Source organism: Urocitellus parryii (genome assembly GCF_045843805.1).
Source record: "Urocitellus parryii isolate mUroPar1 chromosome 13 unlocalized genomic scaffold, mUroPar1.hap1 SUPER_13_unloc_9, whole genome shotgun sequence".
NCBI lineage: Eukaryota > Metazoa > Chordata > Mammalia > Rodentia > Sciuridae > Urocitellus > Urocitellus parryii.
In genome coordinates, this window is record NW_027551777.1 from 3,098,154 (window position 1) to 3,170,242 (window position 72,089).

Here is a 72,089-nt window from a genome sequence, read left to right on the forward strand (position 1 = left end):
TGATACTTAATATTGGAAAGAATGTCTTGAACACTGGAAAAGTTTGGGGTACATCAGACAAGGGTAAGGAACTAAATTGGAGGTAAGTTCCAGGTGGGAGTGACATGAAAAAAAAAGCAAGAAAGCAGGAAACAGGCAAGCCAGAAATGAAAGACAGAGACCAGGCAGAGATACACAGGAGAGAGGTAAAAGAGGCTTGAGGTTCAAGCCTTTTATGGGGGAGGCTCAGGGATTAGAGCCCAATGGATCCAAAAGTGGGCAATTAATGTGGGGTTGGTAAGCCCTTGGGCAGGAAAGAATGTCAGAGGTTAATAGTGGAGATGGAATGAAGAAGTGTGGAGCCTTTCTCAGAAAGGCCCTTGGGCAGGAAAACCTTAAAATGGCAGCTGTTTGGGGCTGAGATTGTGGCTCAGCAGTAGAATGTTCACCTAGCAGGGGCAGGCAACCCAGATTTGATCAACACCACATAAAAAAATAAAGGCATTTTGTCTTTAAAAAAGTAGTCTAAAAAATGGCAACTGTCACTTAAGATGGCCTTCCAGATGCTAAGCAAGGACTTTACACTGAAAGGCGGTGGGGAAATACAAGGTTTGAAAAGATCTATAAGTGCTGGAATATCTCGGCATGGAAAAACCCAGAATTAGAGGGGCAGCTTTCCCTGGGTAGATTGGAGGTTATTTGGCCCACTAAACCGATATGCAGAAGCCACAGCCTTCCAGGTGGTCATAGGAGAAACCAAAAGGAGTATAATGTATTAATTCAAAAATGGCAAGGATAAATGAAAGTGAGAAGCAAATGTTATGTAAATAAAGGAGGTTAAGATCTGAGAGGTGATGACAGAGTTGGTTCATTATCATTACAGAAACATCAACATAGATGACTACAATCTGCAGACTAGCTCACTCTAAAATGCACAACTGCACCCAAGGGAACAGAAATGATTCCAATAATTACCTTAAACAGAGTTAAATAATTTGAGTTTGAAAGAGCTGATACTTTATTTAGAACTACTTTAAATTTCACCAGTAAAATATTAAACCAAAGAGATTTTTTATCTATTACTTATTTTAATCTTATTTAATATTTATTAATTGTTTGATCTATTACTTATTTCTAGAGAGTAATACATTTATTACTCACATATTCTGAATGAGCTTGCATCAATAACTAGGAGTAATTCAATAAAATTCATAATTGAAAAATGAAATGGCAAATGTGTTTAAATTTGAGAAAGCCAATTTGGGGCAACTGATGATAATTAAGAGTGTTTACTGGGATGGGGTCTACTAGATTCATAAATATATAAAATGGAGCCTTGAAAACACTAAAAGTTAAAGATCAGAGATAGGATGTGAACAGCCAACTACAAAAAAATAAGATTAGGTGAGCAATGCATAAGTAAGTGACTGACACTGTGGGAGTGTGTATATTCACATGTGTGCAAATGTAAAACCACAATTAAGGTTACCAAAAATTGTAATTTTTCTTTCCTCTTTTCCTCTACTCCTTACAATCATCAGTATATATTCTCCATCTTTATTCCCCCCATAAAATAAAAATTTAGAATCTTATGAGTTGATATTTAAGTTATAGAAAATTTCGAAAAAGGTCTTGAATTACAAATAGTAAATACTGGAAATAGAGTACCAAGCAAATTTCACTCTCTGACAAGTTTTAGGGAGGAGCAGAAACTTCTCTGCCACCATCTTGAGCAGATTCTGCCTGAGCAAAGAGTTCCCATGGTTAACCATTTCTGAAAGCATCAGAAAAAAAAAAAAGCAAACTGTGCCTACTTATGAAGCAGGACTTTTTCACCATTCATATGTAGCTCACAAAAATGGGGTTTCTTTAAGCACAATTAGATTTGATGTCCTGAACTTGATATAGTTCCAGTAACACCTCCAACTGTCTTCTCCCCAAGGAGCACCAAAAATGTTGTTGGCAGGCACTTTTTCCAACTTAATTAATACTTTTGACTGCATAATCTTCAAAATATTTAGTTCTAAATTGAATAAAAGCACTTGCCTTGTTTCCAAAAATTAACACATTTGGTTGACTTCACTCTTCCTGTTGTTGAAACAACAGTAATTAAATCACTGCCAAGTATAAAGTGCTCTGTAGGAGCCTCAGTGATGGACAGCCACTACAGGAGTTGAGCATGGTAAAACACATGTCCACGCTCACACACAAACTCAATGAAATGCAAGGAGGCCCATTATTCCTGGAGTTCATGGAGCAGGCTGCTCTCCAGGGAGTGGGGCAGGCTCTGGGTACCCCAGGTGACCGACTTTTCCAAGTGCCATCAACAGCAGGTCCTTTCCGCTTCCTTGGACCAGCCTCAGGGTACTCACAGGTGAGGACATTAAGTCAGCTGGGCTCAGGGCTGGGTGGTACCCAGGTGCAGCCCCCCGACCCTAGCCAGCTGTGTCTGCTTCCCACCCCTCTTCTAGCAGCCCTCGCCATTGGGCGATAGCTCTGCCGCTGCCATGTGTCACACTCCGCACTACCCGCCTCATGCTGGTGCACACTTACTCCGCCATGGAGCGCCCCGACGCGCAGTGGTTGGCGGGGCCCATCTGTCCTCTGGGCCCCAGGCAGTCTACAGACCAGCAGCACCGCTCTACCACATGCCAGCGGCAGCACCGCCGCCCGACTTCCCGCCGCCCGACTTCCCGCCGCCCGACTTCCCGCCGCCCGACTTCCCGCCGCCCGACTTCCCGCCGCCCGACTTCCCGCCGCCCGACTTCCCGCCGCCCGACTTCCCGCCGCCCGACTTCCCGCCGCCCGACTTCCCGTCTATTAACTACATTATGTTTGTACACTAAAGAATCTGTTCCCATTACATGTACTATCTGTGAGAAAATTTGATTTGCTTTATTAAGGTTTGCTATATCCAGTGTTATTTGGTCATCCTGTCTTTGTAACTGGTCTACAATATGCTCAATCTGGTTTTGAAGTTCCCTCATATGTTCCAATTGTATGTCTGCTTTATCCTCATCTTCATCAAATAATATACTAGTTTGTAATGTGTGTTTCATATGTATCTGCTGATTTGAGAATGCTGTTATATTTTTACATGAATTAGTATGTAAATTCAACTTCCATGTGTTGGATACCATATGGCATCCTGCTTCATGGGTTGTTTTACATTCACCAAAACATATATTGGTGTCAGGATATCCAGAGTAATAATATTAATAATCCTCACTCTGGGAGATTCTGTCAGATGTGTCTTGTGTAGTTGTCATTGTTTGTATTGTGGGGCATATGTATTTACAAGGATAAATTATGCTAAAGGTATTAGGTGAACAGACTGCAAAAGATTATTTCCTAATGGTATTACTTCTTCTTGTGGGTCAATTATAGTGACATTAAATATATGTAACTAATGATGGTTAATATGTCCTAAGTATAGGTAAGTCGATGTGCCAATTGGTATCACTGACTCCTCTGGTAACATTGTTCCACTTAGGATAATGCCTGATCTTAGTGATTTTATGAAAGTGTTTCCTATTTTCCTGTATAGTGTGCATCCATGATATGCTGTGTATGCGTCTGTGAACAGAATTTTTAGTAAAGATAATTTACAAAGTGCAGCATGTGTCTCTAATGGGATCTAGTATAATTGTATATGAGTTTGATTGTTCACCTTGTCCTGTATTCAGCAAATGTTGTAAGTCTGCTCTGGTCTGTTCTTGTAACAGTTCCAATTGTGTACATTCATATTTGAATGCTATTATGTTCATTTTCTTATTCATTTTCTGTATAAAAGCGTCATAATATTGTTTGGGGCTGTTAGTGTCTGAACTACACTTTGCCTCTGTAGTTAAGCTTGATGTATAATTTCTGTGATTGTGTATAAAGATTTAGAAATCATTTTTATTCCATGAATTTCTTTGTCCCAATGTGTTCCAGGGCTGTAATTCTAACATCCAATTCCTCTATGTTTTGCATTAACAATTTCTCCTAAAGCTAGTCCAGCTATATCGACCCATTCTAAAATCTCTCTTGTTCTCCTAATGTGTGGTCTCTGTATTGTTGGAATGTGCCATGTTGTATCCTGAGGGTATCTCCTATATAGCTCCTTAGTATGTGCCATGTTGTATCCTGAGGGTAGCTCCTTAGCATATATTGCTGTGTCAATAGTTAATGTGATCCTCTGAATTATGGGATTTACAATTACTTGTAGAGAAATTTGTATATTTGGTATTATATAAGGTGCTCTGGTGATTGTGATTAATCTTGGACTTTCTCTATATAGTTTCACTCCTGAAGGGTAATGTGCTGTAAATAGTAGCATTAATACCTCCTCTGTCAATTATACATGGTTGGAGGTGTTCCTTGATATAACATCTTTCAAAGGACATAGGTAATACATGTTCCTTTCCTTGCCATGATCTTTTGGTAATTAAATATCTGTTAAATATAGGTGCATAAACAACAAAATTATATTGAATTAATTCCCATGGCTTATTTCATTGTGGTAGTAGCATATAGAAATGGTATAGCATATTAATATGATCTACTCTATATTGTGCTACCCTATCAAAATTCATGCCTGCTGTTTTCCACCATGATAAAAGCCTTTTATCTTCTTTTTTTTTATCTTATACCTGGCGCAGAAATAGGTGTATTCATTTTTATATTCCATAGTGATTCCATCAGTATGTCTGGTGTTACATAATCATCTATCCATACAGCTCCTACTTATTTTAAGTTTATGGTCTGATCCTTTGTCTGGGTATGGTATTATGCATGGTTGGTTGTCTGTTTTTTGTTCTGAGTTTTAAAGTCTAATGTGTTGTGCATGTTTATTGCAGGTATTTGGTCACACATAAAGAATACAGATAATCTGGATGTGCATTTATTGTCATCTATACTATAGGATGTATTCATGAGTCTTTTTACTTTCATTAGTTCTTGAAAAGACATGACCAACATTTTGTTATATGTCCGGGTTTCTGTTTGGGGATCATATTGTGGGCTACATGGTGTTATTAATGATGCATTAGGAAGTACGATATAGTCAAAGAATGCTTCTAGATTATTTTCTAGAAGCATGGAATGTGGCTTAGGTAAGTCACAATGTGTACCATTGTGTGTTCATGTGTGTGTCCAATTCCATGAAACATTATAAGTTAAGTGTTCTCCTGTTGTATAGTTTATTAAGTTGAATTTTATACATGCTGATGCTAATGTATAGCTTTCCTTCTTACCCTTGCAAAGACATTATTTATTATCATAATGTGAGAAATTATTGAAATGTGTGAATGTGGCATCTTATGCTATTTTTTAAAATAAATTATATTTGGTATCTATAGCTTGAAGTACGTCCCCAAATTTGTTTGCTTTTATATTCCTATACATAAATAAATTCTTGATTGTAATAAAAGCAAGAATATCCTAAGAAGTTTCTCTTGTATAAGGCTGTACTTCAGGGTGTCTGAGGATAGAAACTATGCAGTGTACTTGTCGATGTGCATTGTTTTGAAGCAAAGGTAATCCCAATGTAGGCATCTCTGTTTTAGAGATGACCAAATTTGTTTCACCATTTTATAAGGCTGAGGTATGGGATCTGTAATAATTATAGGAAATGTATATGTTCATGTACCTAATGCTAATATGTCTGACCATGTCTCAGCTGTTGGAAATGAGCCATTATCTATCTTAAAAACTGATGTCCCATGTAATAAGTCAAATTTACCATAGTATGGGAGATTAGGAAAAATCTATTACACACCATACTGTTGTATTTTCATTATAATTCCCTGGAATGAAGTTCCATACATCCTCAGGACATGTGAACATAAATGTTGAATGATTGTAATGATGGAATTTTTTCTCAGAATAATATGGTTTGATTATGTAAGTGGTTTGTGTAGGAGGTTCTTAGGGATTGTCCCCATTGGGGTATGTGTATATTAAAATGCATTGCTTGTTATTTATCTCTATACACGAGGTTTGTGGGAACATAGGTGAAAAGAAAAGTGATAGGAATTTTAATTCTGTAGCCCATTTGCATAAACTATAGGTTTTTGTGTAATGTGTTCATATATGTATGTTGCCTGTGTTCCATTAAGTCTGAATTCTGTAATTTTGGATTTAAGTGAAGTGAAGTAGAAGGGGTAAATGGCCTCCAGGGAAGTTAAGTTTCTATAATATTCAATGTATGTACATCTTAAAGGGTCTGTATCAGTTAAATCTCTGTGTGTCAGTGGTGGAAATGCTTTGGTGGTTTTATAGTATTCATCACAACTAAGATGTTGATACATGTCTGTTCTACAATGAGCATATTTTGAGAAAAAGGCTTTAGTTATGAGTGTCTGAACAAATTATATCTCTCCCTATCTACCAACAGTCCCTTTAGATGCTTTTTTAGTCATGATTCTCCAAATTCTTCCAGTCTTCAACTTTTATCCAATTCTAAAGTCTCATTAATAATTTCTTGCCCTTCAGTATCCGTGTATTTGTTTTATGGCTGATAACATTGGGTGACATTGGTTCTTCTGTCTGTCCCAAATTTTCCTCTTCCTATCTCTTAGAGTAACAAGTCATTTGCTATGGCACTCAGATAATTCTGGGTCATCTCTTTATCTCAAGACCCTTTTCTTTGTTACAAATGCAAAGATAATATTTTCCTTAACAGTGTAATCTGTATGGGTTTCAGAATTTGCACATGGAGACTTCACATTGAAAGCCACCATTTCATGAACTCCATGTGAAACATGCCTGTGTGAGAGGACACGGAAGCTGCTATAGGTTGTTAGTAAAGTAAACTGACCACAATGAAAACCTGTACCTAATGGTAAGTTTATGAAAGGCTTATATGGAAGTGTTGTAAACAATAGGAAATATTTCCCAAAGCAATCTTTCTGCCATATTCATTGTATCTTTGTAGAATCATTTAGCTCCTATCTGCATCTCATCTCTTCCAGCCTGCAGCAACAGCTGTCTAACTCCTCCTCCTATTTCTCTATAATACAGACCTCACACTATACTCACTGTTATGCTTTGAGCACATTCCAAATTTCTGTCTTTGTATAACAAAGACATAATGAGATAAACAATGGATATGCTGGAGTTGTAAAAGAATAAATTATATTTATTTATTTAATAACACTTAAATAGTGCTTGCTATATACTGAATTAGGCTAAGAACTTCCAAATATTAATAATACTAACTTGACCCTCAAAAATTATCTTCATTTCACATATGAGTTGTTCTGTGCATTGAGATAGGATGGGTTTAGTGTCCTGTGCAAAGTTGCAAACTCAGTAATGGTATGAAAGTAATGGAGAGGCAAGTTCAAAGATCAAAAACATGGAGGTCAAATATCAACTATTAGTTGTAAAATATCAGAGGATAGATATAGATGTATTTGTAGTTTCCTAACATTCACATTAGAGTAACATTAAGCAGTGAGATTATGGGCTTCTTAATAGTCCAGAAGGGACCCTCTGTTCAGGAAAGCTGCTTAGAAAATAAGCCATAGACTAAGTCATTTTTGTCTCAGGTCTCCTCAAATCCCTCATCAGTGAGCCTCTCTTAGTCTTCTGGACCCAACTGAATAAAGGTGGACAGGAGGCTGAAATATAACCTTATCTCTCCATATGGGAGCATGTGAAGTAAAGAGCACATTTTCCCACCTCACTCTTTCCCTGAGCTAACACTCGTCCTTTGCTTTTGTTGCAACTTTTCATCACTGCCCTGAAATGCATTCCCATATACTCAGATTAGATTCCTGAAAGTTTTAGTGGCATGGTATTATTTTTATTTTTAAAGGAAAAGCTTATTGATAAAAGGTGGTTGTTTTCAATTTTAAAATTTATATAGCATGAAAAGACCTGCTTTCTCATATTTTCTTATACTGTTATCTTACTGATTGTTTTTATTGATCATAATAGTTAAGGGATAAATGAATCTTTATGATTCCTTATTCACAGCTCTGAACTTCATAAGGAAACTTCATGAATTCATTATTTTTGTTTTACATTATTTATCTTACAATGTTATTGTGAATAAACATGTTTTTAGATGGAACAAACACCAAATTCATTTGTAATGTATTTTATAAAATATATTTAACAATTTTACATATAATTATAAAATATATTAAGATGGGGCCTAAAAAAAGACAAAAAACAAAGTAAAATTCTCACTATGAGGCAAAGAGGAAAGAATTGTAAAGATGAGAGAACTTTGTTGCTCATAGTTTCAGAACAACTCAAACAATGAACTGTTGAACCCAGATTTTGAAGAGTTCTTTACGACATATCTATGCTAAAAATGCCTGTTATTCAATGCATACTTGTTGAATGAATGGCTAACAAATAATAATAAATTACTTTTGAAACAGTCATGACTTTCTACTGGAATGGCTTTTCCTGACCTTCCATACTTATCCCTCAGGTCTCACCTTGAATGTCACCTTATCTGGAAAACATTCTTGGCATTATACTCCTGTATAAAAATGGGACAGAGACAAAGGAAGTACTGTGTTCCTAGATGTACCATAAAGGGATGGCATCTATTCCTAGCTCTCTATTATATATAAGCAACCCTCTGTAATTAGCTCTACACAAAATTTATCATAATTTCACCTAAGTAAGGTCTAATGCAGTTTTAAATCTTCAGTAGATACTTTTAAATGCACATTAACATTTGATTTATATTGTTAAAATCAACATACTAATGTTGCTATTTTTAATTTCCCACAGTTTAGAAAATACTTTTATTTAAGATTGTGGGTTTAAAAGTTCTGTGGTTAAATGAATTATTTATTTTCAGCTTTATGGGATGCTTTTTATGAAAGTAAGTTGCCCATGTGTTCTTGGCCACAATTCTCTTTCTCACTGTTAATATATCAATTGCCATCAGCTGCTTCCCCAAAGCTAGAAGATGTCATAAAAGGTTTTTGAAATTTAAAATGTATGGAAATTGAAAGTTAATGTTATGTAGGGAAAAGTAAATTTGTTATGTGGGCAAAATATTTCTTTAGATGTGGGGCTTCTATAAAAACCTGTGTTAATAATTGTGCAGATACACAAATAATGTCATTTTTTTCATTTATATAAAAGAAGCTGGGCTGGAATGAGATGAACATCACTACCCTAAGTGCATGTATAAAAAAAGCCATAAATAGTGTGAATATACTTTATATGCAAGCAGAGAGATGAAAAATTTTGCTGTACATATGTAATATCAATTATAATGCATTCTGTTGTGATATATAACAGATAAGATTTAAAAAATTTTAAAAAAATGAAGGGATTTGGATATACTATCACCATTAAGATCATTTGAATTTTTGATAATGACAATTTTATGTCATTATTTGCAATGGCTTTTGAAGGTATTTTTGTGTTATCACCTGGTTCACATGCACATTTTATGAATATTCAAATTTTATGGTCTATGTATTCTCTAACATTAACTCTATTAAATATTGACTACTAATCCTAATATTATGTTAAAACTAAGTCTAATATAATGGGAATACAGTTAGATCATATGAGGTTTTATGTATCATTTGTCTTTCCATTATCAATGATATAGTTATATAACTAGTCACATATTCATTATAATATGTATCCATGTATCTTCAAATTTAAGAAATGCATAATATCATGACTCTCATTACAATCTACCCAGGGTCAGAACATGATATCTATATCTATATCTATATCTATCTATATCTATATCTATATATATATATATATATTCATATATTCATATATATTATCACATGAACATTCTTATGAGTACTCTAATGTTGGAAAATACAAATTCCCTTATCAGAACACAAACCATAAAAGTTGGCTGAACTGAAAATTAACCTAATGTGATAACCATATTTAAACAATTTTTTACATAAGAGCATGTAATATAAAATCAATATTTATGTGGACTTTGAATGATGTATACTCAATTATCAAAGGCATATTTCATATCTATTATTATATACTCATGTATATGATATATGTACAGTCTACAAATATGAGTAACATTATACACTAGACTGAGTTATTACATGTACATTTAAATGGATTTTCATGCAAATTTTCAATAGTTCAATTTCAGGAATATTCATATTTCCTGATATTCTTATTTATTCCTTCATGCTTGCAGTAACCTTTATAATATTTAATACTAACCTTAATATTACCACTGTAAGTATACTTAATTTAGCACAAATCCATATATATTCATATGAGATGTGATGTGTATTTTGACTTATAATTTTAATTATAAATGGTTAAATTAGTATATATTCATCATATGATATATCCATTCATTCCAAGTTCAAAACTTTGTATTCGTATGATTCACTTTAAATCATTTCTTGTTTTAATACACATCTATTCATCCATATTTTCCTACTCTGTTTGACATGAATATTCTTATAATTATATATGGTTTTCAAAATATATATTTATTTTCTTTTTAAAAAATATTTTATTTGTTTATTTTTAGGTGGTCCTGAGGATCAAACCAGGGCCTCACACATGCTAGGCGAACACTCTACCACCAAACCACAACCACAACCCTACATATTCATTTTCTACAAAAAATTCAAACAAACTCAATATGTAATAGTAACCTTGATATTACCACTATACCTATAAATAGTTTGAATTAATTAATTTTCATGAATATCAGATTCCATATATATTTTAAAATGTAATTTCATTCATCCATGTTGAATTTCCATCAAATATTTTATATATTCATTATATGATATATTTATGCATCATCTAGTTAAAAATTGGTATTCATAGAACTCACAGTACAACTTTTTCTGTCTAAAAACACTAATTTATAGGATTTCAAAACATTTTCACATGTATAGTAGAATAAATACTCATGTTACCTAATGCACACATTTATTTAATAATAGTAAATTACTGACACAATATTCAAAACTAACCCTGAACTGATGTTTATACCAAAACCTAATCTTAAATAAAAGCATGTATGGCTATAAACATACATGGTTATGTTCATAAATATATTGAAATTTCAATGATATTTTTGCAAATATATTTTGTGTCTTTGTAATATTATATATATTCCGCTATTCCCAATTTAAAAACATTCATGATCATATAACTCACATGATACTTTTCCCTATCTCAGAACTTAAAGATGTATATCTGTTCTCAAACATATTTTCTCCTGTACATCCTTTTGAGTTCTGTATGCTGACATTCACATTCAGAATCTAACACAAACCCTACTGAAAACGAAAATCAATACTAATCTTAAACTCATTCTTCTTCCTAAATCTACATTTCAAACCTACAAACTGAATGTTTCAGTGGATTTTGACATGCACATTCAGTACACTTTCATATATTATCATATATTGACTTCTATGGTACATCCATGCAGCCCCTAACTTAAAAAATAAGTGTCTAAATTACATACCTAATGCCCTTCTATGTTTCAGGTCTTACATATTTTTATGTTTTCATACATATTTTCACCTATACATTCTTATGAGTATTCATGTTTCCCCATACCAATATTCTTCCACTAGAGTGACTCCTAACCCAAACAAAAACGGCATGTTAATCGTAACCTTACTCCCTTACCTAAATCTAATTTCATGAATAGAGTTGTTTTTCCACTACTGGTATGTAGGGGTCTATACACCTGCTGAGAACCTCAAAGGTAGATGCCTTTGAATGATCTCTGGGGAATATTAAGGTTGCCCTGTAGGTTCTAAGATGCCTAATGCCATCTTCCAGGACAAAAAAAAATGGTCAGAATGAGGGGATGTGTCTGAAGCAATCCAGGAAAGATGGACAAAACCAGGCCTGTCAGGATACTTGCTGCCATGTGCATTGGTGTAACTGTCAACTTGTGAAAATGCCATAGGAAGATGGGTGGAGCCTCCATCCCATGAGGCCCTTGGAAACACCTGGTAGGAAAAAGTGGTTGCCAAGGAAGTGACCTCACTTCACTTCTTTGAAGGTAATGACCCCACCTAACTTCATTGTTGATGGAATTCTCTGAACTTGGAATCCAGGTAGCTAGGCACCCAGAGCCACACACAGTCCCAGTCTGCTTACTTGTTTGGACTCAACAAGTGCAGAGTTATACTTTCTTGATATCTACTGATCTGTGGATTGGCAAATTCCAGAAAAGCACCAGGAAGGGCCCTTTCCTGAGAATGAAAGTACTTGATCATCACTGGGTCATGGCAACTTCAGTGAGTTTGCCCAAGGAGACCAGAGGTGAGACAGGACAGGCCATTGCAGGTGATCATAGTTTAACCCACAATCAGATGACATTTTGGATAGATGCAGAAGTTCAGGGGTATGTCTTGGTATGTTTTTGTAAATATGTTTGAATTTGTGGTTTTTGTCTCATATTCCCTGAGAATATGGAGGGAAAAATCATTTATTTGGTATTTAATTGACTGTATAGTGGTGAGTCATTTTGCTGAAGGCTATTGTTTCTATGTTGATATGCCCTATTATTCTGTCATCCTAGGGAGAAGGAAAAAGTGCATCAGTATATATGTTTTGTGTAGTGAAAACATTTCCCGCACTCCTCCTGGCAAGTGTATGAATGAACTGCTGCTTGCCTTGCAGATGGGAAACACCTAATATAGTCTTTAGATCCTGTATTCCTCCTGAAATCTGGCTGCTACCCAGAAAGTGTTCATAAAAGATGTGTACCACCTCCAAACCCTCTGAAATGACTTGGTGAAAGGAGTGCTAAGCATCACTGTGAAATTTAGAAATCACTGACAGGTAAGGTTTTCAGGGGAGAAGTCTGCCTGGATAAATGGCAATCCAAGTTGGGCAAGCAGTAGAAGTAATTACCAGAGTCTTGGTCCTGTCTAAAACTCTTTTCAGGGTTTGTTCTTCCATATTGTTCTGTTCCCATAAATGTAAGGAAATTCTTTCCCTCAGGACTCTCATTTGTAAAGCCTCAGGAAAAGCAATTTCAAAATCTGGATGGAGGGCTTGCATCTGTCTCTCAGTCTGAAAGCATTCTATCTAGATATGTCCAGTGACACCCAGTGGATAACTGAAACTTCTGATAGTTCTGAACCCTGTATAAATAATAGTCCATCAGTATCTATGAGGTATTGATATTTATATATATTTATAATATATATTTATATAAAGTATCCCTTATATAAATGTAAATCCCTTATATAAAATATATTTATATTTATATATATTTATATAAGGTATCCCTTATATAAATATTACCTAGTATTTATATATAATGCACATACTCCTGTACATTTCAAATCATCTCTAATTATGTATAATACCTCATACAATATACACATTATGTAAATTGTTATGCTGTATTGTTTATGGGATAATGACAAGAAAAACTGTACTGTATATGAGAAAGAAATTTTTAAATATTATTGATTCATAGTTGATTGAATCCATGGATGTGGAATGCACAGATAATAAGAGGTTGAACCATATAGAAGTTGTACCATATAGTAGTTGTAATATATTTCTTCTTTTTAAAAAAATCAGCTGTAGATGGACACAATAATTTTATTTGTTTGTTTGTTTGTTTATTTATTTATTTATATGGTTCTTAGGATTGAACCGAGTGCCTCACACATGCTAGGCCAGTGTTTTACCACTGTGCTACAACTTCAGCCCTGTAGTATATTTTTTCATGTCTACACACACCCATGAAAAAGTTTAATTTATAAATTAGGTGTGGCAGGAGACTAATATTAACTCATAATAAAATAGAACAATTATGCTAAATGAAATAAGGCAGTCCCAAATTATCAAAGTGAAATATTTTCTCTGATTTGCAGAGGCTATTCTAAAATGCATCAGGAAGTAAAAGGGAGAAAGAAAGAAAAAATGAGAAAGGGAATTTCATTAAAATAGCGTAAATATCAGTAGAGAAGTTGAAGGAGATTGAGGTGGAGAAAGAAAGAAAAGGAAAACAGTGTATAAATCTGACTGTACTTTTTTGGTACATACAGGAATATATGACAGTGAATCCCAACATCAAGTATATCTGCAAGACACTAATTTAAAACAACAATAACAATAAAACTATAAATAAAATGCAGGAATACCAGTGGAGTAGTTGGAGGGGTGCAGGGGGAGGGAGGAGGGGGGAATGGAGAAATGCTGGGGACTGAATTAGAACAAATTATATTCCATGCTTTTGTGATTATGTAAAAATGTATCTTAATGTTATATATGGCTAAAAATCAATAAAAATAAAAACAATCTCTTAAAAATAAAACAGAATAATTATAACAGTATACTGTGACAAAATTGATAACATGACTATGCTTGTGCTTTAGGGAGATTATTAAGTGAAATAAGAATTACCTGAATACAAGCACTATAATTCCTCAATAGCTTATCTGATAACTAAGATGATTATTGGGCAGGTAACATATATAGTGTGGAAACTCTAGACAAAGTGATGATTCACATTCCAAGTGGAATGGGATAGGATGGTGCAAGATTTCATCATGATTCAGAATAGCTTGATTAAAAATTTATAAACATTTATTTCTAGAATTTTCTGTTTTAAATTTTGGATCTCCATTGACTATGGTAACTGAAGCTGCTAAAAATGGAACTGTGGACAAAGAATGGTTACTGTAAATGTGAACAGGAATATGGTTTCACAAAGTAATTCAGGCCCTTAATTAATATGCATGCTTTTTAAAGGTATATGACCATGCAATAAAAGTTTTCCTCTGTCTTCTTGTCCATGTTGTCTGATATTTCAACAATTTTATTTTCCATAGCACTTCATTTTCCTTCTACTATTCCCTTCAGATTGAAATGAATGGAAAAAGTGATCCCCTTCTCTTTTTCCTATAAGCTCTACACCTGAATTGGACTTTAGTTTCTGTGCCTGTCATTGGCGATTAGTTATGACAATTTAAATGCGAGACTTAAGTCCATCCTGAAAGGTTTGCCAACTTTAGACAGTGGCTAATCTCAGATAAAATTTAATAACACCATTAGAATTTAACTACTTTAAAAATATAAGCATATTTCATTCAGTCATTGTTTTCTTCCTAATTTTTAATAATGTAAAATTTGACTCAGGTATTTTTGTATGATGCTGTTCTCTTAAGAATAGTATAATCTTACAGGGCTGGGGTTGTAGCTCAGTGGTAGAGTGCTCACCTAGCATATGTTAGGCCCTGGGTTGGATCCTCAGCATCACATAAAAATAAATATAAATACAGGTATTGTGTCCAACTGCAAGTAAAAAATAAGTGTTTTAAAAAAAGAATAGTATAATCTTAACATTTCCCCTTCTAGCAAAAACTTAAACAGTAAATTTAAAAAGTAATAAAATTGTAAGTACATGGCTATTACTTTTATTTTTTATTAATGCATTATAATTATACATGATATAAGGGTTGATTTTTACATAATTATACAAGCATAGATTATAATTTGTTTCAATTCAGCCTCTAGTACTTCCCCCTTCTCCTCTTCCCTTCCCATTTCCTTTCCTCTACTCTACAGTAGGTCTTTCTTCCTATTTATTTATAGATTTTTTTTTAAATTTAGAAAATACATATAAGAAACACAATACAAATTATACAAAATCTAAACAGTGAAGAATATCTTAATATTACAATTAACATTTTTATCTATATTTATATAAAATGCTTCTGTATAAAGTTGTTTTTACAAAAAAAAACCCACAAAAACTTATATTATACATATTATTTTGTATTTGCATTTTTTGTGTAATATCTTTCTGGGTCCTCATTTCACTTAGGTGCCATTCTATGTGATAATATAGGAAGTGTGTTTATAAAATATTACAAACACTGTCTGGAACATAATAAGCAATCAAATGTCATTTGTTTTTGTAATCGCCTTATCATAAATATAAAATTTGTGTTGCTGTTTTCCTATTTGTAAAACTTTACTTTGAAACAATCTCAAATATACAAAAAATGTAAGATTAGTACACAGAATATTTCTTTTGCTTAAGTCATTTTGAATAAGTTGATAGTACAGTGCCTGTCAGCCTAAAATTCTCTAGAGCGTATAAATGAGAACATTCTCCCTAGATAACCTGAATTCACCAATCAAATTCAGGAAATTAACATTAATACATCACTAAACTCGGATCAAAGCTAATTTCATATTTTTCCCAATTATCCCCAAAGTGTTCTTGACAACAAAAAGTTCCAGTTTAGAATCCTGTATTACATTTAATTGCAATGTCTCTTTATTATCTTCCATTTGGGACACTTCCCAATATTTCCTTAACCTTCATGACCTTGACACTTTTGAAAGCTGCAGGCCATTATTTTGTAGAATGTCTCTTCACTTTCTGTTAGTCTTTTGTTGTTGTTGTTGTCTTATTGGGGATTGAACCCAGGGCCTTTTGCATGTGAGGCAAGCACTCTATCAACTGAGCTATATGCCCAGCGCTTCTGTTAGTCTTAATTGTCCATCATGATCATATTTGGATTTTGTTTCTTCAGGAATTGCACAGGTTATCTGATCTTTTCAATGCATCCTATCAGTTGGCACCTGATTTTAATTTGTCTCATACTGACAAAAACTTGATTATGGTGGTATTGGTCAGATTTCTCTAATGCTATTTTTTCTTCTCTTTCTAGTTAGCATTATTTATGGGTCAATAAGGAGTATTTTGGAATATTCCTCATCAAACTTTTAATATTTCATGTAATTATTTCTATGAGTATGGAGTCAGCCTCATTCAAAGAGTTACAATGTTATTTATTTTGATGCCAAATGCTCTCAGATTTGGCCAGTCCAAGGCCCTTTCAACTTGTTTCTGTGTAGTTTAAACATGTATCATTGTTCTTTACTTCTAAGTTCATTTTGTACTTTTTCTGTACAAAATGAACTTTTTTTTTCTGTACTTTTTTGTACTTTTTCCCTTAGCAGAGAATGGTTTCTGGAACCCAAATCTGTGTACTACAAGTACTCATTGATATTTGGGGTATTGCTGCTCCTAAGCCCAATTGGTAGAAGAGTTAGGGAACATACCCATATACATATTAATATCTGTATTTCTATATGTTTATACATGGAAGACCATGAGTTCTTTCTAATACCTCAAGTTCTAATTCAAGACCATTCTAATTTTTCTTTTTTCATATTTTCACTTCTCAATAACTAACATTAAAAAATGTGCTTCCCAATATTTGACTGGTTCTGATGTAGGCCAACAATACTCTGTTAATGCACTCTTGCCCTCCCCCTCTCTGAATACCCTCCTTACTCTTGGCCTCCAATAGTCTATGCCTGGCTGCAGCTGCCAGCTCCTAGAATGAATATCCTCCTCATTTTTTTCAGGCTTCAACTTACTGTGCCAGGTCTCCCCTAGTCCCCCTATCAGGGCATGTCTGCTTTGCTGGGCCCCAATAACAGGATTTTGACTGATCTGTTCAGGAAAGGAAATGAAAAGAACAGTTTCTATCCTTTAATTTTTAAGTTGGTGTTACCTATTTTCTCACTACTAGGATTTTTAAAGATTAATACTCTTCTATTGGATGTTCAGGTATCTCACATGTTCTTGTTGTGGTTGTTCTTATAAATAGTGATTTACTGCAGGCAACATCCACATTTTTTATTATAATTTATGGGAATTTTGCTTGCCAAATTGAGTGCTGTTCAAACGAATACTAACTAGCTTGCTGGGCATGGTGGTGCATAGCTGTAGTTCCAGCTACTCAAACTGTTAAGGAGGCTGAATTTCTTGAGTCCAGAATTTTGAGGTCAGCCTGGTAGCATAATGATATCTCATCTCAAAAATATACAAACAATGACAGCAACAACAAAAACCCAACACTAGTTTACTCATTTATTATTATTGCTGGTTTAGTTTCTACCTAATTATATTATAGAAATAATGTCTTAGTAAATGAGGCAGCTGGGACTAAAATGAGTTTTCAGATAATTTTGGCATTATTTGAAAACTCCTACTGCTTTCTCATAACAACCATTTTTGAATGAAGGTAATTTAAAAATCTATTGCTTGTAATCTATTCCTAGTTATTTAAAATTAAGAATGAGTTTTTAAAAAGTCTCATGTCCTTTGCATGTCATAGAAAGCACTTCACTGTACTCCCAAACTACCTTTTTTGCCACTTTTCATTTTGATTAGTTTATCACATCATTTAACCTTCCTCAAGTTGCCACCTTGTTTTTATTTCTGCAATAATGCTGTGTTCCTCAAGGCATAAGTACCAAACAATGAAGTAAAAAAAAGTATATTTGATATTTCATGAGCATTATATTTCTCATCACCAAAGAAATTAAATCTTCATTTGACTTCTTTACAACTAAGTCACAGTTTAGAACTATTTATATTTTCATATACACATGAGGGAGACACCATAACCTTTTTCTGTAATTAGGCCTCTGAAGTTTTAATCAGACCCTCCTCTGTGTCTTTGCTCTTACTGAACTGTGTGCACTTACTGTGCAGCTTGCCTCCAATCAAAATCACATGATTTTCTGTCCCATAGTATTTGACTACACGTCTATTAAAACACTTAGAATTTACTTGTGTAATATTTTTTAATACTGTCTCCTGACTAGACCATGAAGACCATGAGGAAAATTAAGTGTTCTTATCTAGCCATTCATTTCCTGTAGGTAGCCTAGTGATTTATCTCATGTAGAAACTCATTAAATGTTGTCAAACTGAATAACTTACTGTCTTGTTTATAGATGCAGCTGGTGGCCCTTATAGCAGAGACTTAATTATTTCTCTTAAACTGCAGGACACTTAATTCATTAGTATATGCTAGGATAAAATTAGACATGTCCAAATATCCAGTTTGTCAATACCTCAAACTGTTCAGAGAATAGGCAGTGTAGAAATAAACAATATAAAAATGCCATAAGATTCTGATGTAAAAAGATGGTTTGCTAGTGATTTTTTCCTCGATCTCTCCCAGTATTCTGACAAGCAGGATACATCTTTTGGTTTTCTAGATTTATCTCTATACATATTCATGTTCACTCATTTGCACTATTTTTTTAAATCAGAGAACTTACTTAGATCAGGTCCAGCATTGTAAGCACTTCCAATTTGTACACACTAAAGGTAATTTAAGGGTTCTTTTGCTGTATAAATATAATTTATCTGTGTCCTACAAGAGCCACAACATGGCTTAATTCATTCTTATCCTATCTGTCCTGCTTCCTTGTATAAATAAAGCTCCAAAGGTCATGTTTTAAATGTGGAGCCATCTGAGTAGGACATTTTCCAATGACAGTGATTCTCATATGCTAGTTAATATCATCTGCAATGACATATAAAAAGCAACAACTTGATTTTTCCTCAGAAAGCTAAATTTTTATTGAATATAAAGGATTATCCTTTATTCTAAGATTGTCCTTCATACTTACTGATGATTTAAATTGAAATTTGCCCTTTCTTTTAATGAAACATTCATGATCAGTTACTGTGAATTTGTACCCTCATAATGTGAAATACTTGAGACAACATATGTTTCAGAATTTAGGTTCATTTTGGATTCTGGAAAGGTAATAAAGTCCATGTATCCTATATGACATAACAGCCACAGCAGGGGCTTAGAGGACACTCCCTAATCAATTACAGTAATGTTTCTGCAGTGAAACATAAGAATATTTATACTACATGAGAGAATAAGCCTGTGAATAGCCTCATGTCAGTTCAGGTCAGGCTTCATTGCCAGATGAGGAGGGTTAGTTGAGATGTTGAATGTAAATGAGTTACAGGCAAGAATAAAAAGGCACGTTTGATTTTCAAATGTTTGAATTTTGAAATTGTGGATGAGAGGTTGCCTTTTAAAATGTTCTTAGGGCAGGAGATGTGGCTCAAGCAGTAACCCGCTCTCCTGGAGTGTGTGAGGCCCGGGTTCGATCCTCAGCACCACATACAGACAAAGATGTTGTGTCCGCCAAATACTAAAAAACAAATAAATAAATATTAAAAAAATAAAATAAAATGTTCTTAGTTTGCAAAATTAAGTTGGCTACCCTGTACAGGACCCCAAGATGTTTTTCTGAAATTTCACTGGTCCACAAAATCTGAAAGCATAGGGAACACTCCTTGAAAGCTTTTGAAGTGAGTGTAACTTTACTTTTATATTCATCCCTAGCCAATAATAATGTCCCTTTCCATTTTGTTTGCAAGGAAATACATTGTCAGTTATAATCTTTGAATGTTGAAAGATTCCCAAACATGCTTTTTTAATTGAAATAATCAAATTTATCTTGTGACAATTTTCAGAGATTAGAGCAGGATAGGTTGCAGTCTAAACCCATTCACAATGTCAAATGGTGGGTTAGGATTTTCCTAAAGGGATGGGTTCTAGCCAGAAAGGTCTTCTTGGTTGTATTTGTTTGGGTCAAATAGAATTGTAAACATAAGACTGGAGGTTGGTCTGTGTTGGGGAAGGGCACAAATATGTATGTGAATTTAGGTTAACTTTGGCATTTGTAGTTTATGTTCCTATTCATCAAATGGAGCTAATAGTTCCCACCCCACAAGTACAAAATGAGTTAGCAGTCATGAAAATACTTGGATGAGGAGGACACTTTAACATGTCAAATGGCTGTTTTGAGAAATAATTTATATACTATGAAGCAATACAATAAAAATAACACAGATATACAATTCTTATCCTAGCAAATTTGTCCAGAAAGTAGACTTGGTACTTTATCCTAGCTAAGCTATAATTAACTCTTGCTTAAAAACTATATTTTTCTTAGCCATTGTGTCAGTTATTTATAGTGTTCTAAATTTAAAATCACATTTTTGCCTGCTTTGTGAAATGTATCTGCTCAATCTCAATTTCCTTCTTGGGAAGGTAGAGATAAAAAAGATAATAAATTAATTAAATCAAGTATATTAAAGTGCACCATGTAAAATAAGGTGACATTACTTGTATTTGTTAAATGTTTTTCTCTTCTATATGTTTAAATTTCTAAAAATATTTACTTTTTAATTGTAGTTAAACACAATACCTTTATTTTATTTATTTACTTATATGTGGTGCTGAGGATTGGACCCAGGGCCCTGCACATGCTAGGCGCGTGCTGTACCACTGAGCCACAATCCCAGCCCTAAATTTTAAATTATATATAAAACCATTTCAGAAATGTGTCCTGTAGACTAAAATAAAACTTAGGTATTTTAACAACAAAACTACACTAGCACACTATACATGACAGCCCTTTTCATGAATGGCACTGAACTGGCAGAGGACAGTTGGACATACTGTTACATACTGAGTGTTCAATAAATATAACCTGGATAGATGAAAAGTAGGGAGGAAAGAAGAGAGAGAGAGAGATGCTAGCCTTTGGGCTTAGGTTCCTTATATCTCTTCTCCATATCATGGCTGCCATTCTTAAATGAAATGCAAAAACTAATTCCTTACAAAATCTACAGTGTGAGAACTGAGAATAAATGGATTTGAACGATCTCTGAGGAAACATGAAAATTTTCTAAAATTATTATGGTGATATTGGCACGACTCAGTAAATTTACTAAAAAAAACATTGAATTGTATACTTTTTCCAGGTGAATTTTATGATATATCAGTTATAATCCAATAAAACTATTTTTAAAAATTCAAATTACATTTTATTTTAAAAGCTTTGAGGTTCCTTCAGAGGTGCTTATAACTTAATAAAACATATTTATATATAAATATATGTAATTATCAGATGAGGCTGAATGTGCTGGTGCTAAAATAGGGGAATAAAACAAGGTACAGCAGACCCAACAATTGGAGCTTAATCCAGAAGATTCATGAATTACAAGGCAAGGCAAGCCAGGTGATCTTGCAGGATCTAAGCTGCCATTTCTTAAATGGCTGTGACATAAATGGATCTGATACTAGGCAGTTTACATATATTATCAAATTCAACTTTACATTTCTTTTTTTTTTTTTTTTTTGGTACCAGGTGATTGAACCTAGGAGTGGTTAAACACTGAGCCACATCCCCAGCCCTTTGTAAAACACTTTATTTAGGGAGAAGGTCTCATTAAGTTGCTAAGGGCTTCATTAATTTGCTGAGACTAGCTTTGAACTCAAGATCTTCATGCCTAGGCCTCTTGAGCCCCTAGGATTACAGATGTGCACCACCAGACCTCGCTATGTGTATTCTTAAATTATTTAAATATGTCTTGGACTGATTTTCAAAATACTTTGAGGTCAGGTTTAAATGCAGATGTTTTGTTCTTTAATTGAAACTCACCCGTTAGTTGTGTGAGCCAGTGACGGTAAAGTCTTCAGATAGAAAATTGTTTTTTATACAATTTCTTAGGCATATCCTATTTTTGTATACATTAATGGACACTCGCACTTGGAAACATCGTTAAATATGTTTTACCTCACAATTAGGATAAATAGAAGAATGACATGATAATCTCCATATTAAAAAAGGAAAATGATTTGTTCACCAATTAATTGGGTTTGAAATATTCTAGGGATTGACATACTTGTTTGCATATAGGAATAAATATAGCATGCTATTTAAATTGGAGATTATTACTGTTCAAATCCAAAGTATGATGATATTGGCACAACTCAGTAAATTTACTAAAAAATAACATTGAAATGTATACTTTTTTGGCATATAGGGATAAATATAGCTTACTATTTAAATTGGAAATCACAGGATGAGTTCATCACCCAGTGGAAGATGTTGCTAAGTGCAAGTGATTGTGACCCCTCCCTATGGTACTTGTCTTTACGGCTGGGATTCTATAAGATGCTCCCCAAAGACACTTAACTTTTCTCTTGGGAATTTAAGAGGTATGGACCTTCATATTTATTTCCAATTTTTATGAGGAGTCCATAATTTTTCCATTTGAAGATGAGGTGGAAACTTCCTCTTTCTTTGGCAATAAAATGGATGAGGATACCTTGTGCAGCTTTAAAAAAATAGCCCCTCTTAGATCAGCATTTTCTGAAGTGTGGTATACATATTACTAGAAGTAGACAAACACACATAATTTGAATTTGCTTCTTCTTTTAATGCTTATTAGAAAAGAGAATGTCTTGGTTGTGCCATATTTATTATTATATGAATGTTATTGCTGAAGTTAAGATGAGAGCAGGTGTCAGCACCCTATCCAGACCAAGTGATAAATTACTGATGCAGTGCTCAGGTATGCCTCAAAAAAGTGTTGCTACATTTTAAAAAAAAATATATCTTTAGTTGTATATAACTTTATTTTATTTATTTTTATATGTGGTGCCTGACACATGCCAGGCAACCACACTGCCACTGAGACACAGCCCAGGCCCTGTTACTGCATTTTTATAGGGATACAGTAAAATCTTATTTTCATAAAATGGTAATAATTAAATATACAACATATTTACACACAATTGTGAATTGGAATCAAAACTGTGCTCTGTTTTTTCTTCCTATTTTATTGTTCAAAGCAACATGTTCAAGGTATATAATATACCTTTATATTTTTTAAATATAAAGGTATATTCTGTGAGGGAAATGTTAATACAAGGGAACGATTTTGATGAAATCAATTATGTATCTTTAGATAGATATTGACACCAAATTTAGTAATTGCTTGAATCATCTACTACTCTTATAGAGTGATCAGCTGTAAAGAAATGTATTATCCCACAAATATGATAAAAAATATTTGAAGTTTGTTTTTTCATAAGCGTGTTGAGAATGAACGTATTTCATTGTATGCCATAAGTTTAGGGACATACATTCTGGTGTGATTCTTTTTAACCCCAAATTTGAAACACACACACACACACACACTATATATATATATATATATATATATATATAAAAGGTTCCTCAAAATTTCAACATAGAATTAATCTTATAATCTGGATATGCCACTCCTAGATACATACCAAAAGAATTGAAAATTGATAACGAAACAAATCTACACCTATGTAGAACTGTGTACAGGGTAGCACTATTCACAATAGCCAAAGGGTAGACAGGGGAGAATGGGGATCAGTTTCCTCTTGGGGTGGTGAAAATTTTTTATAACAAGATAGAAGGCATGGGCAGGTTGGCTGCTGCAGCTACAGCTGTGGGAGTCGGGCGCTGCGTGTGAAAGGTCCCAGATGCATCTGCGGTTCCAGCCCAGCCACCCTCAGCCTCTCTCACCCTAGTCTCCGGTCTGGGTGCTGAGGGGAAGAGAAGGCGCTAGCCTTGGGAGCCCCTTGTACACCCCTGGCAGCCTCAGACACCGCCCTCCTTCCCTTCGCTGAGGCTGGCCTCACTGGGTGCTAGGCTTCTCTGCGGAAAGTCGGTGTCAGCGGCGATGGCTGTGTGCTGTGGAGAGTCCTGCTGCCCTCCAGCCTTGCTCCTTTGCCTGGCCCTGCAGGGGCCCGCCCTTCTGCTCGCCTTCTTCATCAGCTGGTTGGAGCAGCGTGGATCTGGGAGGTCTTTGGGCTGAGGAGGTGTCAGCTCCTCAGGCTCCATCGTGTCCGTGGATGGAGACTTCGGGAATCTGCTAAGGAAATTCAAGCTGGTGTTCCTAGGAGAGCAGAGCGTTGGAAAAACGTCCCTGATCACCAGATTCATGAATGACAGTTTTGACAACACTTATCAGGCAACAATTGGCATTGACTTTTTATCAAAAATCATGTACTTGGAGGATCCAACAGTATGATTGCAGTTATGGGACACAGCAGGTCAAGAGCGGTTCAGGAGCTTGATTCCTAGCTACATTCGTGACTCCACTGTGGCAGTTGTTGTTTATGATATGACAAAAGTTAACTCATTCCAGCAAACTACAAAATGGATTGCTGATGTCAGAACAGAAAGAGGAAGTGATGTTATCACCATGCTAGTAGGAAATAAAACAGATCTTGCTGACAAGAGTCAAGTTTCAATTGAGGAAGGAGAGAGGAAAGCCAAAGAGCTGAATGTTATGTTCTTTGAAACCAGAGCAAAAGCAGGATACAATGTAAAGCAGCTCTTCTGACGTGTAGCAGCGGTTTTGCCTGGGATGGAAAGCACACAGGACAGAAGCAGAGAAGATATGATTGACATTAAACTGGAAAAGCATCAGGCCCATCCAGTCAGGGAAGGAAGCTGTTCCTGCTAATCCCTCATGGCATCTTCAACCCTTCTCCAGAAGCTCACTGCTTTGGCTTCTTTACTCTCATTGATTGCAGTGTGAATATTGGCTTTTGTAATATTCCCTTTTGTAATAACGCATTGCAATTCATCATTGCTGCCTATATCGTGGACATGATCCATTAGCTTCACATGCACAAAAAAGTCAGTGTCTTCATTGTTTATATTTTACAAAGAACCAAAAGATTCCAGCATATTCCAGTGATAACCTTAAATATCAGATACATTTTCTTAACATTTTTCTTTTTTAATGTTATGATAATGTACTTTAAAATGATGGAAATCTCAACAATATGAGCATGGCTTGGTTAAGGATCAATATGTTCTCAGCAGCATTTACCCTCCTACTTGATCTTTCCCTGCTTTTCTTACCTTTCTCTTATCTGCATTCCCTATTCTCATCCTCTCACAAAACAAACAGGAGGTGGCAATGCAGCAAACCCATTGGAATTACCCTTCAGTTTTACAGATAGCCACTTTCTTTAGGCTAAGATGTCCAAAATTATTCTTGAGCACTGATATAAATTACTTAGACCCTTTTTGAGGTCAAAACATGGTGGACAATGCTTAAATGAGGAAAGGGTTCTGGTATATCCTCAAAATTAATCCTAATGAACATACTGAGTACTTATAAGTAGATGAGCATAAAATTTATTTCTGACCAAGACAATTGACTTTTTCACATGTACTTTATTAGTCTCTGGGAGAAAAAAAAATAACCTAGTGCTTCAGAACAGGTTTTTAATGTTTAATTATTCATCATAAAATCAGTTCCAATTAACTCTTTCTCCCAAGTTTTTAAAATTGTTGATATAGCTATTGTTTGTTTTAAAACAAAAAACTATACCACCACCCTTTTAAGCAACAGATTTTGCTTGTATTTTCTTTCTTTTAAAAAAAATGCTATGCAGGCAAGGCATGTGAAAATCAAATTCCTTTAAGAAACAGTGGAAGTATTTAAATTTGATGACTTGATCAAAACTATGACAAATAGAGATAATGATATCTAAAGCTTACCCACAAAACCCTCACAGAATAGCAAATACCCTACTATGAACATTTTAAGTCAAAATTAAAATGGAAATAATTTTTTGTAAGCTCCTAGAGGTAGATAAGAACATTGAAAAGGGAAAGGAGAGAATGGAAATAAAAGTCAATATTATGCAGATTTATGCTTTATTTTTTAGCGTTTTTTAAAAATGTTGGGTCTTTCAAGCTGGTTTTGCTTTTTATTACATCTGTATTGTTTGGTTAATTAACTAGTGATTTAGTTTTATATTTAAGCTACAATTAATCTTTTTTTCTTTGGTGATATTTATTTCTTTGACTTTTTTTAGATTTGAATTTTTAGATATTTTGGTGAGTCATTTAGAGCTTCATCACCATGGCAATATGCATTTTTCTTAAAACACTGCAAACAAATATACTAGGAGTGCACCCTTTTAATCTTTACTAGTTACTGTGAGATTGCTGTGTAAGTTAATAAACACATATGTAAATACATTGTTTGCAGGGAGAAAATTTCTGAGCTAAAGCTCATGAAAAGCCTGCTGAATTTATGTTGTAAGCATTACTTAACACAGTATAAAGAAGAAAAGACAACAAAATAACTTCATACTTCCTTGTCTCCTCATTGCTACAAAACCCTTAACTCAGAAAACCTTGCTCCCCTCTATTCCTCTTCCTCCTTCACTTCTCATTTATTGTCACCTTGTAATATTCAGAGAGAACTTGGATTATGGATCTGAATAGAGAAATGTTTTCAGGTGATCATTAGCCCACATACCTGTAACTTATACTCAAAGATGAGATGGATTTGTAAAGTGCTTTTATAATAGAATGTTATTGTAAAAGCAAAAAAAAAAAAAAAAAAAGATAGAAGGCATGATTCCATAACATTCTGAATGCACTAGATGCCCTGAATTTGAATTATTCATTTTAAAACCATAAATTTTATGTCATGAGAAATTTACCTCAGTTAATAAATGCAAAGATCTATCTATCCTGTCGTGTGGTATGTTTAATAAATAGAATGATGTTAGGGTATGTATAAGCATTACTTGATTTAGGAATTAAATATCTATTTCATGGTTTTCTTTTTATGGTAAATTATATTAATTTTCTACTTTTAGGAATATAAATTTTCCTTTTAAGATAAATTCTAAGTTTAAAAGGATTAATATAAAAGAAAGAAATAATAAAAGTACTACAAATGACAAATGAAGACAATTAAGAGATGAGTGAAAACAGTAGAAACTTCAAGAAATACTGTATTTTATGTTCAAGCCAATTAATTTTTAATGAGAAAATATTGAGTACTAATTGTTGTTCATCAAAGTTGAACAAAATTTGTTTCTTGCCATCAGGAATTTCATCTAATAAAGATGATAAACCATATTCATAGATAATTTTAGGCAGAGGCTAAATGTGCCAAGTGCTCAGACATACTGAGATCAAGATCAGGAACCTGTTTGGTTACCAGTATCATTCAAGAAAATGAAGAGAGAGAGAGAGAGAGAGAGAGAGAGAGAGAGAGAGAGAGAGAGAGAGAGAGAGAGATGAACTAAAGCCAAAGATAGCAACTTTAGGCATTGTTGGTTGGTAGAAGGGGCATTGATGGGACACTATTTTAGAGAACAATTTGCCTTCAAAGTTAGAGATGAAGAGCTGCAGTAATTAACAAATGCACAAGCAGTGTATTTAAGTTCTATGCACTGTATTACTTTCTGTCTGTACTTTTTCTCTCTCAGTAACCTGACAGTTATCTGGGTTCCCTGTCCTTGATGATAGTATGCTAAAGCACTTAAGAATGTGGGCTCTGAAGCTCAATTGCCTTGGTTCAGATTTCAGTTCCAATAGTTATATGTCATGTAAAGTTAGTAACATCACTTGCTTTTACTATCTTAGTTTTCCAACTTGTAAAATGAGAATACTATTATTATCTACATTATAAATTTGCAGTAAGGATTAAGTCAAATGATTAAGTGGATAAAGCATTTTTTTATTATGGTCCTGGGAATCAGATCCAAGGCCTGGTGTATAACAGGTAAATGCTTCACCACTGAGCTACACCCCTGCCTTGACAAAGTGCTTTTAACATTGATTTGAACTTAGTAAGTGATGAATAAATGATAGCCATTAAAATTATTTTTGGTCTATTAGTCCTGTACAGTCTACCTGCTAAAAATAGTTTTGAATGTCCCCCAATCCCACTGCCTTAGTTTAAGACCTTATGTAGTCACAGTTGCAATTTTACCCTAACTACTTGCTTCATCCCATCCAAATTCAGAGGGCTAACAACTTCTTGATACACTTTTGTTTAGTCTCATATATTCAACTCAGGTGACATCTTTTGAAACTTTCCCCAATCCTGTACTACCCTAGTCCAGTTAGAGCCATCCACCGGCATTTATGTCACCTTGAGAATACCCCAATTATAGCACATCTCATGGTCCTGTGACTACTTGATGATCCTTAGGCTATGAAACCTTGAAAGCTGCTGGTACAAAGTATATACTTATTGAATGCTTAAGTAGATGAATGGATGATTTCTGCCTGTGGACTGCTGGCTCACAGTCTATACTCAGAAAGTTAAGGTGAACACACTGAAGAATAAATAACTATGAACATTGTGTGGTAAGTGCTGTAAGAGTTCAGGGAAAAAGGAGTATTTGGTGAATGTTGGGGTAATCTAATTAGGCCTCAAAAAGTTAGAGCTTGATTTGGAATTGAAGAAAAATTAAAACTTGTGTGAAAAGAAGGGCAACCACAATCTGTGCAAGGGAGATATTTTATGAGTTCAATGGATGGTGACATAAAAAACATGTAACATTTGCAAAACAGAAGACACCAGTCTAACTAGGGTGTTTGGGTAGGAGTTATATGTTGAAAATGACAAGTAGTTCCCATAAACAGTGTGTGTTCTAAGGATATGTTTATAAATTATTAGCACTTTAGAGATCATATACATGATAATGAGATTTCTGAGCTAGCCTAAGATACTGTAATTAACCTACTTAAGTAGTTGAAGTGGCCTAGGACAGCACTGGCCTGAACTCTGGGGCCTGTAGAAGCAGAGGGTCAGAAAAGTTGTGGTGGATTTGGGACAAGAAGATAAAGTGATAGAGGAAGTCAAGCTTTGTCTTTAGCCTATGGCCCTCTCTACACCACTTTTTACATGTCATTTTCTTGGTTCTACAGCTCAGTTTCTCTGTCATATCCCAAGACCTCTGTGCTGCTAACTACCTTGAAAAAAGCAGTAGAGTTGAGGGTGCTGGGTCTCATCTCCAGCCTTCCCCACTCCCTCAGGGTAACAGCTCTTTGCTATTTAAAGAGACTTGATTGAATTCATTCAGGACAATGTATGAATGACTGATAGCTACCTCATTCTGGCCGCTGTATTTCCTATAATTTTAACAGCCTACTCCTTAGCTCAGCTCAAATGAACTTGTAATTCCTGGAATTTTTCACAGTAGTACAGACCAATAATGGGGTGGGATAAGGGTTGTAGAAAGAGATTTCCACTGTGTAAGATATTTTCACAAGGGAAACCTTGGCTAAAAGATTTTCATAGTTCCCTTTATTCTTCACCTCCCTCCCCCAAGTTGTTCTTGTGTATTTTTCTCCACAGAGTTGCAAGTTGTGTAGTTTTTTTCATAGGTTCACAGCAGTTCTTGGTAAGTATTGTTATTCATTTGTGCACAAATCTGGGACAGCCTGTAATGGAAAATAGGTTTGATTACAAAGGCAGGAGCTACAGTTAAGGGGCCCTTGAAAGTGGAGCCTACAAAATACACAAATAAGTAGAGAAGGTTTTTGAGTAGAATATTGAGATGATGAAAGCAATAAAGAAAGCGCAATTAATTCTAAATTTTGGATTATAAATGATGAGGTGTCTACTTGAATCTTGACTTGTAATGGTCAATACAAAATCTTATTTGTACCTGCTGTTTTTTATTTTACTTTTTATTAAAACTGTTAATGTCCAGTTCCCTAGTCATCTGACTTTTCTCTGTGGCTCCTGAACAGACTTCCTTTAAGATTAAAGCTCTCTGAGGCTTTTGTGTTCTTGTATTCCCAAGTAGCCCAAAGATCTTATACATTGTATCTACATTTCAAAATTCAAATCCAATGTTAGCAAAACACCAAGACTACTTTATAAAACAACATTTTTATTTTTAGTGAAAGTCTCCAGCCCTTTCAACTGTCCCCCCAGAACACAACAGAGATAGCAGTTAATTATCTGCATCTGTTAGCCCACACAGCTGCAGGAGATTCTGCCCTCCTCCCCAACCTATGCATGGTAAACCATATTGCAAATAGACTTTTTCCTCTGTTGTTGTTTTCTCCTTTATAATGTTCATTATGTTAATACCTTTGATGTTTCTACCCTCCCAGTCTGCAGAAAGGAAGAGGCAAGGTAGTGGGGGAGATAGACATATCAGACACTTTCTTAAGCCTAAATTATAATGCTGTAATTGGAACAGGATTCATAGGCTTTAATCAAATGTATATATTTTCCTACATATTGAAAGTTAAAGAATCATTAATATTAGACGTTGGGGCATCTCATTTGCATACTTTACTCTTGACAGTTTGCCATACCATTTGTGATACTGGGTATTGGTGATGGGCAGTGAGTTGCTTGGTGGAATTTGCTATTTTATTTTCTTGTTCACATCTAATGGAGCAGTTATTGTCAAAATTGGATTTTGTGGTTTAGTCTTTAATCACCACAGGTTGCAGCCATAATTCAATGAGACCTAATAATCCAAACAGTACACTTTCATCTTTTTCAATTTCCAATCTGTATAAATGACTAGTTTTAGGGGATAATATTTTATTGTGTATTATTCACTGGTCTAGCTGGTGAAAAAACAATGAAATGCATTTTTTACTTTCTAGCATTAACAATACTATTTCGACTTAGAAAACTAATTACTGACATTTCCTTTTCTTGTCTGAGCTAAGTGTTTCCCTTGCTCAGTTCAGTTCAGCAGTCACTTATTGAACAAGCCACACACACCCTACATCCATTGATCATAAAGTGTTGTATATCTGTTATGCTGGGCACCCTGCCAGGCACACACACAGGCTCTATCATGCAAACATCAAGTGGGACTATTTAAGAATATTGTTTGCAATTTTAATATTTTATTTATTTTTTGTTTCATATCTTAGTTTTATAAAGTAAGAATTTCTTTTAAATTTTCATCAGAAAAGTAAGCATAGGCATGGAGGAAGAAAGAACCTCTCTCTGCTGCCTTGATTTCACCAAAATTGCCTCCTATTGGGTTATTATGTGATAGGCACTGAGTTAGGTATCATATCAAGGTGGGATTTAATTCATGAACCTATCTTGTGACAAAACAGGGAAACCCCTAAATAGCAATGTCCCCAAACTTACAAGATTAGAAATTCCTCATGCTTCTAACATTAAAGAAATTAACATGCCCACATTTTACCTTTGTTTTGTATTTTGTTAGAGTTTATTTTATGTTCACTTAAAGTGATTAAAGCTTAAGTAATTACTGATGTGAAAGCATAAAGATATAGCTAAGACATTGCATCAGGAAACTTTAATGTTTAACATAAGATTTTAAAAAAATTCTACTTATCTAAAACCTGATTTCTTTTGTATAATAACTTAAAATCTGATGATTGATGGTGGTGATGGGTTGTATATGGAATTGTCTTCTACAGTATTTTTGATGAATTTGAAACATTTGGAATTAACATATGGGTCAGAAAATGAATCTTTCAATCAAGACTTTTATACTGTAGTTGTATGTCAATATTAATAAGTTTGATGTTGTATCTTTTCATTTCTGTCATTTGAGTTCTGAAGTATAAGTTCAAATTCTTGCAGATTATACTTTGAGCAGTTATTTATCTGAGAGGATGGAAAAATATTCTATTTGTTATTATTTTAGAAATGTATATTAAGTAAAAAATACTGAAATGCATTGAGAAGTCTATCCAAGATTTTTTAGAATTTTCCAATATCTTGTTAATTTCATAAAATGTAGTTTTAAAAACAAATTTTAGTAGATAAAACAAAACATTCTTTTAAAGTAGTATTCACAATCCTTTTCTTTTGGTGGAGGAAGGAGTCAAGGAAAGCTGGACATTTTTAAAAAACAAAATGAGTGCAAGAAAATCTTTTGAGTAAAAAAAAAATGAATATATATTTTAACTGTAAGTGTTCACTTTAAAATATTTTCCAGTAAGAAAGATGCAGGATTTTTTTTCTGCTTTAGGTTAATTGTGTTGTAAAAGTCTGGTGAGTTGCCATTATTAACTTAGTTTTTGTTTTATGTTAGATTCAGAAACACAGTGACATCTGTCAGGTTCTTTGAAAGGCTTTTAGCTGCTGAGGAAGTGTGTTTATGCTTTCAGTCCAAAAGAAATGATTCCCTGGAAAGCACTGAAAAAATGAGGATATTTCAGAATCATTTTCAGATTATTTTTCATATTCCTTTTTGATGCTATAAGTTATTTTATCTGTTATAGGAGTTAAGCACTTTTTATGAAGTAAAAATTTAGACTATATTTGGAAAAAAATACCCAGCTATATCTGATTTTTAAAAGCTGTTTTAGCAAAAGCATAAATTAAAAGAGGTGACAAGTTAATGGAGGTGGACAAGTTAGTTGAGCTGTCTCACATTATTTGAGAAAATACCTTATGCTGGAGGACTTTATGAATCATGGCTGGTGAGAAATCACCAAGATTTACCAGAAGCAACTTTATCATAAACAAACTTCATTAAATTCAGCAGATTCCAATTCATAAAAGTTATAAATGTTTCTAGTATTTATACTGTTCAAAAGATTCCAATCACAGCTCCAATTGCAGCTGATTTGTCAGTTTTTAGGGATGGTTGAATATATGCCCATGTTTTATTAATTCATACTAGCCACAAGTCCATATACAACTTAATAAAATATTTTCAGTGAATCACTTTCTTCCTTTTAAGTATTTACCTCTTTTACCTGATGATATGAGTGAACTGATTTAGAAGATAGAATCCAGAAAATACCACAGGTTTTACAATGCAAAATATTGATCATTGGTGGTACACATAGGTAGAATGGAAAAATATGTTAGAAGACCTGATGGGAGGCTAAACTATTTTGACTCAAATCAATCTATATATATTTAAGTTTGCCTAACTTAGTTTTCTTTACAAAAGAATTAATATTTATTGTTAAGTACATATACACCAAGAGAAAATATTACATATAGGGAACACTTGCTTAGGGAGTTTAAATCAGGTCTTTTTTAAAAAAAAATTGTGTAGTTTTTGACTATTTTAGATCATAGTTCATTGCCTCACTTAGCATGAAATAAAAACATCTTATTTAACATGTTCTCATCAGTATTTCTTTATATTACATAAACCTCCTACATGCAAATTGATATTAAGATTAACATAAAATTTAAAATTATGAAAACTAAGATTACTTACTCAAGTAGTGTATTTGCTCTCACAACTGATTGGCTGCCAAATATAGGTTAAATCAATTTCTTTGCCTAAACTCTTTGCATTGTAATGGAATAAATTCTGACTGCTTGAAAAATCGTGATCTACTAGAAATGTACCTGTAAAATCATTTTTAAACATTAAATGTTTTGAATATAGGATTCATCACAGTTGATATAAATAATTTTGTATGTACATTGTATGGCATCAGTGTTGATTTTTAATGTTTATCATTATCTTCTGTAACTTGTCTAAAACACATTATGAGATTTTCATTGAAGTATGGGGTACTTTCTCCAAGACTGAAATATAAATATGAGGTGTGCTTGAAAGTTGCAAAAATGTGTTGCATTAATTGAGCAAACGAAGAAAAATATGAAGACTCTTTATGGTCTTTTTCTAAACCTAGTGTAGGTGATGCTTAGCTGTAGCTCTTTATTGATGCTATAGATAGGGTGGTTCTGCTATGCTAGTGAAAGTTAAAATACAAAACATTTCACTTACTGCACACCATGAAGAGAAAGGCTATTTTTTTTCTTTGTGCATTTAAAGACCAGTTTGTTTTCTCTTTTTAAAAACACGAGTGATACTTGAAATGTTTCAACAATTTTCAGACTTCTTGATGATCAACTATTTGTGGCAATTTTAAGGAAAATAGATTCTCTAGCATAAAATTCTTTTAAAATTGAGTCTCTAGTACAATTTGTGATACAGGAGAAATAGAGTATATTAAGACAAAAGACTTGGGGATAATACAGCCCTTATTATGTAGATATAATCTTTCAACTTCAGATTTGAACACTCGCAGGATGGTATATCATAAATTTCTTAAGGGATTGTCTAACTAGAAATCAAGTCCTTGGTGACATGTGTTTGTGTTAAAATCTTTTCAACAGTGGGTAGCCTGAGGAAGAATCTCCTTATCATTGTAAACTGCATTAGTAAAGACTCTGTTCTTGACAGCTGCAAACCATACAAACTACCCTGTCATTTTTCCTAAATTAATAAAGCTTAAAGGCCAATCATATCTAAGTTGTTTTCTGGTGTTTCGATATTCACTGTTTTAAACAGCAAATGGTTACTTTAGGCCAATTTTATGGGGTTAATGCATTGTTATATTCTAAAGACTCACTGAAATAAACAAGATTAGCACTAGCAATCTTTATATCTTTTCTTCACAAGCACCAAATTTTGACAATAATAGTATGACTATCTGTTAGGTAAGAATTAGTATCACAGTATCACAGTGAATTTTAGCAAGAAAGATGATGTGATGTTTTTGTTAGAATTTTGTTTCTTAAGCTAAAAGACAAACAGTGTTAGTGAACTAGCTTTGGACTCCTTTAGTCTCTGCACTTGTATTCAGTAAGCTTCCTGTATTCAATTATTTTGTTTAATAAGTAAACTATATTTTATAATAAATGCCAATAGCACAATATTTTATAGCAATTGCTTTCAATTATTTCATCAATAAAGCGAAGTCTCTAGATTTCCTGTGAAAATTATGCATACTTTATAAATTTTCCTTGTTTGTAGGTGATTCAAAAGATAGACATCATAAAAATGTGCTTTCTAATTTTGACATTTTATTCCAATAAGACTGTCTTTTTTTCTAATTCATTGAATATATCAAGATTTAAGAAATCTTATCTAGTAGAATAAACTTTTTAAATTGATAATCTCAAATTAGAAAGAATATTTAGTTCCTCTCAGAGTCACCACAAACTTTTACTTGTGAGTCTGCTTAATCTGTTTGTACTATATATGCACACTCTCATAAAATTGTGTCAAGAAATAACATAGCTAACACCTATGAACTATTTTTGGTCAGTCTGTAACTTTTGTAGCATGTTCTTTGGGAATATACCTTGTGTGTACTTGCATAAGGGCTAACTTGTCATTTATTAATGGAAAAATCATTGAGATACAAGTGATCTTTTAGATCATTTGGAGAATTTACACTCCCTTTAATTAATGCAGGAGTTACTTTGTGATACCTCTCAAAGATGGCAATACATGTCCTTCTTGAATATGGTCAGTGAGTAAGAGCTCACTGCCTCACTAAGGCAGCAATTTTCATTCAAGGACAGCTCTTATTTTGTTGAGCAAAATCAGTTCCTCCTATCTTTAAATCTCCTGATCCCAACATAGCTATATAGAATTTTTTTCTCTATTACATTTGAGCTTGAAAATCTCATGTGCCATGGTTTCCAGATCCTACACTCTCCCAGTTATCCTCACCTATTAATCTTTATGTGTAATATGCATTTAAATGGGATCCACTGTATGGTCCCACTAGGAAAAGGCATGTCTCTCTTTAAGGCAGATTTCTGCTTTTCTAAAATATCCTGAGATTATGCTAGTTTTTAACTATGGAATTTATACTTGTCCCTCATGAATTTAGAGTTTGCACACTTCTGTTTTGGAGGTTTATGTTTGGATTGCTTGCTCCTTGTTGTCAGTGTTTATTCTTTCAGCTGCTTAGGCATGTGCAAGTACAAGTTAAAATTTTGTCTTCAGCCCTATTGCATATATATTTTTTAAACCTTCATTTTATTTATTTTTTATTTATTTATTTATTTACTTACTTACTTATTTGTGGTACTGAGGATCAACCCCAGTGCCACATACATGAGAGTGAAGTGATCTACCACTGAACAACAACCCCAGCCTGCATACATTTTAAAGACCTCTTGACCCCATTTAATGTAACTGAAAAACACTATCAAACAACAACAACAAAACACTATTAAATCTTAAGGATAGCTAGTGTTCTTGTTGCTTTTAGATATTTCAAAGAATTTTGTTTGGCAATAATGTATGTAGATTCATAATTTTTGTGGTTGTATGTGTCTTGCTTTTACATAAGCTTCCACTTTCCCAAAGACCACATCATTCTCCCAGAGCAAAGAAAGGCATAATTGCAAATTTTCACACCATCATGGGAAATCCAGAGTTACTGAGAATTCCAAACATTGAACTTTATATTTAGCATATATAGGTGAGACCTCTGTGGAGCCAAATTTGGGGGAGAGGGATGAATAAGAAAGACTGTGAGAAATAGGTGGTATAAAACTGATATTCTTGCGGAATCCATACATAAAGAGGTTTATGAATAATCCAATTTCACTAGTACTCAGTTCATTTTCAATTACCCTGAAAGTTGGAAATATCATAAGTCAAAATGCATTTAGTACACCTAATCTACTCAACAGTCCAGCCTACCAATACAGTACAATTCAGAATGTTGGTTATTTATCCTTAAGATGATGTGGTTGACTGGGATCTGCATCTTTGCTGACACTGCCCGGCATCCTAAAAGATTATCATACCACATATGATTAACTATGGAAAAGGAAAAAATTCAGAATCAGAAGTGTGTTTTATACTCAATGTATATCACTTTTACACTTTTACACTAATGTAAAGTTTAAAAACAAGTCAAACTATCATTATGTCTGTGCCCATCTCCCTCCCTCCCTCTCTCTCTCTCTCTCTCTCTCTCTCTCTCTCTATATATATATATATATATATATATATATATATGTGTGTGTGTGTGTGTGTGTGTGTGTGTGTATATCAAGTGTTATAATACACTTGAAACATACAATAAGGTAGCCTTTAAATCTGAGGTGGTCTTAAAGATAACAAATGAACAGAATTTCAAATTTCTGAAATAGGTAAACTGCTGCAGTTATAGGTATACATTTAGAAAAATTGTATAGCTCTTACAAGACCAGCAATGTAACTTTATTTTGTACATTTTTAATTGAAAATATAAACAATAATTAAAAAATAAAAAGAAAATACAGCATAATAAAAAACATACGTTTCTCAATTAAATGTATTGGATACATACAAATTTTAAGGGAAGAAGCAAAGAAAAGGAAAATGGTTGATATTTAAGTGCAGACTGACTACCTAGACAAAAAAACAAAAAAAAAACTTAAAAAATATCATAAAACGTCTAGTTTTCTATGACTAATATCCATATGGTTGGAGTATTGTCACTATGGAAGTGATTTTGTTATGTTTGCATATGTTATACTTTATTGGTAATTTATATGATGGCTTTTAAGGCCCTGGCAGACATGGTCTTTGGAAACAAGATTGGATAAAAATCACTGCTAAGACGCAATACACCTTATTTATTTTTCTTTCTTTTTTTTTTTGGTCCTCCAATATTCAAGAAAAGGGCTAATTCACTATAACATTTTCTTACCACCCAAATGCCTCAACCTATACATTTTAAACTTTTTTTAAACATTGGTCATATTGCCCAACTTCGTTACTGAAAGAATATTAACGAGACATTATTTTGGCAAATTAAATCTTAAACATGGCTTTTCAACAGGATTTAAAAGGTGACTATCCCAAGAGTTCCATGTTAAAATGTAGTTTTCAAAATCTTACAAGAGTAATGCTTAAAATATTGTACATAGTTAACCTAATTAAAATAATTAGCTTCAAATTGACAAATTGATAAGCTAAGTAAAGCCTACACTATGTAACATTTGCTTGGAAACTTGATTTGTCAGTTATGCATAATAAAAATTCCAGTCATCAAGAAAATTACAAAAATTTTTATCATAACATGATTTCTTTCACCCACCAACTTTTTTTTCATCTTACAATAGATAAATACCAACATGTTCTCATTTTTACACTAAACCACACAGGATTGATGCATTTGATTAGACTACCATTCGCATTGTTAACTTCAATTTTCTCTTTATATAACTTGGTAAAATTTCATTTCTTCTAGATTCCAAAAGTACTTACAAAACCCATGTAATTTTAGCATTTTAATATACTATGGAATATCATACAAAGTAAGGCATTTCAGTGTCATGTATAACCAAGTTACTGTCAATCCAAAAATTTTTGCACATCAATAAAAAGATATCTAAGAACTTAGGAACAATATTCTTCTCACTACTGTATAAAAATAACAACAATGAATAAGTATTTGTGTAATATTTACTCCATTGTCTCATTTCCAGAAACTGTCACAAGCTGTAAAGGTATTTCAGTGTTGGTAAGGATATCCTGATTGCTGGTGGCAGAAGTATTAACAGTTCCTATCCCTGAAACAGAACCTTGTTGAATATTTGCAAGGATAAGTGTTGTTCCTCCTGCAGTTATCAAAGTATCATCTTGCCCAGCTTCCACAGAAGCTAGCACTGTACTGCTAGAGTGGATAACTTTTTTGTTTTGATGTGTTTTAATATGTTTGGCAAGGTGGTCACTTCTCATAAAACGTTTTGAACATTCTGGACAAACAAATTTCTTCTCACCTGTATGTGTCCTTCTGTACCTCTGTAATTCATCACTTCTAGTAAATCTTTTGCCACAGAACATCCAGTTACAAATAAAAGGGCGCAGATGCCAACGCAGATGCGCTCTCAGATGTGAGGTCTTCCCATAGACTTTACCACAACCTGGTATATGACAAATGTGTTGCTTCTTTTTCCCAAGATTGGTACCTCTTCCACCGCCTTCTTTACAGTTGGAACAGGTGCAAGATACCCTCTGAAGTCTTTTTCCTTCTTGATGTTGTTGGTCCCCTTCTTCATCTACCACCTGTACTCTTAAGTGTGTTAGATCATTGGTATTCAATGTAGAATCACCACTGAGCTGCCACTCTTCAGGATCAAGTTCTTCTTCCTTGATCCTAATATCTGCAGGACTGTCTGGATGTAGCTGTATACCAGTAGAATCTATAGAGTTTACTGTAACTGTAGATTTGGCAACTGACCAGTGCTTAGACTAACTGGAGTTCAAGTCAAGGCTCCACCTGCTGCAACTTGACCAAGCGTGAGTGTCTGGACAGGCGTCAAAGTTATTTGTTGGGCAGCAGTATTCTGTATTTGCAAATTCTGCAAGTTCTGGACCCCTTGTACTTGAAATGTTTGCCAAGTTATCTGTCCAGAAGGGGTCACTGTGTGTGCCTGAATTAAAAAGGTTCCAGGATTCAGCTGCAACTGAAGATTTTGCAAAGCCTGTTGTGATATATTTTGACCACTGGCTTGCACACCATGGATTTTCTGTGGTGTAATACCTTGCACAATTTGGGCTTGACTGGTTGGCTGCTGAGAATCTTGAAGCTGTAGATGTTGTACAACAGGCTGTGCTGTAGAAACCTGAATATTCTGAGCCTGTGTCTCCTCGGAAACAGGCGACTGGATATAATTTCCCTGAAGATCTGAAGAATGAACTTGCCCACTAGAATTAGTCAAGCTATTTGTATTTTGTTGTAATATATATGTACTATCTATCGTAACAGGCAACTGTGATGAAGAGGATGTTGGCCCAAATAAATCTGTATCAGTATTAGTTTCATTAATATCAGGAGAAACCCGCTCACCAGTCCTTGTCATTGGGATACAAGAAGGCACAGAGCTCCATACCAAAGGAATAAACAGTCTATTCAGTGAAATAATACGAGAAAACTTCCCAGACTTGAAGAATGAGACAGAATCCCAAATCCTAGAAGCCTACAGGACACCGAATGTGCAAAATCATAAGAGATCCACACCTAGACACATTATAATGAAGATGTCCAACATACAGAATAAGGAGAGAATTTTAAAAGCTGCAAGAGAAAGAAAGCAGATTACATTTAGGGGTAAACCAATCAGGATAACAGCTGATCTCTCAACACAGACTCTGAAAGCTAGAAGATCCTGGAATAACATATTTCAAACACTGAAAGACAATGGGCTCCAACCAAGAATCGTGTATCTGGCGAAATTAAGCTTCAGGTTAGAAGATGAAATTAAAACCTTCCACAATAAACAAAAGTTAAAAGAATTCGCAGCTTCATCTTTTATAGTTGTAGGTGTGGCTGACAAAACCTCCCATCGGTTTGGTGCTCCTCGTAACTGGGCAGAAGCCAAATCACCTGACGCTCTGGCGGCGGCATCTGGGGCCCGGCTGAGGCAGCCGCCTCCACCTCATCGCCCCGATGGCGGCCCTATCTTGCTGCAGGTAGTGGCCAACAGAGAAAGCGGTGACGGCTGAGTGTCCTGGGCCGCCGCCGCCGCCGCCGCCGCCAACGGCGCCACCGCGCCCTTTCCGTGCTGCTGCTGCTGCTGCATATATTCGCGGTGGCTACCACCACCGCTGCCGCCGCTGTCCACGTCCAAGGCAGCCATTTCCTCCTTTCACGGGCTTTTCGGGAGCTGCAGGCACAGCGCGGAGGGGGGGGGTCGGGAGGGGGAAGGCGTGGGGGGGGGCGAGGAGAGGGGGGAAGGCGGGGGGAGGAGAGGGAGGGGGGTCCGCGGGCCGTGGGGAAATTACTCCCAGCCCCGACCAAGGCCCCTTCCCCTCCCCCACCCCAATGGTATTCTTTTGAACAAGAAGCATAGAATGCCATCCTTCATGTTGGGCAGGGAAAAATTTATTCTTTAGATGTTTTTATATCATATAAGGGTACACATATTGCTTTCCAAAAAGCAATAATTTGGTCCCAGAATACAGGATGAAATCTTAGTTTAAAATAAAAATGATTTTGTTTCCAATTACACTGAATTTTTTTTACTGGAATAACTTGCTATGATGAAGTTTCCTATTATTTTTATCCATTTTTTTTTTCACATTTATCATTTGGTAAGACAAGAAAATACCCATTTGTTTTGAGAGTGCTTCTTACACTGTTGATTGAGAAGTTAAAAAGTCCTTCAATAAGGGAGATATAAACAAAACCAGATTAAACATTAATTTACCTTGTATAACAGATATTCTCAATTTCATATGAGACATATTTATTCCCAATGTAAAAATGTGCTGGTTTAGCTTAGTTAAACATAATAGTTTTTATTGAGTGCAACTGTAAAAGTGCTAAGCAACTTGCATGATGTTATCCCAAAACTTTTTAAAGTAAGTCTTCTCCCTGTTTACATATAAGTACAATCCCTTTACTGATGTCTCTTCTATTTTAATGGTACTTCCCCAACACTTTTATTTTTTTTTGGGGGGGGGAGTATCAGGGATTGAAGCCAGAGGCACTTAAATCTTGAGCCACATCCCCAGACCTATTTTTTACTTTGAGACAGTGTCTTGCTGAGTTGCTTAGGGACTCCCTAAGTGGCAGAGGCTGGCTTTGAACTTATGATGATCTTGCCTCAGCTCTTGAGCTGCTGGGAATAAAGGCATGCACCACTCTTTCCAGGAAGTACATTTATTTTTGCATAATTACATCAATGCAGAAATGAGTAAAAAGTAAGATGCTAGGCATTAAAACTTTGGTTTTCTTTGCTTTCTTCAGACATAGGTTGCTTTGTGATAATTTGTATGATCCAAATCTTTTTTAAGTTAATAAGTAGTAGTGCCACATTTTTAATAAAATCATAGAATTCTTTTTCTTAATAAAATTTGATGTAAAAAATACAAGTATTCAAAATTACTCCATTGACATCAGAACTTTCAAAAGTACAAAAGTGAGTGCATAATATAAGTTGGTCAGTGTTAATTGTATTGAACAACTGAAGGACTCAGCTGAGTGTTGTGGCACACATGTTATCCTAGTTACTCAGGAGGCTGTCACAGGAGGATCAGAAGTTTAAGGCCTACCTCAGCAACTTAGTGAGTCCCTGTGTCAAAATAAAAATGGATGGTGGTGATAGGAATGTAGCTCAATGATAGAATGCCCCTCAGTTCACTCTCCATTACTGAAAAAAGAAAAATTGAAGGAATCTATGTTTCTATCTTAAAACATTTTCAGTTTGTTTAAAAAGATTCAAAATCAGAAAAAATATTTAGGCTGCTATGTACATGACAATAGCCAAGTTATGGAACCAGCACAGGTACCCGTCAACCTAAGAATGGATAAAAATATGTGGTATATATAAACAGTAGAATTCTACTCAGCCATAAAGAATAATGAAATTATGGCATTTGTTGGCAAATTAATGGAACTGGAGAACATCAGGCTAAGCAAAGTAAGCCAGACCCAGAAAGTCAAGTGTTGAATATTTCCTTTTATGAAAAAGCTAGAGATAGGGAAAAAGGAATTCAAAAATAAAAATAGAAGGGAAACCAATAGATGAAGTTGCTTGAGAGGGAGGGAGAAGGAGAATGTATGAGGGCATACTAGTGAACAAAGTCTACGAAATTATGCTTGATTTATGTAAATGTACCACAGTGAATCCTGCATGTATATATAAACTTAATACATTATATGTGCATTATATATAATATATATATATATACATATATATATATATATATATATACATATATATTGCATTTAAATAATAATTATAGAAGGGACATCAATAGGGGAAAGCAAGCAAATCAGGGGTACTTTGGAATGAGATTGATCAAATTATGAAAGTATGAATGTGGCATAATGAATCCCACTATTATGCCTAAGTATAATACACCAATAAATAATTTAAAAGAAACAAAGGCCAGTATAAAATAATAGTTGACAACCTTAGTGTTCCCTCACATCTCTGGAAATGGCACAGATTGTTGCAAACACTTTAAAAATCTTCATATGTGTCAGCTTAAAAATAGATTTATTTTAATTTGAAAAGGAAAGAAATTCAATAACCCTAAAAATATTTACCTAATTCTATAACAGTGGCAAACAATTATATGGTTGTTGGCCCTTCAATACTTGGTCTTTGGCAGATGAGTGGGAACAATATTAAAATTTGGGTTGTTACTCAGTTAATGTTGAATGAAATAGGAGCTGTAAAATAACAAGTGATGAGCAAGTATGCTACTGTTTCTGAGATTTTAAACCTGATTCACCAGGAAGTGACTCTAGCCTGAAAAGTGGCATTTCTCAACTTGGAGTTGAATGTAGGAAAGTTCTTAACTCAGATCGATTTGCCTACCTCTCTAGACACTGTTTCTTATCATGGGAATTGCAAGGGCTTGATTATGATTGCAAAAAGTTCAAATACTGTATTTTTGAGAACCAAAAGTTTAAGAACCATAAGTGAGGAGAATGATGGATGAAGTGGCAAGCTGAGTCTAGGGTATGTGGATAGTTATGCTAAACTAATGCTTATACTATCCCTCTGACTCCTTCCTTCCCACATTTAAATCTCTCACTGCAGGTGTTTCAAAAATTTTAAATGATTCTTATTCATGATTTTCAAGGTTCCTTGTATCATCTTCTATTTTAATTTTTCTGGTTTCAAAAATATAGTGTTTCACCAATCAATGAGATGAGACCTTGAAATCTTAAAAAGAGCATAATTATCTTGTTAAGAGCTCTTTGAATCCAAGAGCTCAAAGGCACTTTAGAAATCACTCTTTTGGTTGTACTTTGAAATGCCTAATCACTTTTCCTCCACCTAGGTACATTTTTATTTGATGATTCAACCCAATCTTAATTTATATTTCATTTTTTAAAAAATACCATTTCATCACCTGTATTACAAGTTAATGTTAAAGATCAGTTTACTGTAAGATTCAAATATATCTCTCTTTATAGATATGATCACATCAGAACTTTCTTGTGTTCTATGGTGAAACATGTTCCAAATTAATAGTTTGATGTAGCTAAAGATAAAAATATTGAAAATGGAAATTTTAAAATTCTATGGATGGAATAGGTTGCTAATAGATCATACAGTAGATAATTCCTTAGTGTCACTGGAATGAATCAATTTTTCATTTATTATGAACATTTTTCCTTCAAGGGATGTACGTCTAATCATTTCTGAATGATTCACAGCTAAACAGAAATATGGGGAACTGGAACCAAAATTTTGGTCTTCAGTAGATCAGAGACCTGTCTCCTTAACATATTTTCATAGATATTTTGCTGAAGTATATAAATAGATGCAATTAAATGCTGGCATTTTTTGAATTATCATAAATTTTGTCTTTCTTTCATATAAGTAGAGTTGCAGTTTATTTGGGGGGAGGGAGGTTAAATCAGCCTTTATTAGAATGTTGTAGCAGTTGTGTTTGGAGAAGGTGGTCCTACAGAATAAGGATTTTAAATTAAAGTCCCTAAATGCATCAGTAGGAAAATAGGCTGGAGAAGAACTAGGAATAGTGGTGCCCAGTCTTCTTGTAGGCACACAGATGTGCATGTAAGTGGGATTCCCTCACATGGGCACAGGGGTGGCTCAGTGTGTGGTAGACGCAGAATGGCTTATACCTTTCCTCACAGAATCAATTTTTAAGAAGGGCAAGAAATAAAAATAAAATAAAACTAAAAGCAGACCTGATCCTTTTAAAAAAACATTCTGTAGATTATAAAGGGGAATAGTGAGAGAAAAGAAGTCTGAGAGTAGACCCTGACAGCAAACCCCAGCTTTAAGGAAAGGCTCTAACTAAATCCAAGTGGAAATCCTTAAGTCTGGGGAAAGCAGCTGGCCACATATCTGACACACTTGTGGTCGCTCACTGACAGGTGCACCTGCCAGGGTGGCTTCAGATTGTGTCCATTGAAAATATAGGAAAAGAAAAGGAAAAAAATAATAAAATAAACCACCACAACAACAAAAACCCCACAGCAGCCCTCCCTCCCAACTTCCTGCTCAGGTTCCTGGATGCGGCTGCCAGTTGATTCTCTCCTCCCTGATTTGAGGGCAGCACACCACTTTGGGAATCGCTGGGTCTCTGACTGGGTCTGGCTGCATTTGTTCTTCTGCTACATGTGGGAAGTCTGGGGGTCTCCAGCAGCAATGGAGGCTTTCAGCTGAAGCAAGAACCATGTTGGCTGTCTCTGTATCCATCAATCATGTGGGTTGGGCCAGCCATCTCTGCTGGGGGACTGCGGCACCATCAGTGAACCATATTCCAGGGTATGGGCCTGGTGGGACTACAGTATGCACGACAGGGACCCCTGGACCTGCGCGGTTTACTTTAAATTCCTATCATCATGAGGTGATTAGGAAAGCAAGCACGCGCACGCACACACACACACACACACACACACACACACACACACACACTTCAACCTATAGGTTGCCATCAGGGGAAGCAGTGGAAGACTGGGAACCTAAGATGGGAAAAAGCAAAAATGAAAATGAAATGCCTCGCTCGACTTCAGAAGCCCTGGGAGCCAGCCTCTCCTGAGTGTGTCACAGTGTCCACGATGAACCCACTGTGTGTGCCTTCCGGGGGCGGAGGGAGGGGGCCAGAAGCACAGCCAGCCCCCGAGGTCCACTTTCTGCTAGTGTCGGGTAAACTAAAGGCAAAGAAAAAAAGGAAGAAAGCCCACGGAAAGGTCCCTCAGTTATGATCCTTGTCCACCATGAAGCAGCACCCCTCTCCCCAGCTGCGATGAGGCTCTGCAACCAAGGACTGAGATCTTGCTTCAGTAGCAGCATGGCCATCACTTGCTTGCAGAGGGTAGTGTAGTGTGTCCTTTTAGACTCATCGCTCACCAGTCTATCACCTCTGCCTATTGTGGTGGCCTCTGCTGCCCTCAGCAATCCTTGGGATGGACCTGCTCCTGGCTCAGGTGTCACTCTTGTATCTCCATCAGAGTTTAAGTCTGCAGCTGAGGATCATCTCTCCAGTTACATTTTCTTAGTCTCCACATCATCCTCTCTAGGGTCCGGTTCAAGGGCTCTTTTCTGATTTAGTGTTCGGCATGCTTCCTCAGTCATTCTTAATGGGGCCGCGGATCCTCTGGGCAATGCTCGGGTTTGCGGAGCTGCGGGGCCAGGCGGAGGGGCCAGGGGCGCCAGGCCATGAGTATTCGCTATGCCAGTGGGGCCGCGGGGCCCGCAGCGTTGCTCCAAGGGTCTGCTCACTTGCCTGCGTCACCCTCCCACGCCGCTGGCCAGTTTATTTTTTGAATAGTGGATATTATTTGATTGCTGAGACAGACTTATACATATAGCCTGATCCAGAAGAAAATAATCCTTTAATATTATAGTAAGAAAAAATATGTGACTTTTAAAAAATTTAGTGTTTATATGCTAAATATGAACTGATACCCTTATGGACTGGGAACAAAATTTGCAATTAATTGTTATTATTGTTTATATGAATTATACAACATGATATTTGTTTTTAGATAATGTTATCTTATTATATCAGTTAATCTTTTGGAAAGTAATTATTTATTTGATGCTGATCTCTTAGCAAGTATACTGACTGCTGTTTTTTTTTTTTTTTCCTTGTTTCCTAATACAATTCCTGGCATATAGCAGCTACTGAATGAATGTTGCATGTATGAGTGAATTTAGAGAGGCTAGTATTTAAGTCTATAGCAGTGTTTATATCTATATATTTAATAGTGTTGGGTTTCTTTTATATATATATATATATATATATATATATATATATATATATATATATCACAATCTTACTGAAGAGTAAAAATTTAGGGTATCTCTTCTTTTAAAGAATGGATACAAATTTAGATTCTATTCATTGTTGATGATAAATATTCAGATGCAAGCACAGACTGGAAGTAGTTTCATTAGAAATAGTTTGGCAGTCACAAAAAATACTTAGTTATGGTGCACCAAATTGTAATTTGATAAAGAAAATAATGTTATAATCTGCTGGAAGGTTGCAATTACTCTTAAAATTAGGAGTTATTTGAGTTATTTTCACATCTTTTATCAAAACAGAGAAAACTATTTGAGACAAATTTATATCTTGAAGCTAGTATGCTTGCACTTAAAGGATAGTGTGTTTGATGTGAGGAATTTGATAAAAAGAATGGCTGACTAGGAGAAAAAGAAACCTGACTAGTGTTTAGAAGAAATATATTTAAACTTAGTACTCAAAAAATCATCCACATTTACTTATGTTTGAAGTTTTTCTACTTAAAGTGCTTCAATGCAGTTAAATTATAAGATTAGCAGATATTAGATTTATATGAAATGAATTTTCTACTAAAAATGTTTAAATAAAATGGTTTTTCCACATTACTTGATTAACAATAGACAAAAGTCATAGCTGTGAATATGTATAAGCAATGTACTTTAAAGGAAAAATTATTATGTTGAAATATTAATTTATATTTTTGTTTATTCTCTAATTTTATACATATATATATATATACATCTTTTGAATCATTTGTTGGAATGTGGAATCAGTCAAAGAGAGTTTGGTGAGGAAACTTTAAATATAAGAGTGTAGGATTTGTTTTTTAGAGAGTAGTGAGTCATTGCATAATTTTGAGAAAGGGAATGATTTACAATCAATCATTATAGTCAAAGCTATAAATATAATCATAATATGAAAAGCTATGCCATAATGTTTATGAAATTTGTAATCATAACCAAATCCAAGTAACTTTAGTAGAGACTAGAAGTATGGTAGAGGCAGTGAAGAGGAGGTGAAGGGTAAAAACATTCTAGAGAGATGTAGTACTTAAAAGTTGAAGCCATCTGCAGGGGTTTACTCCTGTAATTCCAGTGGCTTTGGAGGCTGAGGTAGGAGGGTTGCAGGTTCAAAGCCAGCCTCAGCAACTTATTGAGGCCCTAAGCACCTCAGTGAGACTCTGTCTCTAAACAAAATACAAAAAAATGGCCTGGGGATGTGGCTCAGTGGTTAAGTGCCCCCGAGTTCAATCTGCAATTAAAAAAAAAAAAAGTTGATTAGACATGAGAGATGGGGAAGAAGCAGTGGTCAAAGATGACAAGTATTTTGATGATAACAATTTTCTTTTAGAATCCAAAATATTTGGTCTGGAGTTTCAGCTCAGTGGTGAAATGCTTGCTTCACAGCATGAGAGACTGGGTTTGATGCTCAGCAACACATAAAAATAAATAAATAAATAAGTATTATGTCCATTTACAACTAAAATTATTTTTAAAAAATCCAAAATATTCTTTGTATGTCTCTCTTGAATGTATGACATCAGATACATTTGAGATTCCTAAAATTTCTTTTGACCAACCAAGCTTCCAGAATGGCCATTAAGAAATATGTAGTGAAATGCATTCCCCTATACAGTATCTTGAGTCTATGAAAAGACTGGATTTTGAAGATTTAAAAATGATTATAACTTCAAGAAATCACTCATGGAGACGAGTGCAGTAGACTTTGGAATAACATCTTCCAACTAGCTGGGCAGACTTTTAACACCTCAAATCCCTGCTATTCTCACTTTCTGGTTGACTCTTGACTTCCTTTGTCTGCTTCTTATCTCCAATCTGAGAGTCAGAAATTATAATTTAGGTGTGAAACAATTGTTTAAATGTCTATATTGAAGGAAGAAACAAATGCTTCTATCTCAGACAAATTAAGGTTATACTTAATTATTTCACAATTAATAGGATGCTTTTTCAAAACACATACTCATACAACCCAAAATGCTCCAATTATCTTTTAGTTAAAATTTCCACTTAAATCAGGAATTTGAATGTTTGATACATATGGTAATATCTCATCAAATGATATGGTCTGTATAAATGATATCATTTCTACCTAATAAACCAGAGCTCATGGTATTTCTTAAAAAAATCTTACTCTCAAAGAAATAAACTCCCCAGTGATTTATAATTTGCATCTCTCTTCCACCCCATACACCAGTCTGGCTTCCAGGGAAACATTAAAAATTTTATTAAGAAATTTTAATTGTTTTAATGCATGGCACAAAAATACTTTGCCCAACTCACTCCTTCCTTAGAATTAATGCACTATGGACAAAGACTTATAAAAGAGTTTTTAAAGAACAGTTTTCATTATTCACATTAACACAATTTACTGTGGCTAGAATATGAAATTACTTGTGATCTAGAAGTTAGCACTGTAGTAATCTTCATTAAAATAGTTTCTAAGGAGTGTAGTAAAATGGTCTGGAAGGCATTTTAGGAGAAAAAACCAATACCATTTCTAGGATTAAAAACTGCATTTATAAAATTGAAATATGATCATTGTTTTTGAATAGATGAGTGCACTATAAGTGATAGTATGGATTTTTGTATTTCCTAACAAATAGCTTAAGGTCAGCAATATATATGTTTCTTTCTGGAGAGAATAGTACAGAAGGATAATTTCACATTTATAACAAAGGTTTTAGAAAAAAATACCCTTTAATGTAATGTAATGTAATGTAATGTACCTTTAATTGTAAGACAGATATAAAAAAAGGAGAAAAATCACAACTTAGAATCTTTGCTTCCATAAGCCCCATATGTGAGGTGAACTTGAGAGAACTATCCTAAGTGGAATTCCCAAACTTATGAGGTTGAGAGCCTGTCTTCCATTTTTTATATTATTCATCCTTGTTTTAAACAATACTGGCAGTTGTATTAAAAGCATATGATTGATTTGATACTGAAATTTTTAATATTCATTGATATAATTTGAGATGCTACTAAATTTGAAGGCTGTGATTTCTGATATTTATTGTGGGCTTTGAATACATAAATTCAGTGGGACTCTTAGAGCTGCAAATTATGCTTATTAAAACATGGAATGCTTTGAATCAAAGTGTGAAATCAAAGTGTGAAATATGATATATGATATATCAAGAACTATGTAATGTTTTGAACAACCAACAATAAAAAAAATAAAATAAAATAAAACATGGAATGCAATGGTTATTATGTTGTAAGACTTACTTTTTTGTTTATGTGGATGTATGTTTACTTTAAGAGAGAAATAAACATTCCCTTAAGACCTGGTCATGAATTATTGACTTTGTAAAGTTGAATATAACTGGGAAATTCAGAAAAAGACAGGATTTTCTTTATCTTTTTAAAAGTACTTTATTAATCCTTTTCCTTTTCCCAAATGGATTTGTCCCAGTGATTTCTAATTGGTTTTGGGTGTATGAAATCTGCCTTTATAATAAACATTAAAATTGGATAACTTGGATGTTTGAATATTTAAAAAACTGAAATTTTAGGCAGGTGAAACCCAATTTGTATATAATATGACTTTCAATTTAAACACACCATGGCACAATAGTGACATTTCAGAATTGGTAAGCTACAGATAATGGGAGTAAAATGACACATTGATTAACATATCATCTGGAAGCAGAACTCCTTTAGAAAAAGTTGGCCTGGGTGTTTGAGGGATTTAAATGCCTGTTCCAGTTTCTTCATTCTGGGATTGAAGAAGGCAAGCTATTGCTGTAGGTATAGTCACACTTCTCAATGGGCAGACATGCTGTTAGCAGTAGGGTGGAGGATTGTGGTAGAGGGTTTATGTGCAGCCAGATGATTGTAACCATTTCCTCTGTGCATTGTGAGAGGGTCTGTTGACAACAATGGAAGCACATGCTTTCTCTCAACCTACATCATATCACCATCTTCCCACATAGAGGCATCTCTAATTTCAATGAATATCAAAAAACTTCAGTATCAAATCAGCCATATGTTTTTAATACAACAGATACAACACCCAATATTTTTAAAACAAAACACTGTAGCTTGTACACTTCCTTATTTTATGTGGCTTCTTAAGGACAAGAAAAGCTTTGAGATTTGTTTTTTTTTTTTGTTTTTTTGATTGCATAGTCAATATAGAACCAATATTCAGAGATTCATTTTTTCTTATTTGCTTATTCCTACTTAAGGAAATAGAGTGAATTCTTACATATCTTTTTAATTTTTTTTAAATTTTTTATTTCTATTTCCCTACCTACCATCCATCTATCCACTTATTCATCCATCCACTTACCCATCTGCCATCTGCTTGTCTACATATCTTGTTTCTACTAGAATAGTCCAAGAAATATTAATAGTGAAAAAATAATAGATAAATCAGTCTTCCTAAATAGAAGAATTATTTGGGGGCTGGGACTGTGGCTTATCGGTAGAGCACTCGTCCAGCATGTGTGAGGCTGTGGGTTCAATCCTCAGCATCACATAAAAATAAATAAACAAAATAAAGGTATTGTGTCCCAACTACTTTTAAAAAAAGAATTAATTGGTCAACATTGTGAGACTCTATATAGTTTTAGTAGAATCTGGATTTTATAAGATGAAGGGAAACTAAACTGTTGAAATATGGTAAGTAGAGGGAACAAACATTAATTTTAAAGTTGTTCAAGGGCAGGATTGAGATATTCAGTGCATATGCTTTTCAGTTTGGATAATTAACTTTCATCCTATTATAATTATCTAAGGAATGTCATTTATCATTCCATTCATCTAGCCCAATTCTCTCATCTGTATCTTAGTGCTATTTACGTGATTGTGATGGAATGTGGAATCTGTTCTTTTAAATGCTGATACCAATAATGTAAAATTCTCCCTATATTTAATCTGAGTTATATTTTAGGACATTCAATCTCCTCACTCAAATATGCTTCAATAGAAATTTTTAGCATTGGCATTGTTTTTATGGAAATGGAGTAGTAAAATTGGATAACTTCAATGATTTTTTTATTTTTAAAATATATTTTTAATTTTTATTGTTTGAGGCAGGGTGTTGCTGTGTTGTTTAGCTGATCTTGAATTCCTGGACTCAAGCAATCCTGCCTCAGCCTCTCAAGTAGCTGGGATTACGGGCATGTTCTGTGCGTAGCCTAAAAATATATGTTCATTTTAAAATAAGATATAGTAATTGTACATATATATGTGATACAGTGCGCGCGCGCGTGTGTGTGTGTGTGTGTGTGTGTAATTTTTTTTTTTTTGTGTGTGTGTGTGTGTGTGTAATGATTATATTTGGGTAATTGACATGTCTACCACCTCAGACACTTATCATTTCTTTGTGTTAGGAACATTCAAAATCTTCTATTAGCTACTTCAAAACACTCAGGTTATTCTTTCAACCATAGTTACCCTATTTAATTGTACTGAATAACTATTAACAATCCTCCACTCTATCCCCCTCCCTGACACACAAAGCAGGTGTGTTTATACTGAATTAATTAAACTAAAAAAATCACTTGCCTCTAACAGAATCTCTCAGACATAATTGTTGTATTTATAAATTAAGTGTTGAAACAGGAATTGCTTTTTATAGTTTCTGCTATCTGCTATTATTAATTTTTATGTTTTGTGCATTGGGAACAATGTGGGTTCTGGGTTCAGAAGTGGGTTCAAAATCAGACTCATAGTGAGGCCTTAAATTCTCTAAGCTTCAGTTCCCTGTCTTTAGAATGGGGTTGTCATGAGGATTAAGTAGCATACTACAATGTGCCTGGTTATGGTAGTGTCTGACAGTGAGCTGGTTATGTAAGTATGTAAGCATGCTCCAACTCTATGACCAGCCATAACCATTGAAATCCCCTCTCCCAGGCTCCAACAAAACCAGGTGCAAAATGTCAGTCAAATTATTTTATTCAATAATGCCGGCAGGCTGGTTCATCTCATGCCAAAGCAACTTACCCAAGGGTTGAGAGCATCACTTTTATTTAGTTAATATGTCCTGTGGGTTCCTGGGGCACCATGCTGGTAGAAAGCTCCCATCAGGGCTTTCTAGAGGCTTCATGGAATTTGTTGCTGGCAACATTGGCCAAAGAGCTAATGGAGAAATGTCAGCTGGCTCTAGGGTTTACTGCAGCAGCTGTGGTGCAAGGAGTCAGAGAGCTGCTGCTATTTCCAGGATGTCTAGGACTTGTGGGAAACTTCTGTCAACTTCCCAATCGCTCAGCAGGCTCAAGTGAGGTGACCGGTAGGGTAGACAGTCAGTGTCAGCGGCTCAGGAGGCTGAGGTAGGAGGACTGTGAGTTCAAAATCAGCCTCAGCAACTTAAGGAGGCCCTAAGCAACTAAACCATTAGCAATTTTACCACCATCCATGAACACATTTAGAAAACAAAAAATGGGGACTTGTGAGGTGTGGACATGTGCCATCTTCTGCTGGGTGAAGCATAGCAATTGCCACCCTCTGTCTTCTAAATCGCTGTGAGTGTGAAACCTACACTGTAACTGAAACCAGGTTGGTACAGATTCCTCCAGGCCCCGGCTCCTACACCAAGGAAGAACACAGAAGCAGGTGTAAGCAGAGCTGAGTACCAGGGACAGTGTCCTGGCCATTTGTGCTTTGAAATGAATGAACACTGCAGCTTTCAGTCCCTCAATACCAGTACTCCCCAGCAGACAGGGTTCTCCTTGGATGGCCCTGGGGGTCTTAGGGGTGCACTCCCTTGCTTCACCTCTCTGCCACCCCCCTGATTCCCAGTGTCTAGTCAGGGCCACTGTCATGTTGCTTAGTGACTCACTTTTGCAGAGGCTGGGCTTTGAACTCGCCATCCTCCTGCCTCAGCTTCCAGAGCTGCTGGGATTACAGGCGTGAGCCACCATGCCCAACTCTATTGTCATTTTTTTACAAGACATTCCGCCCACACTTGGGTCCATTAAAAATAAGGGCTCTCATACTAGCCTAACAAGCCTGATGACTTTTTCAGTAAATGGGCAAACTTTTGCTGGCGATAGTTCCTATCCCATAGAAGCTGTCTCTTTAGTGCCCAGTTCAAGAATGAACTGTTCAAGAACTGTTGAACTCTGCTGGCATCCACAGCTCTGGGCTCTCTGGGGGCCTCTGTACATCCCATTTAGCTTCCTGAGACAGCCTGTGAATGACAAGTCATGTGGTGAAAAATTGAGCCCCTGAATAATCCCTAAACCCTGGTGGAGGGAACATGGCTGAATCATTGGACAGATGCATGTCCCTGCTGCGGCTTCCCTGCGATGTTGTTGTTTTCACTCTTGAGGTCAAGATAAAAATCCAGGTTTGCACAGTTCCTGGGAAACTATGGAGGTGTCTGATACCAGCTGATACCCTGGACAGGGGGGATCCAGAAAATGTTCTTTACTTGTCCTTGGGCGAGGGGGGACATTTATAACTCCCGCCATGCATTTCATCCTCACATTATTTCCTGCATCAGACTTACTCTTTGTCCTTTTCTCTGGCAATCTCCTCTCACAAATGAGCCCCACTTACCTGGGTGGTGACCAAGCAGGAGGTGAGAGAAGAGGTCTCCCACTGCATCTTCCCACCACAGCCTGTGCTCGCTACCATGTGGTCACAGGAGAAGGCTATGTGGCCCACAAGTGGGAAAGGTCTCCCTGGCTTCACTGGCTGAGTGAAACCTATCCCAAAATATTACTCAGGCACAACGGAGAATGACTTTATGACATTTGCCGGTAAATGGATGGAAGTGGAGACAATCATGCTAGGTGAAGTAAGCCAATCCCCCAAACCAAAGGCTGAATGTCCTCTCTGATATTGGATGCTAACACACAATAAAGGTGAGTGAATAGAAGTTTATTGGACTAGACATAGGAGATTGAAGGGAAGGGAGGGGGGATGGGAATAGGAAAACCAGTAGAATGAACCAGATATAACTTTCCTATGTTCATATATGAATACATGACCAGTGTAACTCCACATCATGTACAACCACAGAATGGGATGTTATACTCCGTGTATGAATGATATGTCACAATACATTCTACTGTCATATATAACTCAAAGAAAAAATAAAAAAAAAATAAAAATATATTTATTTTTTAAAAAATCTGTTCCAACTATCATCTGGAGAGAGACATCCTCCTGAAGTCATAAATAGGAAGGGATGCAACCAGAGGCCAGGCTGGTTGGGAGAGGTGGTCTCTGTTGGAAAGAGGAGGACTTAGCAAAGGAAGCAGGGAGGTGGTGATGAGTGTCACTGAGGTGCTGAGGCACCGTCACTAAGCTAGGAAAGCTGGACAAGTTTCACGTTCTTGGTATGCTTCCTCTCCAACTTCCCTTTGATCTCTCTGAAAGCCCTCCACCCTATGCCCATCACCTGTCTAAAAGGAAATCAATGGAAGCAGGGAGCCAGCACCAAGCGAAGATGGGTATGGAAACTGGATGTTTCATTTAATGGGTCCCTTAGGAGGCTCCAGGCTCCTTCACAGCAGAAGTTAGGCTCTATTCATAAGAGGGTATACTGCAGCAGGATCACACTCCTGTTCTCCAACTTCCCCCATGGGTGGGTGCAGCATGATGGCCCCCACCAGAGGCAGCCCCTCCATCTTGGACTGTCCAGCCTCCAGAACAGTGAGCCAAATAAACTTCAGTTCATTGAAAATGTATGCAACCTCAGAGACTCTGTTTTAGCAGCGTGAAGGGACTAATAGATCTTCAAAGGCAGAGAGATGTCAATAATACAGGAAGACTTAGGCTCAGAAAGTTTCAATAACAACAAAGTTCACACAACTAGAAAGCAGTCAGGTGGAGGTTTTTGAAACCTCTGAGTATAAAATCATGTAATCAGCAAATAATGATCGTTTGAGTTCTTCTTTTCCTATTTGTATTCCTTTAATTTCTTTCATCTACCTAATTGCTCTGGCTAGAGTTTCAAGGACTATGTTGAATAGAGTGGTGAAAGAAGGCATCCCTGTCTTGTTCCAGGTTTTAGAGGGAATGCTTCCAATTTTTTGCCATTTAGAATGATGTTGGCCTTGGGCTAAGCATAAATAGCGTTTACAATGTTGAGGTATGTTACTACTATTTCTAGTTTTTCCTAGTGTTTTGAAGAAACTCTATAATGAAAACTACAGAACACTAAAGAAAGAAATTGAAGAAGATCTTAGAAAATGGAAAGATCTCCCATGCTCTTGAATAGGCAAAATTAATATTGTCAAAATGACCATACTACCCAAAGCACTATACAGACTCAATGCAATTCCAATTAAAATCCCATCATCATTCCTTATAGAAACAGAAAAAGCAATCATGAAATTCATTTGGAAAAAAATAAGAGACCCAGAATAGACAAAGCAATCCTTAGCAAGAAGAGTGAAGCAGGAGGCATCACAATACCAGACCTTAAACTATACTACAAAGCCTTAGTAACAAAAATGGCATGGTATTGGCACCAAAATAGACATGTAGACCAATGGTACATGATAGAAGACACAGAGAGAAACCCACATAAATACAGTTATCTCATTCTAGACAAAGGCGCCAAAAACATACACTGGAGAAAAGATAGCCTTTTCAATAAATGGCGGTAGGAGAACTTAAATCCATATGCAGCAAAATGAAAATAAACTCCTGTCTCTCAAAATGCACAAAACTCAACTCAAAGTGGATCAAGGACCTAGAAATTACACCAGAGACCCTGTGCCTAATAGAGGAAAAAGTAGGTGCAAATCTTTATCATGTCAGATTAGGCCCTGACTTCCTTAACAAGACTCCTAAAGTGCAAGAAATAAAATCAAGAATTAACAAATGGGATGGACTCAGACTAAAAAGCTTTTTCTCAGCAAAGTAATAATCAATGAGATGAAGAGAGAGCCTACATTTTTTGCCACACGTATATAAAATAGAGCGCCAATCTCAGGATATATAAAGAACTAAAAATACTTAACATCAAAAAACCTAACAACCCAATTAATAAATTAGCTAAGGAGTTGAACAGACACTTCTCAGAAGAAGATATACATTCAATCAACAAATATATAAAAAAAATGTTCAACATCTCCAGTAATTAGAGAAATGTAAATCAAAACTACTCTTAAGATTTCATCTCACCCCAGTCAGAATGGCAGTTATCAAGAATACAGACAACAATAAATGTTGGCAAGGATGTGGGGGGAAAGGCACACTCATACTTTGCTGGTGGGACTGCAAATTGGTGCAACCACTCTGGAAAGCAGTATGGAGATTTCTTAGAAAACCTTGGAATGAAACCACCACTTGACCCAGTTATCCCACTATCGGTCTTTACCCAAAGGACTTAAAATCAGCATACTGTATTTCACAGCCACATCAATGTTTATAGCAGCTCAATTCACAATTCATTAATTGTGTCCTTTAATAATTGATTCTTTCATCAAGTTATATAAGCTCATAATACAAAGAACAAAATAGGTTTTGTAATGAAAACAAGTACATCTTTCTTCTCAGGGAAAAAGAAGCATGTTCAACTCTTTGGGCTAATGCTTTGGGTATTATTTCCAGTTCTCTGAAGAAAATGCTCTTATTCTACTTGGTTTGTGTGGAATTGGGATTGTCTTGTATTCGGAAGATGGAGATTCATCTAGCTTTGCCTCTGTCCTGTCGTCCTTCCAGTACACTCCAGATCTAATTTGGGTTCTGCTGATGTTCACCTTCATTTGGCTGTAAAAATGCTCTTCACAGCCAAGCTCAAGTATTCCGTGATTACTTCCCTTTCCAGAAAAGTCCGTTTTCCTCTTTAGCAATCACTGTTTCTGCTTGTTTGCTTGTTTGGTCTCTTATTTACTTATTACCCATTCAACCTTGACTTTGCTCCAGTGGTTCAGTTCTCCTCTTAGGATGTTCATGTTATTGGGTTTTTTTCCAGTTCATCTTTTTTTGAAAAAAATTCTCCCTCCTGGAGGTTCCTGACACTCAGGTCTTTTCTGCTCTCTGCACCCCCCCACACCTGCCATTCTGGATTCTCCCTTTATGACCATCACTGTTGCTCACTCCTGGGTAGGAGCCCTTCCTTCCTCAAGCTTATGTCTTCCTCTTTCTTGGCTTACTACTTTGCTTTATTGGAACACATTCTCCTTTAACTTTTTAAAATGTATTTATTAGTGCGTTAGAGTTATGCATAATACTGAGTTTATTATGACATAATCATATGTGCATGAGATATAATTTGCTCTGCTTCAGTCCCCAGTACTTCCTTTCTCCCTCCTCTCCTCCCTCCCTCTACTCTACTGTTCTTCCTTCTATTTATAGTTTTTTTTTTAAATTAGTGTTTTATAATTCATGCTGTATAGACACACATAGAGGTGAAATTCACTGTGGTGTATTCATATATGTCCATAACATAATTTGGTCAATTTTGTTCCACTGTTCCTCCCTTTTCCCATCCCTCCGCCCTCCCCATCAATTCCCTTCCTCTGTTCCACTGATCTATTTCTTCTATGTTCATGGGAATCCCTCATCTCCCCCCCCCCCACACCTTATTTTGGAAAGCAGTATGGAGATTCCTCAAACAACTTGGAATAGAATTCCATGTGACCCAGCTATCCCACTCCTTGGTATTTACCCAACAGAATGAAGGTCAGCGTACTGTGATACAGGCACAGCCCTGTTTTGGTTGCGTAGTTCACAATAGTCATGGAAACAGCCATCAACAGATGAATGGATAAATAACATAAACCAGGGCTGGGATTGTAGAGTGCTGGTCTAGCACGTGCAAGACCCTGGGTTCGATCCTCAGAACCACATAAAAATAAATAAAATAAATAAAATAAAGGTATTGTGTGCAACTACAACTAAAAAATAATTTTTTTTAAAAAAAAAGATACATCATGGAGTTTTAGCCACAAAGAAGAAAGAGATTATAGCATTTGCTGGTAAATGGATGGAACTGGAGAATATCATGATGAGTGAAATAATCCAGACCCCCAAAGTCAAATACTTTTAAAGAAAGAATACTGGGATTCTTTTCATTTTTTTTTTTTTTTTAGAATTTGATGTCTGTAGTGTCTGTATTCCCCAACATTTAGTTGATTCTTTGGTTGGATGTAGAATTCTAGATGAAAAATGATTTCCCTTGAGAATATTAATTATATTACTCTTAGTCTAAAGCTATTCTGATTCTGTTTCTTTGCATATGATCTGTCTTTTCTTTCTGGGTATTTGTAAGAATGTCCTCAACATTTTGAAATCTCACATTGACACACCTTACTGTGATTCTATCTCCCCCAATATAAAGGGTGTTTCCAACCTGGAAACTTATATACTTCAGTTCTGCAGATTTGTCTTGGATTTGGTAGATAATTAGTTCTTTTCTGATTTCTTTGTTCTTTTTCTGATTTCTTTTTCCTATTATTTGGGTGCTGTGCATCTTATATTTGTCATCAATTCATTCATTTAATAGTTCCTTTCCATCTCCCTCCTCTCTCCCTCTCCCTTTCCCTCTCTCCCTCCATCCCTCTCCTTCTACCTCTCCTCCTTCTGCCTCTCTGGATTTTTCTACTTCTAGGAAATTTCCTCAACATCTTCTTTCAAGCCTTCCACTGATCATTTTCATGCTTTTTAATGTCCAAGGACTTTCATTATATTCTGAATGTTTCTTTCTCTTTTCCTCCCAGTATCCTGTATCTTGTACCTACTTTGAAGATGCACATGTTTTTCTTTTTATGATAGATTTTTGTTGCTGGTCTTGCAGCATAAGATCTGTCTTTTAAATTTGTTTCTTTCTAGTGATTTATAGTCTTTGAAATTCAGATGTCTGTTGACACTTGCTTGCTGTTTATATTTAAGAGTGGGGCACTAAAAAGTGGATTGGGAATTCCAAGGCTGTGGGTGGATTATTCTTGGAGGCAGTGGGGTTCACCCTAGGACTATCTGGTTGGGCAATTTCCTTGAGGGCATTACTGATGTCAGGTCCTTAAGTCTGACCTCTTGGCATGGTCATATTCCCCAGACAAGGCTTCTGGAGCCCCTACCTGGACAACATAGGCCTGGCTACTTAATTCTTGGAGCCTGTTTGGGAAGAAGGTTGAGGAGTGGTTTGGGTCTCAGCTTACAAGTGAATAAATATTTACTTAAACCTCTTGTCTTCACTATGGTACTCTTGTACTAAATTGCTCCCAGTTCAGAGATCTCTGGCTTAGACCTCTCCAGGTTATAGGATGACAGTTTTTTCAGCCACAGTGGTGAGGGACAGGCATCTGGTTTTATGCACTGAGGAAGGAGAACTGAGGTCCAGGCTTTGAGCCATTTAGCCTCACCTCTACCCAACTCCCAGGCATAATTGCTGTCAGTCATTCCTGAGACTCTGGGGGCTTTGAGGGTCAACCCAGGTTGCATCTGATCTACTTCTGGCCAAGAGTCAGCTTTCTGAGTTCTGCTAAGTTTGTTACCACATATTTATCTGCTTTCTCACTTCCAACAGTCTGTGCAATTAGCCCTTCTCTGTCCTTAAGAGTTTATGTACTTAAAAATTCATTTATGATAAAATAGAGGTAGTTTAGGGAAATTGTTTAGCGCAGAGACCTGGGAGTTCAGTGGATATGTGTTCTACCTCCAGCCCTGTATTTTATTAGCTGTGGGAACCCTTGGAAAGTTGGTTATCTCAGTTTCCTGATCTACATAAACTGGTCAACTGATAGGGAAACTGGGAAATTAATATAATGACTGGGATTATATGAGGATTCAATGAGATGTACACAGTGAATAGCATAAACAGTCAGTAAATAATAAGTTGTATATCTCTATAGTGCAGTAATAATTTTCTTGACAATTAATTATCAGTATGATATACAATCTTGAATAGAATGAAAGCATGGTAAATGATGATTTGTAAATGATGATTTGTCACACACACACACACACACACATTCTATATTGTCTATTATGGGCTAATTTGAGGCATTACATAATTTAGGAATCCCTTTCTAAAACTGTTGAGCAAGGGAAGAGAGGAAAGGATCAGTCATCGGGATGCCACACAACCCGATTCACAGAAGCAGGCCATATATATTAACTACTGCTGTTAGTCAAAGATGTTGGATATGCAACATCGGGCATCCTTCCTGGCACACTGGCAGTGATTCATATGTAGGTGAATCATGGTATGATTCATACAAAGCTGGCTCTGGATTACTTTATTTTTTAAAAATTTGGATCTGTTCTTTTCCCTTCTCCTCCCCAGAATATCACTGACCTGCTCTGTTTTGCCACATTGGAGACTTTCAAAAGTTTTAAAGTACTTGTTAGAATACACCGTAAGCCCGAGGATTTCTTTTTCACAGAAAGCTATAGTTTCTAGCTTTCTGTGCTGTAGGATAAGAAGCACAAGTCAGAATATAATCCATTTGGATTCTAATGCAGGTCAGTGATTGAGACTAAGAAGGTTTCTCCACTGAATATTTTGAAGGTCAAATGTAAATAATAGTTTCCATGACTACTCCTTGGGGCAGAGGCAGACTGATTTCTGTAGAACTTTATATTCTTCAGTGATCTCCACTCTATGAAATGGGACCTGACAAAGAGGTCAGTAAATGGCAAAAACTTTCCCATGAGACTTTGTCTTTAATATTTATAATTTTGGATCACTTTTTGCTATTTTGGAGAGATTTTTTTTCCTTCCAGAACATTCCAATTTCTTAGCAGTAAATTTTTGCTCCTTCCAGATGTGCTATCATTTCAATGTTCGGATTCATTTTTCCCAGCTTTGTTCCAAGTTCAGAATCATGTGTCAAGGTTAAGCCAATTGGTTTTGATCACTCTACACAGCCAGCAAAGTTTATGGCCTCGTTCTTTCTTTTTTCTTATTATTTTTAAATAAAATTCTTAAATAATCTTTAAGGTTAGTTAATATTTTTGGGGAGGACTTTTTTATGAATTGACATAGATTGAAATATTGAAATCTGGTAAAGCCAAATTCAAATTTTTATCAAGTCTTGGGATAGGCATTTAAAAAATAATGAGGCTCAAGGAATAATTTAAAGAATAGGAAAGAAGTGACCTTGGTCATTATACCAATTAACTCTTGCTACAACAATGCTGCATAGCCACTCACTGTAGTACTCATTAGCTGATGACAGCATTTGTTTTTCTCTCTGTGTCTGCAGGTCATCTGATCTAAGCTGGGCTCAGCAGGACTTGGATGTAGCTCAGCAGAACTTGGGCTTAGGTCTGCTTCTTTGAGTTTTTCATTCTTCTGGAACCACTGAGCTACCCTTGGAAGCACATTTCACATCAGAAGCACAAGAAAGCAAGCTCAACCACACAAGCATATTTCAGGCCTCTGTTCATGTCACATTGGCTAACATTCTATTGGTCAAAGACAACAACATGGTGTTATGGTTGAGATCTGGAAAGTCCCCCGAAAGCGCTTGTGTGTTGAAAGTATGGTTCCCAGTACAGCAAGGTTCAGAGGCGAGGCTTTTTTAAGGCAATGATTAGATCATGACAGCTGTAACTTCATCAGTGAATTAATCCACTTGATGGATTAATAACTGGAATAGACTATTGGGTAGTAACTGTAGAGATATGGGGTGTGCCTGGAGGAAGTAGGTCATTGTGGGTGTGGCCTTGGGGACTATATCTATCCCTGGCCCCTTCCTATCTTTCTCTCTTCCTGATCCCCAGCTGCCACATGCTGAGCAGCTTTCTTCCATCATGATGTGTCAGGCAATTATAGACTGAATCCTCTGGAACCATACGCCAAAAAAAAAAAAAATCTTTTCTTTTCTAAATTGTTCTTGTTGGGTATTTTGGTCACTGCAATGAAAAGCTGACATGAGAATGCTCATATATACTCATCAAACTGGTTACTTTGGATATATTCTCAGAAGTGGAATTGCTGGATCATATGGTAATTCTATTCTTAGTTTTTTGAGGAAATTCCATACTATTTTCCAAAATGGCTAATTTCCATGCTTACTAGTAGCAAATAGGATTCCCTTTCCTCAACAATACTTGTTATTATTTTTCTTTTGATGATGGTCCTTTTAACAGGTATGAAGTCATATCTCATTGGGGTTTCAATTTGTGTTTACCACAAATTGAATGAAAAGCTGACATGAGAATGTTGAGCATTTTTAAGAGATGTTGAGCATTTTTTCCCCAGATATCTGTTAACATTCATATATCACTTTTATTTTTGTCTTCTTCTTTCTCCTCCTCCTCCTCCTCCTCCTCCTCCTCCTCCTCCTCCTCTTCCCCGTCCTCCTCCTCCTCCTTCAGATTGAACCCAGAGCCACTCTACTATTGAGATACATCCCTAGCACTTTTTATTTTTTTTTTATTTTGAGACAGGGTCTCACTAAGTTTCTGAGACTGGCCTCGAACTTGTAATCCTTCCTCTTCAGCCTGACAAGTTGCTGGGATTACAGATGTGAGTCACCATGCCAACTCATACCTCTATTTAGAAATGTCTGTTCATATCCTTTGCCCATTTTAAAATAGAGGTTTCTTGTTTTCTTGTATTGAGATCATTCATATTTTGCATATTAGTACCTTATTGATTGCAAATATTTTCTCCCAACCCATGGGTTGTCTTTTTACTATGGCTTGCTGTGCAGAAGCTTTTGAGTTCAGTGCAATCCATTTTTCAATTTGTTGTTGTTGTTGTCTGAGCTTTTGGGTCCTATCCAATAGCACTGCCCCTATATTTTCTTCCAATAATTGCCCAGTTTCAGACTTATATTTAAGTTTTTAATCCATAGTTAGTTGATTTTGCATATGCTGAGAGGTAAGAGCTCAGTTTTATTTTTCTTCACATGGATATCTAGTTTTATCAACAGCATTTATTGAAGAGACTCTCCTTTTGCCCTCATGTGTGTCTGTGGTCTTTTTGTTGAAAATCAATTGACCATAAATACTTTGTTTTATTTCTGGGCTTTCTATTCTGTTCCACTGGCCTATCTTGTTTTTATGTGAATAGCATGCTGTTTTTATTATTATTATAGCTTTGTAATGTATTTTGAAAGCAGAGAGTGTGAGATGCCTCTAACTTTGTTCTTGCCACTCGAGTGTCTTTGCTATGTGCAGTCTTTTTTTTGGTTTCCATACAAATTTTAGGGTTTTTTTATTTCTATGAAAAAATAACTTTGATATTTTGGTAAGAATTATATTGACCCTATAGATCATTTTGGATAGTATGGGCAGCTTGACAACAGTAATTCTCCCCAGTCATGAACATAGATTTTCTTTCCGTTTATTTGCATTGTATTCAGTTTGTTTCACCAATGTTTTATAGTTTTCAGTATACAGATTTTTCACCTCCTTGGTGTAATATACTCCTAAATATTTATGTTATCTTTTGATGCTATTGTAAATGGAGTCATTTTGGAATTTCTTTTGCAGATGGTTCATTGTTAGCATATAGGGATGCTATTGACTTTTGTATATTGGTTTTTGTAACCTGAAACCTTACTAAATTTGGAATATGGTGCATCTTCCAAAGATTCAAGAGCTGTAACGTTGGACATCAGTGTGATACTGTTGAGAGGTGTTGCAATATTTAAGAGGTAGGGTCTATTGGTGGGGTAATTAGGACATGGAAACTGTGCTCTCAGAAATGAATAATGTATTTCTCATAGGACTGTGGTTAGTTCCTACGAGAGAGACAGTTGTTACTGAAAAAGTAAGCCTGGTCCTTGAATTTCTCTGGCTTGCTGTCTCACCATGTTCTCTCTTTCCCTTGCAGATATTACTACTATGATGCTGTGGGTCATACTGTGATGTAGTCAGAAGGCTCTCATTGGTGGCAGAAAAGATGTGGCTGCTTGATCTTGAACATTCACCGTACAAAACTATGAGCTAAATAAACTTTTTTCTTTATAAAATATCCAATCTCAGGTATTTTGTTAGCAACAGAGAATGAATTGAGACATAGCTCAAATTTTGTGGGGAGAGTGAAGTCATCAGGATTTTCTATATATAAAACCATGTCATCAGCAAACAGAAACACTTCACTTTTACCTTCTTTATGGATGCCTTTAATTTCTTTTTATTGTGTAATTTCTCTAGCTAGGATTTCTAGTACTATGTTAAATAATGGAAGTGGTGAGAGTACATTCTTGTCTTATAGGAGAATTTTCATCTTTAAGTGATGTATTGGGCTGAGGTACATCCCTTCTAATATTTTTCTACTTTTTTTGAGCATTTTTGCATCCATGTTCATTAGAGATACTGGCTCACCAGTTTTCTTATAAGTTCTCACTCTTATAAGGTTGATGTCCCTGATATCAAATACTTCTAAATTCATTTTTAAGTGATTTTGGGGGAAAGTTTTGAGAAGGATTAGTGTTAGTTCTTTTAAAAATGTTTGGTAGAATTTAGCAGTAAAAGCATCAGGTCCTGGGCTTTTCTTTGATAAGAGTCCTTTTATTATGGATTCAATCTCTACTTGTTATTGGTCTGTTCATATTTCTTATTTCTTCTTGATTCATTCCTGGTAAATTTCAATTTCTAGGATTTATCCATTTCCTCTAAGTTTTCAATTTATTGGTATGTATAGAAGTATGGTTTGAGGATCGATTGTGACATCTGTCTGAAGTTGTGTTTTCCCACCTGTTAAATTAGGAGATAAATCGAAAAATAGTCACTTTTCATTAGATTGTTGTAAGAATAAGTGAGATTATGCTTGTAAATTATTTAGTGTAGTTCCTGGCGCCGTGAGAACAGAATTTATGCATGTTAACTATTTGTAGAGAAATGGATTTCAGGAATGGTCTGCAAGGTAGCATGACTTAGCACATAGTACCAGCTGAGTGGAGATGGGGTAGGAAGAAATGAGGAGTTTTTGACCCCAGTATGGAGTGATGGAGATCCTTTTACATGTAGGGATTAAACAATCCATTAAACCACCTCTTATTGTCCTAAAGGCCAGTTCACATGGCTAGTGGTGAAGCACTTGGAAACAGATCAGCAAAATGTCAGAATATTTCAGAGCATAGAGATAATCTATGAACTTTCGTAAAAGCTTCAAGAAGACAAGCTCCAGGCAAGCAGGACAGGCTCCTAAAAGTGCCATCAACAGAGTGGATACATTTTTTGGCACAGGAGATCCTTACTCCCAACCCTCTGAGACTCCAGGAGTCAAACAGTTGGGTCTTGCTTAATTTCAGAGCCCAGATACTCTGCAGCCTCTACTTGAGCACCTGATGAACATTGTTTGCCCCCAGAAGCCAAAGGAGACAGAAAGACTTTTTTTTTTTTTTTTTTTTTTTTTTTTTAGCACCAATTCCAGCACTTCCTGCCTGAACCCTAAGGACTTTGCCAATACCAGACTGGCTACAGGTTCCCAGAGTCCTCTGAGAATGACTCATGGATCCTGTGTGGAGGAGCCCTTGTGGGTGGGTTTTATCTACACTTCATGTCCCCACACCCTTGACCATCCTGGCAGGTCCAAGGGAAAACTCAATCTTGGCCACATGCCTTACATTTTCTGTCCTTGAACAGAGAGGCCTGGCCCTTGGGGAGCTGAGTCAGGTCAGTCCACCAGAGAGGCAGTCAGCAAACCGGCTGCTCAGTCCACAGACCCGCTGTGGCCTCCGGCCCTTCTCCAGGCTTGAGTTGACTTTTACTTTTTACTCTGTGGGACATGACAGTATTTACCTAACAATTATGTATTGCTTTTGGCTTCAGCTCTCCACCCAAAGAAACCCAATATAATGGAGATTTTAATAACCCAGTAAACGATCCATCTCACAGGCACACAATGAGGCTGAAGGGAGATGATACAGCCAAGGTCACCAGCCCAGTGCCTAGACAAAGGAGGTCCTCAGTGTGCTCCTTCCTGTCTCTTGGATATGTATTCAGGGGACACATTTGTCACTTGTAGAGGCCAGTCTGCTCTGGACTATTGTCCTGCTACTTCAGGATCCTGTGGCTCATTACATTTACATACCTCACACAATTTCTAGGCATGATATATAGTGAACAGCAATGAAATTTCTGGGAGATTTATCACATTCCCTAGTTCTATAGATTGGGGGTAATTTTTTTCATAAATCTTCACTGTTGTTGAACAATTTAATATGCCATTGTCTGGGCAATAGAATTTTCCTCAATTAGATTTTAAAACTAATCTGGGAAGGAACTTTGCCCCTTCCTCTCCAATAATATTAGGTAAAGCCATAAGTCCTGACCAAGAACAAATCTTGCTGGTATCTCCTGGGCACCTCAAACTGGATTCTATTTTGCAGCAGTACTACTTCCTGCCTTCTGCCCCAGGATTGTGTCTTACTGAGGTGGCTGAAGCTCTTGGGGGCGCGGAGGAGCCCACAGCCATGGTGGGTCCAGGTACAGGTTCTCTAGAGAGGACATTGATCTTAGGAAAATGAATCACTGATGTGGGATCTGGCCCGTAGCCATGTAAGCTCAAAAATTCAATTTCTTAAGTCCCAGAAGTTATTGGATGCTTGAATAAACACAACCAGTGTGGGATCTGAGAACAAACTGGAAAGAAAATTTACTAATTTCAAGCAGCCCGGAGGTTCACAACAGCCAGAAGAGCACATTTTCTCCCTGGAGGTGCTGCTTCTTGGGAAGCAAGGCATCCCACAGTGGCTTGGTAAACATGCACTCCGAGAACACTGAGCTCCAATGTGCAATGGGTAGCCTTAATGGCTTCAGGCATCCCAGGGCCAAGGGTGGGCCGGCCCCACCGCCAACCTGACTGTATTCTGACTCTACTTTTTCAGCCTTCTCTCAGGGATCAGCCTTCATTGAGGGGAAGGGTTGACTTCATGACAGACCTGGGGCTTGGCCTGGGGCCTCTGCACACCTTCAGAGTCCATCAGATTCCACGGCTTTGCTCTCAGGACATCCTTAATCCCTTCCTTTCAACTCCTGGGGGGCAGAGGTTCTTCTAGGCACCCCCATGTGGGTAGAAACTTGACTCTGACTAGGCTTCAGGGTGGACATGAGTTCCAGTTGACTCAGATGGTAGATCTGGTGACAGGCTGGGTGTCGGGGCTGTTCTGAGCCCTGTCATGATGACAGTCCCTGTTGACGGACTGCCATCCTCACCTCAGGATCACCAATTTATTTAATCCTTAACAATAATCCCATGAGAATCTTCATTTTAAAGGACACATTCTCATGATCCTGTCTCCCTCATCCCTTTCCCTCAAAGTCTCCTTTTCTTGTGTTTTAATCTCCAGTTGGGATGCAAAGACAAGGGAAGAATATGCCATAAAATCTTGTTCTGGATATACCATGAATACTGGCCAACAAAAACAAAATACTTAAAACAATCAAATGATTGATGAATCACCCATTTGTTAGATTGTCACTCAGTGTCTTGGACAAACCTGCCATTTGGCTTGGCTTTTGGCTATCTTGATATAAAAGGACCTGGACTTATTTTCCAGATGAGGAAGCCGAGGCTGGAGAAGCCAACGGAGTTGCCCGAGGTCACAATAACAAGTATTAGATGCACAATTTTAAAAAGTTCTGTCTGAAATTGAGATGGGGTCTTTGTGTCATTCAGCAGGATAAGGGCATAAGAGAGAAGATAGGGTAAGATCAGGATGGCCCCTGGTGTATCTAAAGAACCTAGAACTCAAACATCTTGAGAGGCCAGGAAAAAGATAAGTAAGTGAGAGTAAAGGAATTAGAAAAATCTAATGTACTTTAAGAGCAAAGTGTTATGTTGTGTGGCTCCTGTCCCTTGGCCTGAGTGACAGAGATATAGTGGGAACAGGTGGGGATCACAGTGAACCAGACTGGGAGCTGCCATCAGTTTTGTTGATCCTCTGATTTTTCAAAAAGAGGAAGAAATTCTGATTTTTAATATCAAGTATCCTGAGTTTTCAGTGTAATTTCAAATTACCTATAGACACCACAGAGACCTATGTAGGCAAATACTGGATCTGGTCTGTACATTTGCAGTCTTGACAGTTGTTTGTCATGGGACCATCACCAAATCCTAAGTTGAGTCAATAGTACAGGTATCATGCCATGCTGCGGGGAACTGAGAATTTTGATTATGATGAGGAGTGGATGAGGAGGTCAAGAAATGTTACAAGGAGAACGTTTTACCAATGAAAGGAAATCAAACTGGGCATGGTAATATGTACCTATAATCCCCACAACGGGGGAGCCTGAGGCAGGAGGATCACAAGAGCAAGACCCTTAGCAACTTAGTGAGACCCTGTCTCAAAAAAATTAAAAAAAAGGCTGGTATGCAGCTAGCTCAGTGGTAAAGCACCCCTAGACTCAATCCCCAGTTCCAAAAAGAAAAAGGAGAAGAGGGAAAAAATAAGGAGAAGAGAGAAAAAGAAAGAAAAAAAGAAATGAATTTCAAATATATCACCTAGTTCTCTGAGTAAATAATTTAGAGGGCAGACGTTGGAACCTAAAAAATCCGGTGCTAAGTCCCAGTTCTTTTGCTTAACTTCTGTGTATTCCCTAGCAAATTAACTAACCTTTCCTCACATTTGAATTTTTGTTTCAATTTCAATGAAATAAGACATTAAATGTAGGAGAAGTGCCAGATGGGAGGTTCTCAAGACATGGGACTTGTTAAAATAGCAATAATGATAATTATCATTATGATAATAATGATAGCTATTATTATCAGTACATACATTCATAAGCCCCAGGGAAGCTCTAATGGGAACTCAGCTTCTGAAAGTTCTTGTCCTAGATGATTTTATCTATGAGGATGATGAGACACTTTGGCGTTACTTTCTCATTATACTTGATTTTGGAAGTCACAAAGCCTAGCCTACCCACCACCCGGACCCCCCTTTTTAAGTTCTGTCTGCATAGCATCATTCATGAAACTCGAGTAATCTATTCAAACCTAAACTCAGTGAAAACTTAGACATTTATACGGCTTAATGCATCTCTGAAGCTTCTATTCACTGGCTTTTAAGGGAGACTGTGCCTTGGGAGGATTCTCCCAGAATTCAGCCCCTTTCTCATGCACAGGATTCCTTAATTCTCTCATCCATCCCTTCCACGATGCCCATCTTTCATTGTGCTCTTCAGTTTAGTCCAATCTGAAATTGCTGCAGGTGATAAGAAAAGTGACTGTCCTTGAGGCTTTCCTCCCAGGACCTGCACACCCATGTGCACACTTTCTTCCAATCCCATATTAAGGTTAGAGCTAAAGAGCTAGTTCCAAGTGCTGGGTAAGGATGTGAGTGTGTGAAACCAGGATCCGTGTTTTGAAAAGAGGGAGAAAGTCTCACTTGCTTAACCCCAGGTTGCCTGAGGTCATCCCAAGAGTAAGAAAGCAGACCTGCCACACTAGATGTCAGCACCCAGGAACACCCAGCTCGGGGGCTTCTGGGACACCTGAAGACAAATGTCCTGAACCCTCATCTTATTCTCGACTCCCTCCCCACCTTCCAGAACCAATTCCCCTCACCAATTCCCAACTTTTCCATTTTGCATCCTGATTCTAGTCCAAACTCAGATCCGGCTTATCCTGATGAGCTTTTGGCCCTTGTAACAGAGCTAGACACAGCCGACCAGTTACCAGAACACCAATTATCACACTGTAAGTAAGAGGCAGGACATTATCATTCAGGAACCAATTGTACTGAGACAGCTGGCTGCAGCCCACAGAGGCAAGCAGAACTATTAATTTATTTACTTTCTTTTTTTTAATGTGGTGCTGGCTGGGAATTGAACCCAGTGCCTCATGCATGCTAGGCAAGAATTCTACCACTGAGCCTCAGAACTATTATCTTAAGAATCCTCCTGGGCATTGAAGAGCAGCCTTTGTGCCTGTGGAGGTTGGCACAGGGGTGGCAGTGCCCTCCTCACCCAGCAGAAAAACCCAGCGAGGAGACCTTCTAGTCTGCCATAAAGTTTCTATCCCCTATAATGAATATAGAACTAAGAATCTGGAGGTTTGACTTTTAATTCCCACCGTTTTCTCTATTGTCTGCATGAATTTGAGCATATATATATATATATATATATATATATAATTTAGTAATTTTTATATATGTATATATATATAAATAAATTAAATATTTTTAAAAAATTGTAGGTGAGCATAATATATTTTATTTGAATGTGGTGCTGAGGATTGAACCCGGTGCCTCATCCATGCTAGATAAGCTCTCTACCACTGAGCCACAACCCCAGCCCATGAATTTGAGCTTTTTGCATCCCCACGCTGGATCTCAGTTTCATGGGTGACATATATTGAATCTTGGAGCACAGACTGACCTAAACCTGTCAATTGTAGCAGGAATTATCAAGTGAATTTTAAGTATTGGATGCTTCGTTTGGACATTTTCCAATACTGTCTGATCTGTGGAAGAACCAACTTCCTCCTTGGATTGGGTAAATAAAATGGCGGCCATGTCCCACCTCAGATCCAAGAAAACACATGACAAGCCAAAAATATTTCTATTTTGTATTATCCTGGTCCAGGATTCTAGAAGAGATGGATATTTGTTCATTCTTCTATTCAAATAGCCAACAATCCTTTAAAACACACCTTTGTTCTGAGCTTGGATCCATGGACATAAAAGTAGACAAGACAGGGATCTTGACTCCAGGTGTCAGGAAATGCTGGTGGGAAGTGATGAGCAGGATGAGTGTGCTTTAAAATGGTTTAAGCTCTCTCCCTCCCTGAGTGATGGCCTCAGTGAGTTCCTGCAGTAAAGGAATAATTCCCAACAGCATTGCTGAGGAAGATCAGTACCATAAAACCAATGGTCAACTGCTTCCAGCATTGCCCAGGGGATGGGGGGAGACACAGGGAGGATCAGGACAGGTGGGGAGTAATAAACATTGTATCAGTCAGGTAGTGCCACAAGAATGCTTCTTAAAAAGCATCCCCGATTTCCAGTGGCTTACAACAACAAACATTTTGTTTTTCTCATCTGTAGGCCTGGGTGTTGGCTGGAGTGGCTCTATTTAAGGCTAAGTTTAGATCTATGATAGATGACTTTTCATCCTTTCTGGACCAGGGGCTCTGGAGCTTGTCTTTCCATAACAGTGGGCAGAAGAGTAAACTGGATAAAGAACATTTTAAGTCTTCCTGCCATTCTCAGTAATATTCCATTGGACACAGCAAGTCATATGGAGAAAGAGAAGGAAGAATAAGCAAGTAGGAATCTGTGAGGGGCATGTTGGGCGGTGGGTGGGGTGGGGTTCAAGGAAAGGTGCTGTAATTTCCAAATCAGGACAGTGTTTCCCATGGGGATTACAACATTGGAGGCCAGCTAGCTACAGTCTCTTC

The 72,089-nt window shown here is 36.1% G+C and overlaps 2 pseudogenes; one reads left to right on the top strand and one right to left on the bottom strand.

Annotated features, from left to right (window-relative positions):
* Positions 1 to 24,471: 24,471 nt before the first annotated feature.
* Positions 24,472 to 25,084, top strand: LOC144251484 (ras-related protein Rab-6A pseudogene; annotated as a pseudogene).
* Positions 25,085 to 38,559: 13,475 nt separating this feature from the next.
* On the bottom strand, positions 38,560 to 39,979 carry LOC144251481 (transcription factor Sp3 pseudogene; annotated as a pseudogene).
* Positions 39,980 to 72,089: the final 32,110 nt, after the last annotated feature.